Source organism: Gopherus flavomarginatus, chromosome 5, assembly GCF_025201925.1.
Source record: "Gopherus flavomarginatus isolate rGopFla2 chromosome 5, rGopFla2.mat.asm, whole genome shotgun sequence".
Lineage (NCBI taxonomy): Eukaryota > Metazoa > Chordata > Testudines > Testudinidae > Gopherus > Gopherus flavomarginatus.
In genome coordinates, this window is record NC_066621.1 from 148,652,370 (window position 1) to 148,724,268 (window position 71,899).

General features: G+C 47.7%; 1 protein-coding gene across 1 annotated transcript; it reads left to right on the forward strand.

Moving 5' to 3' along the window:
• Nucleotides 1-11,242: 11,242 nt before the first annotated feature.
• Nucleotides 11,243-19,290, forward strand: LOC127052421 (potassium channel subfamily K member 16-like). The gene is made up of 5 exons (XM_050956016.1): nucleotides 11,243-11,322; nucleotides 11,586-11,742; nucleotides 12,649-12,769; nucleotides 16,534-16,700; nucleotides 19,096-19,290. Exons 1-5 carry the CDS (start codon nucleotides 11,243-11,245, stop codon nucleotides 19,288-19,290), a joined length of 720 nt encoding a protein of 239 aa, XP_050811973.1.
• Nucleotides 19,291-71,899: the final 52,609 nt, after the last annotated feature.

Genomic DNA, 71,899 nt, shown 5'->3' on the forward strand with positions numbered 1-71,899 from the left:
ATAGCACAGGCGCCCAGATATTCTGGAATGGAGCAGGGCTGGATTAATCTTTTGTGGGCCTTGCGCCAAACATATCTGTGGGCCCCCATGGGGGCAATGGAACACGGCTTGGGGAGGGCAGTCATGGGGCAAGGCATGGCGGGGGCATCCCCACTCCATGCAAGGGCACTGTTTACAAACTGGCATTTGCCAGATGGACACTGGTCCTGTTCTGCCCATGTGCCCCTTCCCCTGGGGGGTGGGTCCATGCCATGCCCACAGGCCCCCCCCCAGCACCCCCTGTACCTGCTATACCCAGCACTCACCCCCCCACAAATGCACAGCGCCCTGCACACCACCACCCCTGCCCAACACCCCCCCCGTCCACAACTGCCCAGAACCACACACCGAACCGCCACTCCCTAGCCCCCAAACACACACAGTTCTCCCCCACCCTCACTGCCCTGTGCCCTTCCCACACAGCATCCCTCTAACAGACGCTACTGCCTAGTACCCCAAAACACACAAACCTCCCCCTCTGCCCAGCACCTCCCACCCCCTCACTGCCCAGCATTCCCCCCAGTAGACCCACTCCCCCAAGCCTGCCCCGTGGCCCTGCTGAGTCAGCTTTCATTTGAAATAAAAATGTAAGTTTCTAGCCCTCCAGGCTTGGGAAGAAGCCAGAAATGTGACCCCCCCCAGCAAAGGTTCAAAAAGAAGACAACAAATAAAAAAAGAGAGGGCACTGATGTTCAACCCCCTCCCCTCCTCCCGCCTCCAGGTGGGTCCATGGGCCCAGGTCCGAAGGGCTTACTGACCCAGTCGGAAAGGTTTGTGTGTGGATGGTTGGGATTAAACCTGATTCTGAGCCTGAGTTTGCAGTGCAGCAAGGCCACGCCTTCATGTGGCCCTCACTTGAGTGCAAAAGGCAGGGCAGGGGGCACTCTGCTATGAGTTGGTGCGAATGTCTATGTACGGGGCTGAAACATCTTGCAGTTCTATAGGATAAAACATAAATGAAGGCCCTGTACAATAGTGAGATTAGAAGGGTTCAGAGGGACATAATTTTCAAGGTTTTATATGTGAACAAGACATACAGAGCAGCGGGGCCATCTGTGGCATTCCAGGAAGCCCACTGCTCTGTGGACAGGGCTGCTGCCTCCTTCACCCCTCCTGTTGGGGCTGTTCGCCTGCCCCAGGCCTCTGTGAGGTCACTGATGTAATCACCTCCTGCTGGCAAGGCTGCATAGCTAGGGAAGGGCTGGAGGTTGGGCTTGTGGGCATAATTTTTGAGGAGGCCTGACTGAGCTAACATCAACTAGCTGACAAAGTGGGTATTCACCCACGAAAGCTCATGCTCTAATACGTCTGTTAGTCTATAAGGTGCCACAGGTCTCTTTGTCACATTTTGAATGGCTGAGTGGAGACTCTGTTACGTGCTGATTGTCCTAGGAAAGATATGAGGAGATGGCCAGGAGCACCATATGAACATAGGGTGGGTCCCAATATTTAACGCATGGGCAAAGGGCATGCCATGTCCCCCCCCAACAGTTGGCCCATAGACAAAAACAGCCGGTGACTGCTCCCGCTGAAAGGAATACCTGGCTTAGCTTGTGTGGCAGAACCGTGTCCTGGGGATGAAGGCCCTACCTTCTTTTCCCTGCTTGGAGCCAGTGAAGGTGAGCTTGTTACAAAGTGACTGCCTGGCAGGGGATTTGAGCTCTGCCTGACTTCAGACAGTTGGAGTGAGCTTTTCCTGACAGCCAGTGTTACACCATGTCCCACAGAGGCTCATAGACTTTAAGGTCAGAAGGGACCATTATGATCATCTAGTCTGACCTCCTGCACAAGGCAGGCCACAGAATCTCACCCATCCACTCCTGTAACAAACCCCTAACCTATGTCTGAGTTACTGAAGTCCTCAAATTGTGGTTTGAAGACCTCAAGCTGCAGAGAACCCTCCAGCAAATGATCTGTGCCCCATGCTGCAGAGGAAGGTGAAAAACCTCCAGGGCCTTTGCCAATCTGCCCTGGAGGAAAATTCCTTCCTGACCCCAAATATGGCGATCAGTTAAACCCTGAGCATGTGGACAAGATTCACAAGCCAGCTCCCAGGAAAGAATTCTCTGTAGTAACTCACATCGCATCCCATCTAACATCCCATCACAGACCACTGGGCATACTTACCTACTGATAATCAAAGATCAATTGCCAAATTAATTGTCAAAATTAGGCTATTCCATCATACCATCCCCTCCATAAACTTATCAAGCTTAGTCTTAAAGCCAGATATGTCTTTTGCCTCCATTACTCCCCTTGGAAGGCTGTTCCAGAACTTCACTCGTCTAATGGTTAGAAACCTTCGTCTAATTTCAAGTCTAAACTTCCTAGTGTCCAGTTTATATCCAGGCTTCCTCATTGCCAAGCATCTCACTTTGGCTACAGGGTCTGGGTGCGTGGAAATTCAGGCTCGCGCTGCAGTGTTTTGATCAACAGCTCACCAAAGTACGTGGAGTGAGAACCTTGAAGCCTCAATAAGAACAAAGACAATTACCATGAAGTACAATGCGTTGATCTATTATTGTGGGTATTGTTTCACCTGCTCCCTTTCCTCTCCATGCTCCCCACCCCACCCTCAGCACCATTTCAGCAGAAGGAGGTGGCATCCAGCCAGTCTGCTGCCCGCTCTCTGACTCACTTTCTGAGAACTCAGCAAGGCAAAGTTTCACAGACTGCAGATAAGCACTAAACCAAGGGAGCTGGAGATCTTCTCTCCCCCTAAATGGTATCAAATGTTTGCTGTCTGTGTCTGTGTGTGATCCCCAGGGAAACCCTAGCTGCTGAGCGGGGCCGGTACTCCCTGGCACTGATGTACAGGAAGTTTACATTAGAGACTTATGTGCAAATAGAGACCATTCCCCATCCTCCTTCACATTTGCCTGCAGAGTACCATGTTCAGTGACAAAATCCACACTGGTTTGCTGGTGGTTAGTTACGCCATCTACCTACTCTTTGGTGCGCTCGTATTCCGGGCTCTGGAGAAGAATGCGGGGCTAGACCAGAAAAGGGCAGTAATCCAAATGAAGGAGGCATTCCTGCAGAACTTCGCCCACCTCACTGTGGCAGATGTTGAGCGGTTTGTGAAGGTAAGGGATGCTGCGGCAGCGTGGGATGGTGGCCTCTCTAGCCTTCACATGCAACTCAACCTGGTTTTCACTTGCATGATGTTTTCCATGCCACATGCAGGTAACGAGTGTTGTGTCTTTTCTTGTGCATCCACTGGGGAGATTTCATTTAACCACTGATGGGTGAATCCTAAGCCCAATGTACAGTCTGAGTAGACAGACCAGACGCTGGGCAGCTGGCCCGAGCAGCAGCTGCTCCAGTCCCCAGAAAGACTGAGGCACCTGCGTAACACTGGCTTCTCTGACCCCATTCTTACATGGGCCTGTTCTCATGCACCCCCAAGCATGCTGCCATGCACAAAAAGCTGGGCTTGCAGCCCCAGGGTGGACCCCTAAATTCTGCTGCTGCTCCCCCCAAAACCTTTCACAAAGCACCACACTGCATCACCAACTCACATAATTTTATCATCAATCCCATGCCATTTGGTGCTTTTCTTAAAGCCCCTGCTCCTGGAGTCAGGTGATTACATGAGCATCTCAGCTTTCATTTGAAATAAAATTGTAAGTTTCTAGCCCTCCAGGCTTGGGAAGAAAAGCCAGAAAATGTGACCCCTTAGAAGTTAAAAAACAAGACGACAAATAGAAACAAATAAAAACCACCTCTGCTATTCCTGACTCTCAGGGACAGGGGAGTGAAGCCATGTTTTGAGATCATTCTGGTGCAGTTTATTCCATCTTGTGTCTGGCCTCTGGCCAGTCTCATCTTTGGAATGTATCTAGGCTTGTATCTGTACCAAATCAGACATAGTGCAAGTTGTCCAGCCCTGCTTCCTCAGGTTGCTAAGGGCAAGAAGAGCTGGAGGCAGCTTTTGTTTAAAGCTTTATCTTAAAATACACACATCGCTTAGCATTAGAACAGAGAAAGACTGAAGGTGTCAGAAAACTCATCTTTGAAAGTATCATGTGTGTGTTTGGCGGGTGGGAGGATATTCACAGAACCATAGAAATGTAGGGCGGGAGCTTTTCGGGGCCGCAAGAGGTCAGCTAAGCTATCCCTCTATGCTGAGGCAAGACCAACTAAATCTCTTAGCCCATTTCTGACAGGGGTTTGTCCAACCTATTCTTCAAAAAAAACCTCCAATGACAGGGATTCCACAGCCTCCATGGGAAGCCTATTCCAGTACTTAACCATTCTTACAGCTAGAAAGTTTTCCCTAATACCTAACCTAAAATTCCCTCACTGCAGATTAATCCCATTCCTTCTTGTCCTACCTTCGGTGGACATGGAGAACAATTAATAGCGGGATAGTATGACACATTTTGGGCTAGTCTCTGATTGCGATTACTCCACTGTACATCTAGATATGTTTCACCTAAGTCAATGGCGTTCCTCTGGATTTACATGGGGGTAAAAAAGCAGAATCTGGCCCTTTGTCTTAAAATAAAATTTTTCTAAGTGATCTCATACAGAGCCAAATGTATCCCTGATGTAAGCTCATGTATGTCAAGGTAGGAATTAAATTGAGCCTTTCTGTTACTTTGTGGAGTGAGGGATTGCCACAACACATTTGAAGAGTGGTGTATATTGATTTGCATGAATATAGAGGCTACTGACTTTCTGTTTGTATGGCTGTCCTAAGAATAAAGTATATTAATGTTGTTACTATATGACTAGGAGAACCTTTTCCTTCCTAAGTATTTCTGAATGAGCAAGAGATGCAATTTCCATATGCTGCTCTCACATCCACAGCCACACATAACTGAGTTCAGTGGGACTGCTTGAGTAGAACAGAGCACAGAATTTAACAGAGTGGCCCTGAGTCTCCCTGATGATGCAATGGTTTTATTTCATTCTGGTGATGCACAGCAGCCATAAAACTGGCTTAGTTCTCCTTCAGATTCTCTGTGCACAATGTGAATCCCTAAATGATATAGGCCAACAGAACAGCTCTGCACTTCCTAGCATAGAATTGTGGCTGGATGAGAGGAGCAAGGCCTGAGAGTTTGCTCTGGCAATCCTGGATTGCTGGAACTGCCCTTTTGGGCCACTGGCAGCTAGGCATAACTTAGAGCAGTTTTGAGGCTGCTCTAAGTTTCGCCAAGCAGGGCTTTGGAGCTGTGCTCTGGTTCCGCTCCAGCTCCAGGCAAAAACCTGCAGCTCCACTGCTCTGGAGCTGCTCAGTGCTCTAGCTCCGGGCTCCACTCCAAAGCCCTGTCGCCAAGGGTTGAATTGGCCACAAGCTGGGGCCATGATCAAGGATCCACAAACATAGCATAAAGCCACCTTTATTTCTGGTCCTGCACTGGGAGCAATTCAGCTGGATGAGAAAATTGGGATCAGTATTTTTCATCTACCTGTGTTGTCTTGCATAGGCCCAGCATATTTTACAGGCCCAAAGTGAGGATTTCTCATTACATGTTGTTTCGTTTGAAATGACTAGGGTTGGTGTTTGAAAACCTGGCTGTACACTTAAAGGATTCACAGTGTTCAAATTTATCTTCACAAAATAGAGTTATGTTTGCAGGCAGGTTATTTACAAAGAATCAGTACAATGTAAACCTGGGAGATCACATGAAAAAAACTCATGTTCAGAAGTCCCATGTGATAAATTCCCTTCCTTTATTTTTCTAGCATGAAAATCAACAAGGTTTCCAAAGTACAGGTGAGCCTTGAACCATAATTGGCTTCACCCTATGGTTTTAACAATTGCTGTCTCCATTTCTTTTGGCAGACTAGGTACAGTCCCTAATGAGTACTGAACTGTAAGAATTTGGGAGGGAAAATGTACAGCTAGCAGGGCATCAATTTTTTTCCCTTTAGTCTCCTAAAATAAAGTTAGAGAATGCCGAGGAATGATTCAGGTGTTGGGGAGTGTTCCTTACAGGTGCACCATGGAGAACCGTATCTCCCAAACTACCAGGGCCCAGCTACGGGACACAAGGAGGAAGAACCAGTCAAAGAGACCAAGGGATGAAAAATAACAAGGCAGTAATGTAAAAATGCAGCAGGTGGAATTGCTTTAGCCTATATAAGCCTTTTTAATGAGTCTGCGTTTCTGATGCAAATAATTTAGGATAAAACACTAAAACGCTAAGTCAGTGGTGGTAAAAGATGGTTACTCACCTTTGTACCTGTTGTTCTTCGAGATGTGTTGCTCATATCCATTCCAATTAAGTGTGCGCGCACCGTGTGCATGTTCGTTGGAAGATTTTTACCCTAGCAACACTCAGTGGGTCGGCTGGGCACCCCCTGGAGTGGTGCCATTACGGCGCTGGATATATACCCCTGCCAACCCAATGGCCCTTCAGTTTCTCCTTGCTGGCTACTCCGACAGAGGGGAAGGAGGGCAGGTTTGGAATGGATATGAGCAACACATCTCGAAGAACAACAGGTACAAAGGTGAGTAACCATCTTTTCTTCTTCGAGTGCTTGCTCATATCGATTCCAATTAGGTGATTCCCAAGCCTTACCTAGGCGGTGGGGTCGGAGTGAGACATTGCAGAGTGCAAAACTGCTGAGCCAAAGGCTGCATCGTCTCTGGACTGCTGAACCAGAGTGTAATGAGAGGCAAAGGTGTGAATCGATGACCAGGTAGCAGCGCGACATATTTCCTGGATGGGGACATGGGCCAGGAAAGCGGCAGATGAGGCTTGCGCCTGAGTTGAATGGGCGGTGAGATGGCTAGCCGGAATGTGAGCCAATTCATAGCATGTTCAGATGCAGGATGTCACCCAAGATGAAATTCTTTGGGAAGAAACCGGTATGCCTTTCATCCGGTCTGTCACCACTACAAAGAGCTGAGGCAAACGTTGGAAGGGTCTGGTCCTCTCAGTATAAAAGGCGAGAGCCCTGCAGACATCCAAGGTATGCAGTTGTTGTTCCCAACGCGATGAATGCGGCTTCGGGAAAAAGACTGGGAGAAAGATGTCTTGATTGACATGAAAGGCAGACACCACCTTAGGGAGGAAAGAGGGGTACGGGTCACAGCTGTACCTTGTCCTTGTGGAATATCGTATACGGGGGATCCGCTGTCAAAGCCCAAAGCTCCGACACTCGTCTTGCCGAGGTGATAGAGACAAGGAAGGCTGTCTTCCAGGAGAGGTACAGCAGCGAGCAGGTGGCCAGAGGCTCAAAAGGGGCACCCATAAGCTTGGCTAGCACCAGGTTTAGATTCCAGGTAGGGGTCGGGCATCTGACTTGAGGGTACAATCGCTCCAATCCCTTAAGGAACCTGGAAACTGTGGGGTGAGAAAAGATTGAGCTGTCACTTTCCCCTGGGTGGAAGGCGGAAATAGCTGCCAAATGCACCTTTACAGAAGAGACTGCCAGGCCCTGCTCTTTCAGAGACCATAGGTAATCCAGGACAGTGGGGACAGATACCTTGTCCGGGGACTAAGTTACTCTAAGCGCACCAGTAGGAGAAACGCTTCCACTTGGCGAGATATGTCGTCCTCATGGAAGGCTTTCTACTGCCCAAGAGCACCTGTTGTACTGAGGCAGAGCAACGCAACTCAGACTGGCTCAACCACACAGCAGCCATGCCATGACATGAAGGGATTGAAGGTCCAGATGGTGAAGCCTGTCGAAGTCCTGTGTTATGAGGTCTGGCCAGAGTGGCAGGGGGATCGGGTCTGCCACTGAGAGGTCGAACAACATTGTGTACCAATGCTGGCTTGGCCATGCTGGAGCAATGAGGATCAGTTGGGCTCTGTCCCTGCGGAGCTTGAGTAGGACTCTGTGGACGAGCGGAAACGGTGGGAAGGCATAAAATAGATGCCTCTTCCACGGGATCAAGAATGCGTCTGAGAGGGAGCCAGGGGAGCGTCCTTGGAAGGAGCAGAACACCTGGCATTTCCTGTTCTCTCGAGAGGCAAAGAGGTCTATGTGGGGAAAGCTCCACCTCCGGAAAATAGAATGGATAACGTCCGGGCGTATCGATCACTCATAAGACAGGAAGGACCTGCTGAGGTGATCTGCCAGAGTGTTCTGGACTCCTGGGAGAAAAGACGCTACCAAATCAATAGAGTGGGCTATGCAAAAGTCCCAGAGACAAATGGCTTCTTGACAAAGGAGGGAGGAGCATGCTCCGCCCTGCTTGTTTATGTAAAACATGGCCGTTGTGTTGTCCGTGAACACTCATACACAATGGCCTTGTAGATGGTCCCGAAATACCTGGCATGCTAGACGGACTGCTTTCAGCTCCCTCACTTTGATGTGCAGGGCCAGCTCTTGGGGCAACCAGAGGCCTTGAGTGTGAAGGCTCCCGAGGTAGGCACTCCAACCCAGAGATGACGCGTCTGTGGTTAGGGCCACCGAGGGTTGCGGTGGGTGGAATGGCATCCCTGCGCAAACCAGAGAGGGGTCTAACCACCAAGTGAGGGAGTCGAGAACCTTCCTGGGGATAGTGAGCACCGAATCCAGACTGTCTCTGTGTGGACGGTATATTGAAGCAAGCCAGGTTTGGCAGGGATGGAGACGTAGCCTCGCGTACTTGGTCACGAAGGTGCAGGAGGCCATGTGACCTACTAGGCCGAGGCAAGTGCGCACCGACGTTGTTGGAAAGGATTGAAGACTTCGAATTATCGAAGCCATCGTTTGAAAACACGACTGGGGGAGGCAGGCTCTGGCCAGATTGAAGTCCAGAACAGCTCCAATATTCTCTGCGTGGGTGTCAGAGTAGACTTTTCTGTGTTGATCATGAGGCCTAGGCTCCCGAAGAGGTCTCTGAGGATGCGCAGGTGCTGAGATACTTGTGACTGGAAAGTCCCTCGAATAAGCCAATCATCGAGATACGGGTAGACATGTACTCGACGATGCCGGAGGGAGGCGGGTACTACAGACATGCATTTGGTGAAGACCCTTGGAGCTGTAGAAAGGCCAAAGGGAAGTACCGTGAACTGAAAGTGTTGGTGGTTGACCACAAAACGGAGGTACCGTCTGTGTGGTGGATAAACGGTGATGTGGAAATAAGCGTTCTTCATATCGAGGGCAGTATATCAGTCTCCTGGATCCAGGGATGGGATGATGGTCCTCAGGGATACCATGCGGAACTTCAGCTTTATCGGGAATTTGTTGAGTTCTCGCAGGTCTAGGATCGGTCGTAGATAGAACCCCTTGCCCCTCATGTCTTCTGGCACGTCCTCTATGGCTCCCAGTTTTAGGAACACCTGGACCTCTTGTAAGAGGACTTGCTCGTGAGAGGGGTCCCTGAAGAGGGACGAGTAGGGAGGGTGGTGGCGTGGGGTTGAAACAAACTGGAGGTGGTATCTCGCTTCCACCGTACGGAGGACCCAACGATCTGAGGTTAGCTGGGACCAGGCAGGGAGGAAATGGGAGAGGCGGTTGAAAAAGGAGGGAGAAGGATCCGGTAGGATAACTGGTGGGCCATCCTCGGGCGTCCCAGCAAAAGTTTTGCTTGGGCCCCGTTGGTGGTTTAGGAGGCACTTGACTTTGGGTTCCTTGAGGACCAGACTGCCTCCACCAATTCCCCCTGCCACGCCTTCTGGTAGCGTCCTGATGCAGCCTAGACTGGTTGTAAGGGTGGTGTGGCTGGGGCCAGAAGGACCTTTGTTGGGTCACTGGCGTATGCATACCCAGTAAGCGCATTATGACCCAGTTGTCTTTCAGACTTTGCAACCTGGGGTCAGTTTTGTCTGAGAAAAGGCCCTGGCCCTCGAAGGGTAAATCCTGAATGGTCTGTTGCAATTCAGGGGGAAGGCCTGAAGCCTGGAGCCAGGAGATACGCCTCATCGTCACTCCGGAAGCCAGAGTTCTGGCAGCAGAGTCCGCTGCGTCCAGAGAGGCCTGGAGGGAGGTTCTTGCTACCTTTTTACCTCTTCAAGCAGGGCCGTAAACTCTGGACAGGAGTCCTGGGAAGAAGCTCCGTAAACTTCCCCACAGACACCCACGTATTAAAGTTATACCGACTTAGGAGGGCTTGTTGGTTTGCCACCCTAAGTTGGAGGCCCCATGCTGAGTATATTTTGCGGCTTAGGAGGTCCATGCGTCTAGCCTCCTTCACCTTAGGAGTTGATGCTTGCTGGCCATGACGCTCCCGTCCGTTCAATGATTGGACAATCAGAGAGCAGGGAGGTGGGTGGGTGTAGAGATATTCATACCCCTTTGAGGGGACCATATATTTCCTCTCTACTGCCCTAGCTGTACGTGAAATTGAAGCTGGGGATTGCCAAATGGTGTCCACATTGACTTGTATAGTGCGGATGAACGGAAGAGCCACTCTAGTGGGTGCATCAGCCGATAAGATGTCCACGACTGGGTCCTCTATTTCAGTGACCTCCTCCATCTGCAAGTTCATATTCTGGGCTACCTGCCTCAAGAGGTCTTGATGGGCTCTGAGATCGATTGGTGGAGGGCCTGAGGAGGATGTTCCTGCTACCGCCTCATCAGGTGAGGAGGAGGAGGAGAGGCCCGGGACCAATGGGTCCTGAGGTGGGTCGTGCACTTGAGGGGCGTCATCTGCATCAGGTGGAACCTTGGTGACTGCAGAGGGAATTGGAGCCTCGTCCGTGCCCATAGGGGGAGGGCGGCTCACTGTCACCTCTGGTACCCGGTGTTCTGACGGGGCCGAGCGTTGAGCCACTGATGGGGCACCTTGGGTCTGGTAGTATGCCCATAGTGTCCAGAAGGACCAGTGATGAGGCCCTTGTTCATGGCTTTGTCCCTGCGGATATTGGCTGGGGACGTCAGATTCCCCCTCCTGATGGTAGGATGCACTGCCAGCCTGAGAGGACACTGATGCGTGTCTCGAAGGCCACGGTGGTGCCGAGAGACCCTGGGAGGGCGCCACTGTTCTTGATGCTCAATCCCGGGGCGGTACCAGGGAGCGGTACCGGGAGGTATGGCGGTACCGTGAGCAAGACCAGGATCTTCTACCGTACTGGTGCCGGGAGGTTGACCAGGATCTCGAGTCCCTTGGCCTGGAGCGATTGCGGGATACACAGTACCGAGATCGGTGCCGAGAGCCAGATCGGTACCAGGTGTATCTGTCCGGTGAACGAGATGTTGAACGTCGCCACGAGCGTGACCGGTACCGCGATGGAGAGCGGTGCCGGGACTGCGAGCGGCGCCGGGAGCGGGAATGATGTGATCGAGAGCATCTGCGAGACTGTGATCGGGAATGACGTCTCTCTGGTGGACCGACGGAAGGAGGCCTTACGAGGGCTGGCTTGCCGATGGATTGAACAACCAGCACCGGTGGTGCCGGGGGTTGAGGACATATCGGCTCCGTCATAGCAATGAGCTCCCTTGCCGTAGAGAAGGTCTCCGGCGTAGAAGGGAGAACAAGCTCAACCACAGCCGGAGCTGGGGAGCTGTCTGGCACTGGACTCAACGGCCCTTGTGGGACCAGAATCGACAGTGCCGCGCCAGGTGGAGCTGCAATCTGCGGTGCCGGCTTCGATGGTGCCGCAGAGGATGATGGTGCTTGACGAACTGTCTTAGACGAGTGCTCCTTCTGCGAGGCCGGAGTTGGAGCACTATGTCATTTCCCAGTCGGGGAAAGGGAGCGGTGCCGAGGAGTCAGTGCCGGTAGAGGTCGGTGCTGGGACTCCTTCTCGGTACCGGAGTGATCCGGTGCCGAAGGGGCGCTCCTTACCGAGGCAGTCTGTTGGGCGCTCGGTACCGATGTTGCAGGACTAAGTGCCGACTCCATGAGGAGCTGCTTCAATTGAAAGTCCCGCTCCTTCTTCATCCTTGGTTTAAAGGACTTGCAAATGCGGCACTTGTCAACAAGATGGAATTCCCCTAGGCACTTGAAGCAGGAGTTGTGGGGATCCCCTACTGGCATCGGCTTCTGGCACACCAAGCACGGTTTGAATCCCGGTGCCTTGGGCATGGGCCTGCACCGAGGTGGAGGAAAGGGGCTAATCCCCGATCCCCCCTTCAACTATATACACTAACTATATATATACACAACAACTAACACTAACTATAACTACAAGAACTCGAACTATAAACACAGTAAAGAACAAAGAACTACGAGTAGCTAGGGATGTGGAGATCAGCAAAGCCCCACTCCACAGTTCCAACAACCGTCACGGGCGGTAAGAAGGAACTGAGGGGGCCGTTGGGTTGGCAGGGGTATATATCCGGCGCTATAGCGGCGCCACTCCAGGGGGCGACCCAGCCCCGAGTGTTGCTAGGGTAAAAATCTTCCGACAAGAGTGCACGTGGCGCGCGCACACCTAATTGGAATTGATATGAGCAAGCACTCGAAGAAGAAACTTAGTTCTAAAAAACCCAAGTGATCTCTCATAGGGCCCATTCCAGCTCCCATCTAAATGATCAGGTAAGCACATGGCACTATCTGAAATGCTGATTGCCTGCTGGTGAGCAGGTAGCCTTCTTGGAAGCAGGAGTGTTAGTAGTACTGGCAGCAGCATTTGCCTATAACTTTGCATACTGATGCATACGATCTATGGATACTCACAGGAAAGGGGCCGTGGCGGGATGATTCCTCTGTTTTATCACAATGGCCCATGAGAATGGGGAGGTGTTCATATCAAACTTTGGTTTCGCTCGCAGAACCTGACTGCCACAGTGCAGAGAGGAGTATATCCAGTAGGAAATGAATCACAGACTGAGGTCAGCAACTGGGATTTGAGTAACCCCTTCTTCTTTGTGGGCGCAATGGTATCCACAATAGGTAGGTTTGGTGCTTTTTTCCCCTCTGCCAAATATAGTTATTATCGCCCTAAATGACTGTGCTTCAGACAAATTCAGTCTGGAAAGAAAGCATACGTTTTTAACAGTGAGAGTAATTAACTGTTGAATCAATTTACCCAGGGTGGCGGTGGATTCTCCATCAGTGACAATTTTAAGATCAAAACTGGATGTTTTTCTAAAAGCTCTGCTCTAGGGCTTATTTGGGGGGGAAGATCTCTGGCCTGTGCTATAGAGGCAGATGATCACGATAGATTATCATGGCCTTGGGAGCCATGTCTATGAATTTACCACTTTTCATGGGCCAGGATGAGAAGCAGCAACTGACTTTGCCTTGAGGCTTTACAGCTGCACGATTCATCATTCACAGTATTATTTTAGTTGGTAATGTGACAACGGCCTTTTACATCTCAACCTCCTCTTCCCTCTCTGTCTGTTCCTTTCTAGCCATAGAATCATCGGTTAAAACCTTGGCTCAGCCGCCAGTCATGAGTGGAAGATGGACTTGACTTTCCCTGGTTTTCATTCCTAGGTTAAACAAACTGTAAATCTTTTCCAAGGCAGCTATAAGGCAACAAAGAATGATAGGAAACAACTGAACGCAGCTGGGCTGTAGAAGGCCATTAGTATAGAACATACTGCACCAGCATACACACAATTTTCACTGCTGCCAGGAGAAAAGATGGGGGAGGCACAAAGTGAATACCGTCACGGCCAATTCAAGCACAGTGCTGTCCTTAAAGCTAACAGAAATTGAGGCTACTGGACTTGGAGGCAAAAACCAAAGAGTATCCAAAGTCGTGTGTGGCCTAAAGAGGTCTCCGCCAACCTGGTAAAACCATCTCATGAGCCAGGATATCACAGACAGCTAGAGAGAGAGGCCTGCTCAGTGCTTAACTAGGAAGTAGGGATGTAAACAGTTAACCAGGTAAGCATTAGGCTTACAATTAACCAACCTTAACAGTTAACCTGGCCAGGGGTGTCCCAGCCCCAGCTGCACTGGGCTGGCTAGAGTGACCCCAGCCCCAACCGTGCCAGGTGGCTGGAGTGACCTCAGTTAAAGATTAACTGATATAATTTTAATCGTTTAACCGGTTAACTTTTTTAACCAATATTTACATCTTTACTAGGAAGGTGTTTGATTTGGATGAGAGAGGCCAAAAGTGCAGTGAGATGAAGACAAATAGCTTTGTCTCATCCAAACGGCGAATGCAACTACCATCTGGTAACGCAGGCAGAGGTAGAGTAAGCTCCCACGGCCTCAACGCCAATGAACTAGGGCACTGTCTTATTTTCTTTCTCCCCTAAATAGGACCATTGTATTATCAGGCTGCGATTGACTCGGGCTGGGATAGAGCCACTTCTCAGGGACACAGACACACTAAGAACACGAACAAAGCTTGGGACTACCCCTATATGACACACACCTTGCAGCAGCTGAATGGCGATGGGGGAGGGGACAAGCTACAGTAAATTCTTAGAGTTATGCAGCCATTGTCTCATTTTTCAGGTGTTGCTCCCCTTTAAAAACACCTGATGGCAAATTCAACCCTGGTGTAAATAAATTCTTTATCTTTAAAGGCCTGGTCTACCCATGGATTTCGTACTGGTATAACCATGTCAGGAAGGTGTGAGGGTTTTTTTTAAACAGATGTAGTTATAGCAGTACAAACCCTTGTGTGGATGCACTTATACTGGTATAACAATGCCTTTCACCTGCAGAGCTTATTCCTCTTCCTTTACGGCCCTGCACTGCTGAAGCATTTCTAGTGTAGACATACTCTCATGCTGATATAACTGTGTCTACATTAGGGGGATTGTACCAGTTTAACTAAGCTGCTCAGGCCATAGTTCATTGGATCCAGTTAGCTGGGTTTTAAGCATGGATATGTTTGTCCATTCTTCACCATTAGAATGTTGCTGCATTCTCGGTGATGTCAGTGGAACACCAGAAATATGTTTGATCCCGGGTGTTGCTCCCTTGTCTTTATTAAATAGTGTGTGTTTATTCCCAGCAGCCCATTTCATTCCAGGCTATGGTTCATCACGTCTCACAAGCTGAGCACGGTCAGCCCCTGCCCCTTTCCCCCAGGGAAAACCCACCGTGCTACAAAATGTGGGGCTGTACATTCAATAGGTGGCATGCTTCCCTCCGCTTCGTACCCGAGCCACTTCTTCAGTAGGGTGCCATTGTAAGCCACACACGTCCTGGGTGTGGTGCTCTGTCCCATCTACGGGCACCGAGACCACTTAAAGAGATAAAATGAGTCTACTCTGCAGCCTTAGCTAACAGCCCATTGGCTTTTAGCTCATGTGGTCGAGGCTCATGCCCTAAGCTCCAGAAGCCCCAGGTTCAATCCTGCCTGCCAAAGACGAGGGTCTGTCAGCCTTACACTAAGCCAGGGGTGGGAAGAGGTCTGTGATGTTGGAATATCCCATCTTTCTAATGAAATTTAAGGTTGAAGTCCTGGCCATTTATAACCATTAAGGATCTTTTGCAGAGGGATATTAGCCCTGGAGTCCTGGCCAAATTCCACTTTCTGCCTATGTAATTGATCTCTGTGTTTTCAATTGGATATAAGAGGCGGCTGCATTTCAGTGGTGGGTGAAGTGACACCTATACATGGCATGTTTACAATCCCTTGGGATGCAGGGCATTGTTAGAAGGTGATACTATATTATCTACAACTGTTAAAGAGCTGGGATTCCCACAGCCATTAAAATAAAAGGGGAGTTGTGGGATTGCAAATTTTAGAGTCACTAAATTAAGAGAAGGCACAGGATTTTTCCATGTGTGATGCCAACTCCACATGTTCCAAAGCTGTCAGTGGGTTTCTCAGTGCAGTGCGGCATGCTGATCCCTGAGGGACAAGACATTAGATGGGAGTTAAGATTCAGGAATGGGGCTTATCTGATCCTTGAGCAGCAAATAGCTCAAACTCCAGCCTTGACATCTTCCAGATCCCCTAACTTCTGGTTTCTTTCTTTCTTTCCATGTTGTATCTACTTGCATACTTGTAGCCGTGGATAATGTGTTTTTGTACATTGCTTTAATGTAGTTCAAATGAAGGCCAGGCTGGAGCCAAACACAGCACTCTCTGAACCCTAAAAATATGCAGAATGTGTCATTTAATCAGTCTCACTGCTTTGATTGGAAAGAGCGTGAGTCTGACTACGGAGCACTAGGAATGCTCATGATGTGCTAAAGATGTGTTGGCATGAATGCAAGAAGTGGAACACGCATAGGCGCTGACTCCGTGGGTGCTCTGGGCCTGGAGCACCCACGGGGAAAAATTAGTGGGTGCTCTGCACGCACCAGCAGCCAAGCTCCCCTCTCCCACTGAGCACACCGCATCCCCACTCCTCTGCCTACCTCTCAGCGTTTCCCGCTGGGATGCTGCCAAACAGCTGTTTGGCGGTATTAGCATGCTCCGGGAGTGGGGGAGAGGAGCGGGAACGTGGCGTGCTCAGGGGAGGAGGCAGGGTAGAGGCGGGTCCAGGGTGGAGACTTGGGGGAAGGAGTTGGAATGGGGACTTTGGGGAAGGGGTTGGAATGTGGGGTGAAGGGGCGGGGCTTAATGGAAGGGGTGGAGTGGGGGCGGGGTCAAGCACCCACAGGAAGAAGGGAAAGTTGGCACCTATGGGGACATGTGTGAATGTGTCTATATGTGCAACCTGATTAGAAGCCCAAGCTCTAAGGGGAAGCCTCACTCGAATGCTCCCTGTTGCCTTTTTGTCATTCAATAGGCTATGGCACCCAGTGTCCTAAAACAGTTGCTGGCCAGATCTTCTGTGTCTTTTTTGCTTCATTTGGAATTCCTTTGACTATCGTTTTCCTGCACCGGGTCAGTAAGATGCTTTCTCTGCTGTGTGAAAGGCTTGAGAGATGTCTGTATGAGAGGGGAATGAAAAGGGTAATCAGTTTCATTCTCTCAATGATTCTTTGTATGCTGGCTTTGGGTTTTCTTCCAGATATATCTCTGTTATATATGCACCCAAAAGGTGTTAGGCATTGCACAAATGCATATGAAGAGAGAGTCCCTGTTCTCAAGATTTTATACTCTGAAGAGATGAGACAAAGTTGTGGGGAAATAGACATATATGCAAAATATCTTCCACACTGTAGCAAGGTTGCTGACTCACCGGCACAGCGCCTCCTTCTGGTCAGTCTGGGAATTAGCTCTTTCCAGCACTCAGAGCGCCTCCCGCTGGCCAGTGTGTATCCTGCCTCAGGCCCATGTCCCTCCTGGACCCCAGTGCCCCTTACCTTGGGCTTCTGCCCACCACAGCACCCCCATACTCAGGGTCTCCCCGCCCAGGGGAACCCCCAACCCTCTAAGCCCACCTTGCTTCAGTGGCTACTGCCTGTCATTAGCTTGCCCCCTCTCACTGGGGCAAACTGCAGTCCATACTGGCCACTCATCATTGGCAAGGGGGTCAGACTAGCTGCCTCTGCCTATTCTCAGGCTGCACCTCTGTAGCCCCAGTATCTGCTTGGGCGTTTACCAAGGCCTCAGACTGGGGAGTTGCCAGGCTAGAGCCCCCCAGCTCCTCTTTCCCTTCCCCAGCCCTGCTCAGCTCTGCTTCAGGTACCTTGTGCTTCCAGGCACCTAGGTCCTTCCCACTCCAAGGCTGGAGTTAGACTCTCCCAGCTCCTCCCTGAGCCCTTCTTATACTGGCCCAGCCCAGCCCTGAGTAGCCGCCTCAAACTCGCTCCTGATTGGCTCCCCAGGGCAGCCCTTTCCCAGGGCTGTTTTTAACCCCTTCCTGACCAGAGCAGGGTGACCACCCCGCTACACACACCTACAAAAATATGAGACATTTTAGCAGAATATCTTGAGTGATGCAAGGTGCATGGCTTGTTCCAGATACAAGCTACCTCCTGTATCTTAATGGCCTAAACTGCCTGCTGTCACACCAAGAGCCAGCTGCCCACTCTCCAACACTCCACGAGGTCAGAGACAAAGAACAAACAGCCCACCAGAAGAGGGCCATTCTAGTCAATGTGTTGAAAGATGGGGGTGGGTCTCTTGGAGTTGAAGGCAAGGGCTCTCAAGGCTGATTGTGCCCCAGAGGATATGTCTATATTGCAGCAGGGCATGAGCCTCCCCCCACTCCCCCAGGCAGACAAGCTCATGCTAGCAGGGCTCACACTAGAGCACTAAAAAGAGCTGCATGGAGGTTGTGGCACCAGTGGAGGCTCAGGTTAGCCGCCCAGGCTCAAGCCTGCTCTACTACCTGAGTCAGAGCTCAGGTGGCCAGCCTGAACCTCCGCCAGGGCAGCAGTGCCCACCCAGTGATTTTAGCATGTTAGTGCAAGCTCCGCTACCACAAGGAGACTCCATCCCAGCTGCAGTGTAGACATACCCAGAGTCTCTAGCAGCTCCTAATGCTCTCCCCGCTGCATTTGAGGTGGTGGGAGTTATTCTTCTGGGGATGCTGAGTAACCTGGGTTCTCCCAGAAAAAGTGGTATCAGTGCTAAAGCCATTTCCTTTCATCCTTCAAACAGGTAAACCTCCCTCCCCAGGCCTGCCAAAATTCCATAGGCATGGAATGGAAGGATTGCATCAACAAGGGATCTGGGGTGTATACAGCTCACCCAGCCCTCTCCAGCATGGGTACCATGGTTGTTCAGTTTCCTTTCCTTTAACCCAATGTCTACTTGTAAATTTCATACCTACAAAAATAAAAGATAAATGTTAGTATATACCAAACCCTTGCCCCAGCCAGGCCACCCATTCTTGACTGCAAGGGAAAGGGATGGTGCAGGAGCTGCTGTGCTGTCTCTCCACCACCAGAAATTCCCCCAGCCTCTGGGTGCTCCCCCAATGGAAAGCCAGCACCACACAGTCCAGGGTCTGGGCCTTAGTGACAGTTATTTGGGCTGGCTGGAAATTTTCCATGGAAAATTTAAATTTTTTTGGTCAAACAACTCAACTCCCAGAATCCAACTAAATCTGAAATATTTTGGCTGAAAACAAACATTTTGATTCTGAAATGTCAGCAAGGTGCCTCAGGGGAGTTGTAGTTCAAGTGTTTCATGCTCTCATTCATCTCTGGGGCTGGACTTCATCTCCCACAATGCATCATGGCAACGGGATGGCTATAGTAGGTGACCTCTCCTCACCAAGGAATGAGGCTATGGTGCCTCATGGGAAATATAGTCCTTTTTGTGTGGCTGTGTCAACCTTTAACTCCTGCAGGCCTGGGAGGAGTTCCTGTCCAGCTATTCCTCCAAAATACTCACGTTGTGTAGGATTTCCTCATGTGTCCAAGTGGACTGCAATTGCTGTTGGTTTATTTTTCAGAAGAAGATCAAGTTTCTGACCCTTCTCTTCTTCCTGGTGATGGGCATTCTAGTGTTCCTGGGTCTGCCATCAGTTGTCTTCCAGGTGGTGGAGGGCTGGTCCTACAGTGAAGGATTTTATTTTGCATTTATCACCCTGAGTACTATTGGCTTTGGAGATTACGTAGTAGGTAAGGAGAATAGTACTTCTCTCTGAATTAAAAGGTGGTAGAATTACCACTGTAGTGACCAAAAGGCAGTAATCATAGAATATCAGGGTTGGAAGGGACCTTAGAAGATCATCTAATCTAACCCCCTGCTCGAAGCAGGACCAATCCCCAGATAGATTTTTTACCCCAATTTTCTAAGTGGTCCCCCTTAAGGATTGAACTCACAACCCTGGGTTTAATAGGTCAATGCTCAAACCACTGGACTATCCAGGGCAAAGCACAAACAAACCTACACTAGGAAGCAATGCTGTATTCAATGGTCTTTCCCAGTTCTAGCTTTTGTAATTCTCGGAGGAATGACCAGTTTCCTGGGGGCAGCCCAGAATGGCTCAGGGTACCCAAATGCCTAGACACTATGAAATGTGGTGCTTTATACGTAGAAAAAAGATGCAGTGGTTTGGGGGGCAGGAAGTTGGGGAGCCAGAAAGGAAACTCTGAAGTGTCCCAACTACAAAATCTTACAGGTATATCTGACTCTTGTGTTTTTATTTATTCAGTGAAGAAATAATCAGGGCTTGTTTTAAAATACCTAAATTTTAAGCAACGTTCTTCACAACTTCAGTCTTTGATGAAGAGCGAGCAGAAAACTTATCCTGGAGGTGGAGACCTATACCTCCACTAACATGACTCCTCATAGAAATTAATTCCTGTGATCCCCTATGCATTATTAGACCCTCCTGGACATCACACGTGTGAGTTCAAAAGTTTTCCTGAAGTTAAACCCTATCAAACACAGCTTAGCTAGGCAAAATCATTCTACAAACACCTTCAGGTATTTCTCACCAAAATTGTCTCTCTCCATTTGCTTTTGGAATGAACCCCTAGAGACACTCCACACAAGAGAATGCCAAAGTCAGCAAAAATGATCAAATATTGGTATTTTGTCAAAGTGAACAGATTCCTCCACAGTCCCTGGTCTGGTAACACGCGGGCAACCAGAATTTCCTCTACAGAGAAATGACAAGGAAACAGCATTTGCATTGGTACTAGAAGTGCAGTGAGTTTGGAGGTCTCGCTCCAGTTTTCAGTGGACAGGTCATTCACAGCACAAACAGACCACTTCTGCCGGTATGCTTAAATTCAGCAGATAGGCCAAGAACGGAAGGGCATGAAGAGTGACTCTCTTTCCTTCTCACCCATTGTGAGGACTCCCACCAGGTCAGGGCTGAGGTGTGTTGGCAGAATGATGTGGGGAAACTTGCACTAACATTGCCTATATTCTACCTCTTTTGTGAGCAAATAAACTCCTGTCCCTGGGGCTGACAATCCAGCTTCTTTCACAAGCCCTTAATTTCCGCCCGTTCCCCAAAAGAGAGGGAGAGGAAGAGAGAGAGAATTCAGATTGGAACATCAAAGTCCGTGTAAGGTTGAGAATATTCTGCATCTCACAAGATAAAGGGCTAAGAGACACAGACAGCAACAGAACTAGCTGTGACATCTGCCCCTGGTCCAAATTAAATGGGTACTTTAAAATAACTGGAGCAAATTACAGCCTGAAGAACAACATCTAGGGTTGCAGGCATTTGGTTTTCGACCAGAAATCCCGGTGGAAAATGGACCCTGGTGGCTCCGGTTGGCACCGCTGACCGGGCTGTTAAAAGTCCAGTCGGCAGCACAGCAGGGGCCCAGGGCTAAGGCAGGCTCCCTACCTGCCCTGGCCCTGCGCAGCTCCCAGAAGCGGCCGCCAGGTCTCTGCAGCCCCTAGACACAGGGAAGCTCCATGCGCTGCCCCTGCCTTGAGTGCTGGCTCCACAGCTCCCATTGGTTGGGAACTGCAACAAATGGGAGCTGTGGGGGCAGTGCCTACAGGTGTGAGGGCAGTGCATGGAGCCTCCCTGGCTGCCTCTGCACCTAGGGGCCGCAGAGACCTGGCAGCCGCTTTCTGGGACCTGCAGTTAGTGCCACTGGGACCCCACACACTGCACCCCTCCCACACCGCAACTCCCTGACCCAGTCCTGAGCCCCTCCCACACCCAAACTCCCTCCCAGAGCCTGTACCCAATCCCCTCCCACCCCTGAGCTGCCTCCTGCACTCCAAAGCCCTCATCTCTGGCTCCACTCCAGAGCCCACACCCCCAGCCAGAGCCCTCACGCACCCACCCCTGCACTCCAACCTCCTGCCCCAGCCTGGAGCCCTCTCCCACACCCTGAACCCCTCATTTCTGGCCCCACCCAGTGCCAGCATCCCTAGCTGGAGCCCTCATGCCCAGGGCCGGCGCTACCATTTAGGCAGCCTAGGCAATCGCCTAGGGCGCCAGAATAAATGGTGGGCGCCGTTTTGCCAGGGGAGGGGCAGGCGGCTCCAGTGGAGCTGCCGCAGTGGTGCCTGCGGAGGGTCCGGTGCTCCGTGGCTCCGGTTGAGCTGCCGCAGTCGTGCCTGTGGACGGTCAGCTGCTCGCGTGGCTCCGGTGGACCTCCCGCAGGCACGACTGCGGCAGCTCCGCCGGAGCCGCGGAGCACTGGACCGTCTGCAGGCACCGCTGCTGCAGCTCCAGCGGAGCCGGGGGACCAGCGTGCAGGGCGGCGAAATTGCCGTCTGCCTAGGGCGCTCAAACCCCTAGCACCGGTCCTGCTCATGCCCTCCCTCAGCCCAACCCCCTGCCCCAGCCCCAGCCCGGTGAAAGTGAGTGCGGGTGGGGGAGGGCGAGCAATGGAGGTGGGGGGATGCAGTGAGTGGGGCTGTGAGCTCCGAGAAGGAGCCTGGCAGGGGTATTTGATTTTGTGCAGTTAGAAAGTTGGCAACCCTAACAACATCTGAACAGCATTTTCCTCCTCTGTTGATGTGCTTCTTTGTAAACACATTAAATAACAATAATCGTGCTTAATTCATTGCCCTGGATTTTCACCATCGCAGGCTGGGCTAGCCAGCTGCTGTTGAAATCTTTTACATCGGTGCTAAACAACAGCAGCAAAACTATGGTCAGTCGAGCATCACATACCTTCTTCATATGACAGTGCTTTCCCCCATGAAACAAGAACGGGCTGTCCTGATGATAGTGTGCTTGGCGGTATTTTTAGACAATGAAAGGATTCGCACCTCTGTACATGGCCAGATGTGAAATAGCCAATTGGAAAATAATTTGCTTGAGCTCATTTGCATGCAGCAGTCTTACTGAGTAAAAAGGATTATGCAACTGTTATATCACAGCAGCAAGATAATGCCTTCTCTGTGAGGGGAGATAGGCCATAAACAAGTTGCCTAGTGCATGAGTTTGGATCATAGTTGTTCATTTAAAATCTTCCCCTGGAACTTTCACTTATATAGAATTCCTCCTATGCAGAGGGCCACAGTTAGGCCAAAGCAGAGGGCCACCTAAGCCAAATGTTGAGCAATAAAGTGGAGCATAGGTCTTATGCTGGCCTCCCATATAGGGAGATTTCATACCTCTTGAGCTACACACCTGCCTTGGAGCAGTGATGACAGTTTGTTTTGTTAATACAGTCTACAGACCAAGTCTTATCCCTGGCTCGTAGCCTGAGTTACTGGGCCCACCGAGGAAAGAGAGAGTCTTCCCAGCCTTACAGCTTCTCTTACAACTCCTATGCCAACTTCTCTACATCCAGAAAGCAAGGGAAATGGCTGTTAGATCTGTGGACCCATGAATATACCTCCCTGGCCCATTCCTCTCCCATCTACAAAATCTCTGTGGGCTTGGGCAGAAGAAACCCACACAGAGCTCTATCGCTTCCAGCTGATGCAGAATCCTGCCCAGGTTCCCTTCATCCTGCCCTTCCCCAGTTTCACAATGGTAAGGGCTCCTCCACACTCATACAGGCCTCCACTCCAGGGGCTACTCTTACTCTCTTCATTCCACTCACATGGGATTATCCATGAAAAATGATCCTCAGTGTAAATCCCAGGACTCAGAGCTACACTTCCCTTCTAAACAACGTTTTCAGGCAGACATCAGGGCCATAACTGAAAAGCTACTTAGGACCTGGGACAAGAACAGAAAGGCAGACTTTTGCACGTTTCTCCTGCTTTCTTTGTCACATGTCTGCGGGCCATATTTGTCCCAGAGAAAAGATAAATAGATACTGTGACAGGCCTCCCAGGGTGCAACCTGGAACTGGGGTACTGCTGAACCATCTGTCTTACCAGTCTGGTTTCCCTCTCACATTTTGACATTGTGACAAGCTGCAAAGCCCTCCAGGGTGCAACCTGGAACTGGGGTACCATTTTGCTCTCTGAACTCTCCAGCCTGGGCTCTCTCTCACAATGCCTGACTAGTAACAAACAGCAAACCCCTCCAGGCACTGTCATCACTCAGCACAACAGCATGTGGAGCCCCACACCCAGCTAGATTGCATGAATGCTCCCAGAGCCATTCATGAACCAACAAGAGAGAGGCTTCAGCCAAAATACCCCCAGCTCCCCAGCCTAGGACCCTGGAGCTGTACCATCCTGCCCTGGTCAGAAGCCTGACCAGTATGGATTTATTACCCAGTCTGCCACTTCTACAAAGTAAAGTGGATATGCACCAACTCTCATTCCTGAGCTGAGCTTTCTCCCCAGGCATGTCACTCAAACCACACTGTTTTAGGTAAAATATAAAACAGATTGATTAAATACAGAAGGATAGATTTTAAGTGATAGCAAATGGATAATAATAGGAGATATACCAATCTCCTAGAGCTGGAAGGGACCTTGTAAGGTCATTGAGTCCAGTCCCCTGCCTTTACTAGCAGGGCCAATTTTTTGTCTTGATCCCTAAGTGGCCCCCTCAAGGATTGAACTCACAATCCTAGGTTTAGTAAGCCAATGCTCAAACCACTGAGCTATCCCTCCCACCTAACCAAAGGAGATTACCTAGCAAATAAACAAAAACTCAATCTAAGCCTAATATACTAGATAGGATTCGAATTAAGCAGTGTCTCACCCTGTTAGATAGTATAAACAGTCCACAGTCCTCATACACAGACAGACTTCCTTCTTTCCTGCCTGGGACCAGCACTTCCCCCAGTTCAGTCTTTTTCCTCAGGTGTTTCCAAGTGTTCTCTTGTGTAGAAAGTGAAGCAAATTGGTGATGTCACATCCCCCTTTTATAGCTTCTTCCATATGGTGGGAACCCCTTTATTCCAAGCCAAGTTCCCAGTTCAGTTTGTGGAAAAATACAGGTACCAAAATAGAGTTCAGTATCACATGGTCTAGTCAAATGCCCTTGCAGACTTTGGTGAGTCATGGTAGCTATTATCCATAGGCTGACTGAAGCATCCCCAGGACAGTTCATCAGGCAAGATGAGCTTTCCCCATTGTTTTTGTTGATGGGCCATTCAACTTGAGTAGGCCATTCACAGTGTGCTGGCAGACTGTATGTAAAACTTTGTGTGGGTTACCCAGGTGCAAGCACATTGGAAATACAAATACATAGTCAATATTGATAACTCCAGATACAAAAATGATACATTCATACAAATAGGATAATCATATTCAGCAAACCGTAACTTTCCTGTAGACACTTCACATGACATATCTTATACAAGATGCAGCATAGTTATATAATAATCATATCACTATGGTGATTATGGGGTGCAGAGTGTCACAGATTCCCAAATCCACCCCCTTTAATCTTGCTACAGAAATGTAGCAAAACAGCAGAGTTGTGTGTGCCAAGGTTTTGGATTCACACAATGTAAAGTGCACACAGTGCAGTTACACTTAGCGTCGAGGCCTGTTATTCTGAAGATTCCATGCTGATGTTTTGACCTTATGCGTTAGTCAAGCAGAAGTTTACATTTCAGTGAGCCGTCTTGGCTGCATTGTACTATTCAGGCTACATGTGACTAAACAGAGTGGGAACAAAGCTTCCCTGTTGGAGGATTGCTTATGTCTGAGTAGCCAAACTAAATGACCTGTGTAGAACAGCAGGTGGAGAACTCCCATTGATGTTAAAAGGTTTGGACTGCATGAAATACACCTCAGTCCAGTGGTTTCTAATGCAGAAAGTTGTGCCTTCAGTTTTTGGTACGTGGCAGAGTTTTCATCAGTTGCTTTCAATGCATTTCATTCTATTTAAATGGAGCAGGCCCTGCAGCCTGTAGGAAGTAACATATGAATTGTTGGTTTCACCTATACATGCAAGGTAATCTGCTATTTGTGACAGGTATTTATTAGGTCACAATCACCCTTTGCTAGGTAAGTCTATGAAGATGGTATAAGTTGGCAGACATGATACATTTCAGCTACACTCCTCCATGGTACTCTGTCCTTGGGCTTGCTACTAACACATATCCTGGAGCAGCTTAATACTAATATAATATGGTTACATCATTGTATATCACTGCAAATTATTGGGTTTGCCTGTGTTAGCTCCCACACCCCAACTGAATAAAGCATTTCTCCAGTGGAAAATGTAGCATAGTTGCATTCCCTTTGGAAAGATGAAGCAACACACTACATGTTAGTGTCCTTTTCAAAGTATTCAACATGGAATATTCTGACCAACACACTAGCTCAACCAATTGTACTCAGGCAAATTGAATTCAATTTCTTAATTGATTCTCCTCTATTTTTTCTCCTTGTATTCAGGTAAACAGCCTGACGGGAATTATCCTTCCTATTACCGATCTTTGGCGGCCATTTGGATTATCTTTGGCCTGGCCTGGATTGCTCTTCTGTTTAATTTATTGACAAAGTTACTGGAAGACACTGAAAAAAAAATTGCCCAGGATCTTTACAAAAGGGGAAAGACAATGAGGAATACCGGAAAAGATATCAGCCCGCTGGATTTATTGCTGCAGAAGAACCATCATTACGGGGTTCTGGAGGAGATGCACAGAAGACAGTGTCTCTAGCAGCACATCTTGGAGATGCAAAACAAGTGGAAACTATTTTTTCCTTTTAACAACATACTATAATAACCCACTGGGATCAGAGTTGTTTATTGCAGATTACACTGGTCCAGTATTTTAAGAACTAGACTGAAAGGAGAAAGTCCTGTGGAAATATCATTTCTCTCACATCCCACACTGAGATGTGACTTTCCCTACACTCTAGCTCAAAAGTGATACAAACCAAGGGTAATAGTGGTGATAAAATTGCTCTCCTAGCTGTTTTATCTGCAGCAGACCCATGATGACATGATTTACATCATGGTTCCCTCCCCCAACACACTGTTTGCAAAATTCTGCCTGTCCCAAGTGTCAAACATTCTCTGGTTTCTTTGAATCACTGCTAGCTGATGTAGTGCCTTTGGATAAAGATCACAAATGGCTCGATTTCAGTGGCTTCCAGGTATGAACGAAAATGCTATAAGCAGCTGGCTGGCTTTAAAAAATGAGTGACAAGATCAAAAGTCACATAAGGAGCAAATCACTGGGGTAAGAGAACGTTATATGAGCAGGATTAGAAAAGGTGTTGGTGCTGTTTGAAAATGGGTTATTCTACCTGTCTCACACAAAGCTGGGTGCAGTTCCTCCCGGCCCTTTGGTTTAGGAAGGCTTCGCAATTCTGGCTTACTGAGTACATCACCACTGATTTGATTCAGTTTCTTGCTGTAAAAGGAAGTGGGCGGCTTTTCATGAGGAAACACTGCTGTTTGAAACGGAGGTGTTGTCAAGCACCATGCATGCTGGATGTATACATGGGCCTACCTGACTTGTTTAGGTTCTGCAGAACCTAAACTTCAATTTCAAAACATTGGCATTTCTGCCCCTCCTGTTGCCAGGAGAACCTTCCAAATTTGATCTGAGTCTATAGGATGCAGCCTTGTCTTCTTAAATCTGCAAGCAAACAGTGAAAACACTGGCTTGGTGGAGTCTGGACTCCCTAACCTGCCCTCATTGAGAAGAGCCACCACACTGATTAGAAGGCCTGTCTTCCAATTCTTTAATGATTGAGCTCCTTGAGTCTATCAGCTTAGCTTAACAAAGAGAATTGTTAAGGGATGGTGATCACAGTCCATAAGTATTGATACAGGGCACAGGAATTTGATAACAGAGGGCTCTTCAATCTAGCAGACAAAGGTATAACAAGATCCAATGGCTTAAATTTGAAGCTAGACACATTCAGACTAGAAATAGGGGGCAAGTCCCTTCTGAGGAGTGTTACCATGTTGTGATAGAGGGGCTTGCGTGTTCCGATGAACCCCAGGGCTATGCCGCCTGGAGCCTACTGCCCCTGGTATGGTCACCCAAGGCAAATAGGTTGAGGGAGGTTCCAGACTAAAAATGATCCACCTCATGACCCTCATGAAAGCCCAAAAATGACCATGCAAACCTTGCCTGGACTAGGAATACTGGGATCTACCCCTGGGGGAGGTGTCAGGCGAGCGTCTGGTGTTCAGGCAACCCATGTAACTTGGCTGGGCCCAGCCCAAAAAGGCGATCCTCCAGGTCAAGAGGAACCAGTTGAGGTGGTTCGGGCATCTGATAAGGATGCCCCCAGGATGCTTCCTTTGGAACTATACCATGCATGTCCCACTGGGCGGAGGCCCTGAGGCCAACCCAGGACAAACTGGAGGGATTGTATCTCCTGGCTGGCCTGGGAACACTGGGGAATCCCCAAGGAGGAGCTGTAACCTGTTGCAGAAAATAAGGAGGTCTAGTCCTCCCTACTCTCCATGCTGCCTCTGTGAGCCTCACCAGGAAAAGCGTCATAAAAGAAGACGACAAAATAGGGTACAAGTTTTTAACAGTGATGGTAGTCAACCACTGGAACAACTCACCAAGGTTTGTGGTAGATTCTTCATCACTGGCAATTTTAGGTTTGGAAGGTGTTTTTTTTTTCTAAAAAAGATGCTCTAGTTCAAATAGGAACTAATTCAGGGGAGTCCTATAAGCTGTGTTATACAGGAGTTCAGACTAGATGATCACAAGATCTCTTTTGGTTTTATAATCTATGCAGTTCATTATTTGTTGAGCTAATAATGACAGTTATGATGTCAACATTAACTTTTTAATTGCTGTGCGTTTTTGCAGCTGAAATGGGGAAGGGGGAGGAGTCAAGCTTCTGGAAGATGGATGGGTGGGAATAGCTGCAAGGAAGAAACTGCTCTTTTCCTCCCTGGGCATTAAGGCAAACAGAGAAGAGAGAGAAATGAGGATTGGGAGGAAAGAGATACAAAGGGCAGAAACAGCAGAGGTATAAAAAGTGATGCTGAATGAGACAGTGAAATACTGAGAGTTTACTTACTGCACAAAGACTTTCCACCCTTGTTCTTTGTGCAAACAGCTCCGGGAGCTCATGGGAGTTCCACTGGGGTTGAAGGGGGAACATGGAGTTTGACATGTATAGCTCAGCCCACAGGCTGTGATTGACAGCAGAGTTCGGTCCACTCTGTAGAATCAGTGTGACTCTGCTGGTTTAAAAGAAAAAACCCTCCACATCACACAACACAGCCAAAGCCCGGGGTCAGGAGAGCCCATTTCAGGGAATTTCACAACTAGTTGAACTTCATGGGTTCAAAGCACCCGTCAACAGAAGCAAAACTTTGGGCAGTTTTTGTTCATTTAAGCAATACATCCCCCAAGTACAGGGGCTGGGCAAGGCCTCAGGAACGTCAAGCTTTTGGGAGTCTTGAACTGGGTTTTTGTCTTCAGTAAGGCCTGGTCAACACTTCAATGTTGACCTAACTTTTGTCAGGTGTGTACAACATCCCCACACACCCTGACTGATGTAGCAATGCCGACCAAAACACCCAGTGTAGACACAGCTATGCAATGGGATAATGCTTCCGTCAACCTAGCTACCATCATATGGGGGAGGCGGCGTCCCTACTCTGATTGAAAAACCCCTTCTGTTGGTGAGGCTGCATCTGCATGATGGGGTTATGACAGTGTAACCCTTCTGCCCCTCTGAGCTGGCAGCAACAAGGGCCGGGTTCAGTATCCAGGGGTTTCGTTTCAATAACACAATTCCAAACCAGCTCGAGCCCCCACCCAGTGACCTGGAAAAATCTTACACACACCCCTAGGTGCCTCGAAGAGGCAATACTTCCCCTCTCGCAAGCACAGAGTCTCGGTGTAGTAGAAAAGGTTTAATTACATGAGATAAACAACAAGCATTAAATTGGGAAAACACCTTAACTAGAGTTCATAGACCAAACCGTGAGCAAAGACCCACCCCAGGAAATTGGGCCGTGTCCTTTTCCCTGGGCTCTTGAGTCCAGCAAACCCCAAATCACCCACAGTCCCAAAAGACCCACAATCCAAAAGTCTCTGTCCAGGGTCAGTGCAGCCCCAAAGTTCGAGAGTCCATCTGCAGCCGTCCCTCCCCCCAGCCTGGGTAGGAAGGGGCACCTTACGTGGTCCAGGGCCAACTGCCCTGCCTCTCCGTGGGGTTCTGCTTCCGCCTTCTCCATGAACTGTTCTGCTTTACCAGCCACTCCGCTCCGCTCCACCAGCCGCTCTGCTCTACCAGCTGTCCCATGAGCTGCTCCAGCTGTCCCCACAAACTGTTCCACGCCATTCTGCCAGGTGCTCTGTCCCTTGTCTAGCAAGTACCACCCAACTGAGGTTGAGTCATTTCTGTCACAAAGCAGTCCCACAGCTCGGCAGTCTGGGATGGGGTAGGTGTGCCTATGCAAATACACTCTCTGAAATTCTTTCCTCCAGATGTCAGGGTAGAGCTCATCCTGACTCTGCTTACAACAGCATTACTACAGCAACATAGTTATGCCAGCATAGCCTCTGTAGTGCAGCCATACCCTAAGAACGGGCTTGTTCCATACGAGTTGTGCCACTTTAACAATAGCAGTCAAGTTAAAGCAGTAGGAACCCCTACTCCAGTGCAGATACAGTTGTATGGGTTATGAGCTCTACCTGTACAAGGCACCCTTAACACTAGCACTGTATTACTGTGTCCACACTAGGGCTTGTACAATGTGACCACTTAGGTTAAAAAAAATAAATAAATAAATCACACCCCTAACCCAAGTAATGATACTGGTTCAAAAACTGGGGGTAGACTAGGCTACAAATGGAGTTTGTCTCTTCCCCCAAACATCCCCCCACCCAATAAATTAAATCACTATTTAGCCCCCAAGTATGACTGAAGTTTAAAAAAACATTTTGCATTTCTAATGGGAAGTCTGTGCTATGTATTAGAGAAAGAATGACCCTCAGAACCTTGGATGACATAAAAAAAGGTACCTCAGATATGGTATGTTTACTAAGGTTTTTTTAACATATATTACTTTCTCTGCATCTATCTGCTCTATTTTCCCAGTCTTTCCTATGTGGAACATTGGCAGTGTGGCTGGGTTAATCATGCTATATACTTATTAATATCACTGCTTTTAGCTCCATTTTACAGATGGGGAACTGATGCACGAAGAGATTAAGTAACTTGCTAGAAGTCACTCAAGACGCCTGTAACAGAGCAGAGAATTGAACCTGGCTCTTCTGAGTCCTAGGTGGGCACTCTAACCAATAGACCACCCTTCCTCCATCATGTTTATTTAGAGGACACCACTGAATGTTTATTCCTCTCTGCTTATCATTGTGTAACCCTTCTGCCCCTCTGAGGTGGCAGCAACAAGGGCCGGGTTCAGTATCCAGGGGTTCTGTTTCAATAACACAATGCATAACTGGCTCGAGCCTCCACTCAGTGACCGGGGACACTTACATACCACACCCCCTGGGCACCTCTAGGAGGCAATACTTCCCCTCTCGCAAGCACGGAGTCTGAGTGTAGCAAAATCCTTTTAATAAAGGAAGGAAACAATGCGGTATCCCATTGGAGAAACACCACAAACAGGATTATAACACAAACCATAAACAAAAACTCACTCCAAGTACGTTTGGCACTGTCCTTTTCCCCTTAGGGTCTCAAGTCCAATCACCCCAAAGTCCAACAACCCAAAAGTCTCTGGTCAGTGCCATCTCAGAATTCAAGAGTTTATCTGCAGAGTTTTACCCCCTAGCCTGGGTGGAAATGGCAGGGGAGTCCACACAGGGTGTTAAGGGGCATCTTACGTGGGTCAGGGCCAACTGCTCCGCCTCTCCGTGGAGTTCTGCTGCAGCCTTCACCACGACCAGCTCCACCACACCAGCTGTGCCACACCTCCAGCTGTCCCTGCAAACCGCTTCACTCAGCTCACTATTCCATCGGCTGCTCCAACACGCTGCAAACTGTTCCGCTCTGCCAGACACTTAACAGTAGGTCTTCACCCTCCCCCACTAGTTCAGAGCACTCAGTGATTTCAGCTCTTAGTAGGGGAGCCCTGGTGCTGGTGCACCATTGGCCCAACATGAATTCAGCTCAGCAGTCACTAGATGGACTCCTAATAGAATCAACATTAGCTCTACTCTTTAACAGCAGAGAGAGGAAGATATGCAATTGATGTTCCAGGGCCTCAAAAGGGGCCCACACCATCCAGTACACACACCAGTCCCCAACCTCTCTCAATTCACTGGGTTTTAGAACCCATATCCCTTGTCTAGCAAGTGTCATTTAAGTTATATTGAGACATCTCTGTCCTAGCTCCTCATTCACATAACCAGCTGGCAACACTTTATTTATCCTGCTCCAATAACAAAGAAATTGGGGATCCCAGAGCTGTCAAAATAACCATCCCAGGCTGCCTTGCTGGGTGTGCTCATGCAAATATTTGAGATTTCACATTTCCCATAATTCACCACCAGATGTCAGGGTAAAGCTAATCCTGACTCTGCTTACAATTGGTTTCCCCCAAATCCTGGCCTGCACAGGATGCTATGTAATCAAAAGATTGCTGTGGGCTTAATAAGAATTTTTCAAAGGGAATTACAACAAATCTCAGAAATATGTAGTTCTTATAAGCCACTGTAGGGCTGTACTGTGGCTTCTTTGAGCTACCTCTCCGTATTTCATCCTCCCCCCCCTTACACCCTCTTGTGGCTGTGTGTTGCTAGTCTCACAGTACCTTTATCATCAGGAAATGACCTCTCTTCCCTGTTTCTATCCAGATAAGTTTTACTTCCCTCACCCCTCACAGTCATTAATGGATTCTATCCTCATAAAGCCCCTGGGAGATGGGAGGACCTAACCCCTACCTTGCAGTTGGGTAACAGACCCATCTGTCCTACCACTGTTCAGGAATCAAGTGGATCACAAAAAATAGCCTTCGGAGTCTTGCAATGTTTCCTTCTGACTGCAAATCTCACTCAAAATCAAAACTAGAACAAGGCTTCGCCTCAGGCTCTTTGAAACAGCCCTGAAATATTGAACAAATGCAATCCAGATTCCATTATTAAAGCTGCTTCTGCTGAAGGGACCCACCTGCCCAAAGCCCAGAAAGCAGGAATCAAATCCATCCTAAAAAACAATCGTGTGAGTCAGCAGGAGTTCTCCAGGCGACCAGTAAAGTGGTTTCTCCACTGAGGGATCTCTGCTGGCTGGAATGGTAGCAAAGAACAGTTAAAAAATCCCCTTCCAACCCGATGCCCCAACACAGCTGATAGAATCCAATTTTCATAGGCATACCTCCCAGGCAATTTCCAGCTCTCCCACTACTGCTCAGTTTCAAAGGGAAACATTTCTAAGGCTGGCCAGCTACTTCCCCCTCCATGAAATCAGTTCCAGCAATACCCTAGGAGAATGAGCACGAACAATATTATCAGGGAGTAAATGGCAACAAGGTGTCACGGCATTGAGCCTATGCTGCAATTACAGTTCCCACCTGCCCACCAAGTCTTTGCTGTGTGCTAACACAAACACAGCATATAATACGTGCACTTGGACATGAACAAACAGTCCAGACAATACAGTTCCCTGCCCATTTTGGAAGCATCCACCATGTTTTGTTTAATAAATCTTCCTCCTGAGAGATCCAGACCTGCACTTTGATCAATTGTAATTAGTACATGGCAGACAAACCAGTGATTGTTTGGGGATCTCATGAGGGCTCATTCAATTAATAGCCGTTCATTTCTGAGGATTTATTTCCACATGGAATGGAAGGCCTGTTTAAAGCAGTGAAACAGCTGAGAGTGGTAGCCATGTTAGTCTGTATCAGTAAAATGAACAAGAGTACTCGCGGCACCTTAGAGGCTAACACATTTATTTGGGCATAAGCTTTCATGGGCTAAAACCCGAAATGTGTTCTTTGCTAATACAACATCACACTCCAAAGAGCCAGGGGTATCAGTTTTTAACTCCAGGCATTTCGGTTATTTCCAAGCTGAGGACACACTGTTTTCCACACTTTCACACTGAGATGTGCATTCTCTGCCAGACTCATGTTAGAAAACATGGAATTCAGAGAGGAAAATCTTTTTTAATCTGGTTTAAAAAACAAACAATATCTGGGGCTGGTCTTAATAGGTGCTCAGCACTCAGCTCCCCCAAAGTCAATGGGAGGTGAGGGCTCTGTCTAGGCATTATCCTACACCTACACCACAGCTGGAGGTGTAGATTCCATTTCGGGTGGATGGACCCACGCTAGCTTGGATTGGGCTAGAGCGCTAAAAGCAGCAGTGCAACTGTGGCAGTGTTGGGCTAGCCACTCGAGTACGTACTCAAGGTCTCAGATAGGATCATGCTCAGGTGGTTAGCCCACCCCACTGCGGCTACACTGCTATTTTAGGTGTGGTTGCTTGATCAAAGCTAGTGCAGGTACCTTTACCCGATCTGGAAATTACATCTCCAGCTGCAGTGTAGATGTACTGTCAGGGATGGTCAGCCACCTACAGTCTCATGCCCTTAATACTTCGCTTGGCTTAAAAGAATCATTTACATGAGTGCTTTGATTAGACTAGGAGAAACATGTGGCTGCTGAGACACATTTCACTGTTCGCTCTGGTTTTACTTTGCAACAAGCTTCTCCATTAAACAAAACCACAGCTGGAACATAGCCTGGGATCTTAGAAACACCAAGCAGACTCATGGCCATCAGTGAATAAAACTAGAACCAGTTGCCTGCACCCTGGCAAGTTTCAGAGATGGGTGCAAGTTTCCCAGGGCCTGTTTGCAAAAGAAGCCCCTTCTTCAGGGTTAGGTCCCCACTGTTCCAACTTCCATCCATATGAGGAGGCTACTATATGGCAATCATTATAATTATCATGTACCTTGGTACTGTATGTGGATCTGTTACGTGGATGCTAAATCTCAAACAATATGTTTTTAATGATAATTTGGGGATCAGTCTCACCTGCAGGTTCTTCCCCGAGGGGGCTAGAAAACCCAGGAGTTTGAGCTTGCAGAGCGTCTACGTGAGAGAGACAAGGTGGGTGAGAAGAAGACCTGACCTGAAGAAGACCTCTGTGGAGCTTGAAAGCTTGCTTTTTCCACCAATAGAAGTTGGTCCAATAAAAGACATTGCCTCACCCACCTTGTCTCTCTCATATCCTGGGATCCAAACAGCTACAACTCTGCAAACAGAAGTTCTACATGGTTGTTCCATTAGATGGCTGCACTCAGCACAGGGCCATGGGAAATATGCAGGAGATGATGCCTCCACCCATTTTCTCAAACCCTAGCCTGGCCCCTCCCAGGGCAGCAAGAGTCAGGTTGCCACTGTGAGTATCCACCTTGTGTGGCAGAGGATTTCTCTGCAATGAGGGAAATTTCATAGGTTAATGATGGCACATGTAAGTATTAACTTACATTTGGATCCCTTGAAGAGTTTGGGGTCGCCCTGGAGATCAGCTGTCCCTTTGGCCCCAGCCCCACCTGCCCTCACACACATACAGAGGACCCTTGTCTATGCAGGGACAGGTTATTGTGGTTTGGAATTGGCCCTGGCAACTCTGGCACGTTATAGGGTTTTAAGATGATAAATAGTTCCAGCTTCTGAAATTTACTCTTGCCCGAATCCAATCCTAGTGGCTAACTGCACCTTTAACTTGGAATGTGAACCAGAACAAATCCATTTAGAAATCTTGAAGGTTTTCTTTCCTGGAGGGTTCTGGACAATACTGTAGGAATCCTTTACCAAAAACTCCAGAGTGGCTCCTTTGACTGAGTTAAAAATCAAGGCAATTACTGCATTCATTGACTTGCCAGTTCAACACAATTTGGAAGTCATGTTTCCTGCCAAAACCTGATTTTTCTTCCAATTGCTTTCACAAATGTGCTTAGAAGACATGGAAGTAGTTTTGCAGCAAGGCGTCAGAGCATGAAATAACATAGCCCCCTCCCCAAAAAAGAGAGGCACTACATTAATTAAGTAGAACGATAAGGAGTAAAAAATCACATGCCAATGAAAACTGACCCATGATCCAGGGCCGTCCTTAGCCATAGGCAGAACAGGCAGCCGCCTAGGGCACCACTAGGTCTGGGGGCACTGCTCTGCTGGGAGCCCCGACAGAGGGGAAGCAGTGGAGCATGTAAGAGCAGGGCTGCTGGGTCCTAGAGAGAGCTGAATGCAGCACAGTCTGAGGGAGGGGATTGGCTGCGGGGGTCTCTTGGAAGGGGTAGGGGAAGGAACTCACCTGTGAGTGTGACTCTTTCACCTGGCATGAGGTGAGGCAGGCTCAGCAGCTCTGGCAGTATCCTTTGTTGTCCCCCATAACATCCATTCTTCTCCCCTCTGTCCCACGGAGCACCCCCCCATTTCTCCCTCCTCCCACAGAGCACCCCTCTCTCCCTCATCCCTTCTGTCAGGGCTGGGTTGAGTGAGGTGCTGGGGTGGGGAGGGAAGGCTGGCTGCCTGCTGAGGAATGAAAGTGAAAGTAACTCACTTCCTCCCAGGCAGCCAGGATTGGAATGGTCAAACAGGGCTGGGCTGGGGATAGCCAGATAGCATGTGCGAAAAATCAGGACAGGGGGTTTGGGTAGGGTGAGCAGATGTCCCACTTTTATAGGGACAGTCCCAATTTTGGGGTCTTTTTCTTATATAGGCTCCTATTCCCCCTCACCTCCCGTCCTGATTTTTCACACTTGCTCTCTGGTCACTATAAAATCAGGACATCTGGATCTGGTCACCCTAGCTGGGGAGCGCGTCTCTCCTCCAGGCTGGCAGTGATCCATCTCATCCGGGAGGAGCTGCACAGGGCAGGATGAGCTGCTGTGGCTCCATGGGTGCCCCATCCCTGAGATCAGATGCTGTGCTAACTTCACCATGGTCCGTTGGGTTGGCAGTGGTGCCCATTGGCATGTGATCGGACCTGAGGGTTTGCTGCTGCTGTTGCCACTCTGCACCCCAAGAGGTGGATTTTGGGGTCCTGCAGTTTTCCACCTATCTCCTCCTCTACTGCAGCTGTTGGATCAGCAGGCTAGGGGCCGAGCCAAGCATGAAACTGTGTTGTTATTTAGATTGTCATTTAACAAAATTGTTTGCCAAAAATGCTTGCTAACAATCCTGAATTCAATTTCAATTTAAAAAAAAAATCAATATCTTAGCCAAAACCAGAAAATTATGTTGTTGACAATTATTTGTGGCAAGTTTGGTATGAGGAAGGGAGTGGGCCAGTTTTCATCAGAGAAACAAAAAAATGTTGACTGACTTTCCTATAGCCCTGTTATTGCTAAATAGAGCCCTCCAACAACTGTAATATGCTCATCTCCTTACTAGTGTACAGAGCAGGGGTTGGCAACCTATGGCACATGTGCCAAAGGTGGCACGCGGGCTGATTTTTGATGGCATGCGGCGGTGGGCTGAGCAGCTCAGCCCGTCGCTGCTCTAGAGTTCAGGCTGCTGCCCCATTGCCAACCAGAGTCCCCGCTGCCAGCCCCACTCAGCACCCGCTGCTGGCCTTGGGACGCATTGGTAATGGCCTGGGGACCCTCAAGAAACCCCAGGCTAGTAGCGGGCTGAGCAGATCGGTGGCTGAGACCCCGGCTGAGCCACTCAACCCACTGTCGGCCTGGGTTCCATTCACTCAGCTGGCAGCGGGCTGAGCGGAACTAAATTCAACAAAATAGGAAAACAAGAGCAACTAATGACAAAGTGCAAGAACCTAGAGCAGTGGTCCCCAACCTTTTTCGTCTGGCGGGCACCAGACGGAGGACCGTGGTGGCAGACGAGCATCAGCCGAAATGCTGCCGAAATTCGGTGGCATTTCGGCAGCGATGCCTCTGGATGACGCTGCTTGTTGGAGGTAAGCAGTGTCATCCAGAGGCATCAGCAGATGCTCATCTTCCAGCCAGTACGCGAGTGCACTGAGAAGCCCCTGCAGATGCCATGTCACCCGCGGGCACCGTGTTGGGGACCCCTGACCTAGAGAGCCTCCTGAAGCACGGTGATCGTTTTGATTTAAATGGACTTGAACTGTAAGAAGAATTGAGTTGTTGCCACATGCAAAATTGATGATGGACATTGTACAGTTTATTCATACCAGCAAACTTGTTGCCACATATCCCAATGTGTACATTGCCACTCGTATTCTACTGACAATTCCTGTAACAGTAGCATCAAGAGAACAGAGTTTCTCAAAACTAAAGCTCATTAAAAACTATCTCCGCTCTACAAGGAGTCAGGAACACTTGACTGGTCTTGCTATTCTTGCAATCGAACAAGACATCACTTTGTCTTTGTCATACGATGACATTATTACTAATTTTGCAGCCAAAAAAGCCAGAAAGATGGCTTTTAATTAAAAACTAATCCTTGTTTCAATACCTCTTCATAGAAATTTTCAATAAAATGTTGACTAATTAAAAAAATTATATTAATTGCATCATTCTGTCAAATCAGAATTTTTTCTATAGTGCTACTTCTTTAGTGGTAGTCCATCAGCATTACAGTGTGCTTAACCACGTTAAACTCATTTTAATAATATGCATGTGGCAAGTTTTCCAGTAGCATAAGCTTATGTTTGTGTTGCTAGGAGCAAGACAGGCACAGGGGCACCAGTTTAATAATCCTGCCTAGGGCACCATAAATCCTAAGGGTCAGCCCTACCATGATCCATGATTTAGATAACATCTTACATAAGAAGCGTTAGAGGGCAAGGATGCCAAAAAAAAATCACACAAAGAACAAATGTTGCTTGAGATGAACCTTGAGTCCCATACAAAGTAGAGGCTGGTTGTTTGTCAGAGCAAAAAGTTGGAAAAACCAGGGCTTTGCTATGGCAAAAAATGAAAGTCAGCATTTTAGCTGAAACTCCCTCAAATGCTCTGAAACTGTCACCACAAGGATCCCAGGGAGAAACTCCCAGGTTGCAAGTTGAAAGACTGTCACACAGTCACCAGAGCCATCTACCAATGGGAGTGACGGAAGGGTGAACAAAGGTTATGTGGAACTGCAGTCTGCAAAAATCAGTCAAGGAGCTCCAGTCTTCCTGAAGTGAATACTGATAGCAGCACATGTCTGTCCTGGGGTCTTTACTGGTAAGACATATCCACAGTGCAGTGAGCTGCCTGTCAGAGGTGAATGCTGGTGACCCCTCCAAATTTCCATAAGGGACGCAGGGGAGCAGGGAGGGTCGGCAAAGATAGGTGAGCACTAGAGAGGAAAAGGAAGGAACAGGGGGATGAGGAAACCAGAAGAGATCAGGAGAAACAAGAGAGATCAGATGACATATCAGAGAGGGCTGGAATAGAAACCTTTCATCAGTATTAACCCCAGGTACTTAGACACATTTCAGCCCCTACACTGTCCACCATTCTGTTCCCTTCACCTACTTCCCCCATTTTGAGGCTCATTCTCCTTCCCCTTTTGCCTTCCCTTGCCCCAAGCTAAGATCTCTCTGTCCTTCTCTCATCCTTTCCCCTCCCCCATCCCAACCGCTTTCTCTGTCCCCCACTGCAGGGCTCACCTCCCATTCGCCATTTCTGATTTCTCTCTTCTCTGGTGGTGCCCATGCTGGTATCACTGTTAAGCAAAGAGATGTAGTGAGGTAATAGGAGACAGGGCTGGATAAGTAAGGAGACGTGGGAAATCGGGCATTTAAATCTTCAAATCCTCATCCCCTCAGCAGAAATGAACCCCATATTCCCTTGCATTGGGGCCTGTTTCCACCTCTGTTGACACTGAAAAGAATTTTGTCATTGCCTTCAAGGAGCTCCAGGCTTGTCCCAGTGTGGAGGATTCTGTATTTGGTTCTGCCCATGTGTGGTTTGATATCACACCTGTTTCTAGGTCTCGACTTCTAGAGAAAAGAGAGGGACTTACTGGCTCAGAGAAGGAGGATAATGGCAGGGCCGGCGCTACCATTTAGGCAGCCTAGGCAATCGCCTAGGGCGCCAGAATAATTGGTGGGCGCCGTTTTGCCGGAGGGGGCGGCAGGCGGCTCCGGTGGAGCTGCCGCAGTCGTGCCTGTGGACGGTTGGCTGCTCGCGTGGCTCCAGTGGACTGCCCGCAGGCACCACTGCGGCAGCTCCACCGGAGCCATGGAGCACCGGACCCTCCGCAGGCACCACTACGGCAGCTCTACCAGAGCCGCGGGACCAGCGCTCGGGGTGCCGAAATTGCCGTCCGCCTAGGGCGCTCAAACCCCTAGCACCGGTCCTGGATAATGGGTGCTACTTGAACCACTAACAGCTCACACTGGTTCCATAGAAAGTCAATCTTGAATACTATGTTTGCCTTAGAGTTGAGCGATAAACAGGAATACCAGATGGCGTTAAAGGGGCTGCGTCAAAAAGCGACAAACAAACCAGTCTCTGCACAAAGTTATGTATTCAACACCCTCATTCACCGACCAACTGGGATTCCTGTGTGCAACGCCACTTCTTTGCCGCTAGATGTCAGTACAGACAAGTAATTGAGAGTGAATGGTCTGTCATGTAGAATAATTACACCCCCTTGACTTTTTCTTCTTAACATTATGCGTTAACATTATTGCAATCTGGTTTTGTAATTAATCAATAGATGGCTTCTGATTAATCCAGAAAAAGTATTCAGTTCCGGTAAAACCATATGGGATACGAGCACACACACTTTGGTCTGGCTTTTCAGCATACAAAAACAGGAGGATATTTTCCAACAGCCTTACATGAAAGTGTTTCTAGGCTTCTTTTATTTTCAAGCCCCATTTATAAAAGCAAGTCTCCAGCTCCATACACTTCTCCCAACACTCCCTCCTATTGTGCCATTTAAGGGTATGTCTACATCTACAATTTTGCAGCGCTGGTTGTTACAGCTGTATTAGTACAGCTGTATAGGGCCAGCGCTGCAGAGTGGCCACACTTACAGCAACCAGCGCTGCAAGTGGTGTTAGATGTGGCCACACTGCAGCGCTGTTGGGAGGCTTCAAGGGGGGTTTGGGGAACGCGAGAGCAAACCGGGGAAGGAGACCAGCTTCACCGCGGTTTGCTCTTGCGTTCCCCGAACCCCCCTGCAAACCGCAGGGAAGGAGACCTACTTGCACGGGGGTTCGGGGAACGCGAGAGCAAACCGGGGAAGGAGACCTGCTTGATTACCAGAGGCTTCCTCAGGTATGCTGGGATACCTGCTTATTCCACGGAGGTCAAGAAAAGCGCTGGTACGTGTCTACACTTGATTACCAGCGCTGGATCACCAGCGCTGGATCCTCTACACCCGAGACAAAACGGGAGTACGGCCAGCGCTGCAAACAGGGAGTTGCAGCGCTGGTGATGCCCTGCAGATGTGTACACCTCCTAAGTTGCAGCGCTGTAACCCCCTCACCAGCGCTGCAACTTTGTGATGTAGACAAGCCCTAAGAGATGGAGGATGAGCCCAGGGGATAAAGGATTTTAAAGCACAGGTGAAAATATTCTGGGCCAGATCCTCAGTTGGTGTATAACAGCAGAGGTGCACCAACAGCAATGTAGCAATGCCTATTGACAGCAGCTGGCCCGCTTCTATATTTACATTTAATCCGGCCAGTTTTCACTGTTTTTTTTTTAATGGTAGTGTCAATGTGCATGTTGAAAAGACAAAATCCAAATCTTCCTCCTCCCCCAGGGATACCGGAATGGGGGGTAGGGATTAGGGAGCTATGCCTCCTCTGTTTACTGGTCCTAAGGGAGTGGGGGGAGAGGAGAAGAGCTGGGGGTGGGGTCTTGATGGGGGAGAGGCAGGGTGGGAGTGCGGGGAAGGGGTGAAGCGAGGATGGGGCCATGGTTCGGGTGCCAGTGCCCTCTCCCGCTTTTAGGGAGCTTCTGTCACCCCTGTCCTTCCACTCAGTTTTTGGATGCATTCAAAATTTATTCCAAAAAGGTTATGCAGAATGTGGCTCTTGAGATGAAGGAGCCACAGGCCTAGTGGTTAGAGCTCCTAGCACCAGGTCTCAATTTACTCGTCTACAATGTGGGAACATCAGTTCTCTGCCTGTCAGGAGAGCTATGAGGTTAAATTAAATTATAGGTGTATGTTTACTCACTTTGGAAAAAGCTTTGAGATATACTGATGAAAAGTGTGCGATAAGAGCTAGGTATTTATTATTATAGTAAAATCTCTGAGATTTTCACATGAAAAGCTCTGTAAAAGTGCAACATGTTATTCTTGGCCCTTTTGGCCCAAGGGTTAGCCTTGCAGGCTTGGTTTCATTAGGACGAGAAATCACAGGTACAGTAGAACCTCAGAGTTACAAACACCATAGGTTCTACTGTATAGGTCAGATATATCTGTGGTGTCATCTTGTTTATTTACAAAAAGGCCACAAAGTCCTCTTTCCCTGAGCACAGCAAAAATAAGCAACAGCCTGGCTTAGAAATCTCCAGATCTGCCACTCCTGTTCTGTGCCCAAGAAGCAGTGTCCCTGTGTTTCCTCCTAGGGTCACACTCAACTCCTGCTACTGGCTTTCTGCCTTCATCAAGCAGCCTCCTCACCCCTGTGTTTGCAACCAGGGAAACCCCCAGGTCCGCATGATTCAGCTCTGACTAGCCATAGACTCTAATGCAATAGGGATGCAGCTGTTTCTATTACATAAAAGGGTTTGATTGCTTCCTCTGTTGGGGCTTGGCACCCACTGGCATTAATGTAGTCTGTGGTTGGCCTTTGGATCAGACACATCTGCTGTCAGCCATAGCACCTTTCGGCATAATGTTATTATTGTACCTGTTGATATAAGTAGCAAAGCGAGTCAGGACAATCGGAGGCCCATTTGCTGAAATCTCACGGCTCCATCAGAGCACTTTTCACTCAAAAGAAATGAACCACAAAACGTTACACATTTGTACTGGTTTATTAAAGTGCCGGTCCAGACATTTCTAAAAGAATTCCTTTTAGCAAGGCTTAGGCTTTCCGATGGGATTGGCAGTGTTAGCTGCACTACAGCACAAAAGATTAATTGATCCATTTCACCCACGGGTTTTCTGTCACGTCAAACACTACTAGTGCCGGATGCTGTCCTAAGAGCACTATTAAGCACCAGGATGGAGCTGTTTTTAAGTCCTCTGTGTAAAAGGCCTAATCCTTATATGCCAACGGATCATATCTTCAAGATTCCCTCGAGACGCGGGGAAAAGTGGAAAGAAAGAGAAAGAAAATCCCTTATTTCATAATGGTGCAAACAGATGTGTCAGGAGCATTATATCAACATGCAGGGGATGTGAAATTTAATACCGTGCCTAATGCATTTAGAGGAGGCAAAATGCAGAGTCTGTACTGCCTCTGGGACTAATACAGGGAGGAAGCTTTCACCACCAAGAATGAAGGACTTTCTGCTTATTATGGAATTTGAGCTTTTGTTTTCAAAGCCTTCCAGAGAGATTCTAAAAAGCTAGTGGTTAAACTGTGTGTTCCTGGAAGCACAGCTATTTTTCCAGAAGGATAGGTCCAATTCTCTTGGTTACGACTGTAAATCAGGAGTAACTCTACTGAAATCAGTGGGGGTTCTTGGGTGTTAAATTGGGGGAGGTGAGAGGAGAATCAGGTCCAGTGTAAAGAGAACAGGAGTACTTGTGGCACCTTAGAGACTAACAAATTTATTTTAGCATAAGCTTTCGTGAGCTACAGCCCACTTCTTCAGATGCATAGAACAGAACACACAGACAGGAGATATTTATACATACAGAGAACATGAAAAGGTGGAAGTATGCATAGCAACAGGAAGAGTCTAATCAATTGAGATGAGCTATCATCAGCAGGAGAAAAAAAAAACGTTTGAAGTGATAATAGAAGGTGTGAGGAGAACTTAACATAGGGAAATAGATTCAATTAGTGTAATGACCCAGCCATTCCCAGTCTCTGTTTAAGCTTAAGGGTATGGCTACATTTGGAATTTCAAAGCGCTGCCCCGGCAGCGCTGCGGGAGCGCTGCCGCGGCAGCGCTTTGAAGTGTGAGTGTAGTCGGAGCGGCAGCGCTGGGAGAGAGCTCTCCCAGCGCTGCATGTAAACCACATCCCTTACGGGTGTAGCGTGCAGCGCTGGGAGCCGCGCTCCCAGCGCTGCTGCCCTGATTACACTGACGCTTTACAGCACTGTATCTTGCAGCGCTCAGGGGGGTGTTTTTTCACACCCCAGTTGCAGCGCTGTAAAGTGTGAGTGTAGCCAAGGCCTAACTTAATTGTATCTAATTTGCATATTAATTCGAGTTCAGCAGTCTCTCTTTGGAGTCTGTTTTTGAAGTTTTTTTGTTGCAAAACTGCCACCTTCAAGTCTGTCACTGAGTGGTTAGAAAGGTTTAAGTGTTCTCCCACTGGTTTTTGAATGTTATGATTCCCTATGTCAGATTTGTGTCCATTTATTCTTTTGTGTAGAGACTGTCCAGTTTGGCCAATGTACATGGCAGAGGGGCATTGCTGGCACATGATGGCATATATCACGTTGGTAGATGTGCAGGTGAACGAGCCCCTGATGGCGTGGCTGATGTGATTAGGTCCTATGATGGGTGTCACTTGAATGGATATGTGGACAGAGTTGGCATCGGGCTTTGTTGCAAGGATAGGTTTCTGGGTTAGTGTTTATGTTGTATGGTGTGTGGTTGCTGGTGAGTATTTGCTTCAGGTTGGGAGGCTGTCTATAAGCGAGGACTGGCCTGTCTCCCAAGATCTGTGAGAGTTAGGGATCATCTTTAAGGATAGGTTGTAGATCTTTGATGATGCGCTGGAGAGGTTTTAGTTGGGGGCTGTAGGTGATGACTAGTGGCGTTCTGTTATTTTCTTTGTTGGGCCTGACCTGTAGAAGGTGGCTTCTGGGTATTCTTCCAGCTCTGCCAATCTGTTTTTTCACTTCAGCAGGTGAGTATTGTAGTTTTAAGAATGTTAATAGAGATCTTGTAGGTGTTTTATCTCTGTCTGAGGGATTGGAGCAAATGCGGTTGTATCTTAGAGCTTGGCTGTAGACAATGGATCGTGTGGTGTGTCCTGGATGGAAGCTGGAGGCATGTACGTAAGTATAGCGGTCAGTGGGTTTCCGGCATAGGGTGGTGTTTATGTGACCATCGCTTATTAGCACAGTAGTGTCTAGGAAATGGACCACTTGTGTGGATTGGTCTAGATTGAGGTTGATGGTGGGATGGAAATTGTTAAAATCATGATGGAATTCCTCGAGGGCTTCTTTTCCATGAGTCCAGATGATGAAGATGTCATCAATGTAGAGCAAGTAGAGTAGGGGTGTTAGGGAACGAGAGCTAAGGAAGCGTAGTTCTAAGTCAGGTCCAGTGTGTCTCAAAAGCCCAGAATATACAAACAAATATATGCAGGTCAGTAGGCATAGCTCCATTAGCGTCAGTGGAGTTGTACTGTGTCACTCCAGCTGAGGATTGGGCCTGTCAATCTCTCAAAGATCTGCAAAGCACAGTGGCATCGTCTTAGGAGTTTGCAAACAGGAAACCTGATGTCTTCTGGCATTTTGTCTGTCAGGCCAAAGATGGAAGCTGAGGGCAGTTTAGGATTTAGCTCAGAGATGGCTCGGATTCAGATGATAGACTTAAAGTGCTGACTTTTTTCCTCATTGCAAATGATCCATGTATTATGCATGAAGCTATCACCAGGCACAGATGGGCTGGGAGTAGAAGTGTTAGTTGGCAAGTGACCTCCGCCCAGCTCTGGTGGAAAGGACTCAGCAACTCGTTTGCATATTTGACAGAATCTGCATATATTATGCATTAGAGACAGACCATGATTTAAAGACTCAACCTGCTCAGCTGCCACTACAATAGTCAGATGTGGCCAAGTGACACGACCATCCTGATTTCTAAAAACTGCAGGTTGAGAGGGCAGAGATCCAGCAGGACGACTTGGCGTTGATGAGGGATTGGCTCCTGCAGAGTTCAGAAGCACGGCCATAGCTGTGCTGAGGACTTTGATCTAAAGCCCAGTGAAACCAACAGGAATCTTTTGATTGACCTGAACGGGCTCTGGATCAGGCCCTGGTAAATATTTTCAAAGCAGAAGCCCTGAGCCCTGCTGGCCCACCCCCATCCCTCCTCCCCTTCTGCAGGGCAAAAGCCCCAAGCCTTGGCAGCCCACCCCCACAGAAGCCCTGATCCCCCGGGGCTCATCCCCCAGCTCACCTCTCCCACCTCCACCCTGCGGGGCTAAAGCCCTGAGGCCCCCCAGCCCTGCAGCTGAAGCCCAGAGTTCTGAACGGGGGAGGTGTTGGGGGCTCCAGGAAATAATCTCTGAGAATTTAAGCCCTGAGGGGCAACATTCAAAAGAGAGAGTAAATTCCACTCACTGAGAATCAGTCATCCTCACGGACCTCTGGATGATCTGTTGCAGGAGCAGATGTACACTGTAAAAACACCCAATCTGCAACCAGGACATTAAGAGGAATTGTTATGTTTCTTACAAAGCCTGCATGCAGAAGCACAGGTCTCTCTTGGAGTACATGCTGCTCTGCGAGAAACATCAGTCTGTCAAATCTGACCAGAGTTGCCTGCTCCATCCCTAATATGGTGCAAGACCCTTCCCTGTCTCCACTGGCCCTTGAATAAATGTAGAACCGAACTGAATTTGCCTGGATAGCCGCTGTCCCACTGTGAGGCAATGGGGAAAGGCAGAGCGGGCTCAATACAATTAGCAATACTGCGGGCAGGCCTCATGCTGTCGGTAGGGTTGCCAACTTTATACTCACACAAAACCAAACACCCTTGCCCCGCCCCTCCTCCGAGGCCCCGCCCCTCCTCTGAGCCCTTGTCTCTCTTCTGAGGCCCTGCCCCCTGTTCACTCCACCCCCACCCTCCTGTCGCTTGCTCTCCCCACCCTCACTCACTCATTTTCACTGGGCTGGCCCATGTGGTTGGGGCGTGGGAGGGGGTGAGGGCTGGAGCCAGAAAAGCCCATCAAGCGTACAAACAGGAACAAATCAAAGCCCACCTGAGCACCTGCCACTCAAGGCTGTTTGATTGCTTCCACCCTCTGCTCCTCTGTTCTAGCCGATTTGTATTCTATACAGGCTCTAGCACCGCGCTCATCACCATCGTCTCTCCTCGGACTGAGTGCCACCACGGTTCTTTTCCTATTGGCAGGAAAATACCATCTGCCCATCCCATCTTCGGCTGCCTGTGTCTGAAGAAGGCGAGGAAAAGGTGGCTCCAAGTCCTCTTTCTACCTTCCTCAATCCTGGGGCTGCATAGGGGGCAGATCAGCCGTCCCCCCCCCACTCCCTCCAAACTTAGAATAACCTAGGGTGACCAGATGTCAGGATTTTATAGGGACAGTCCTGATTTTGGGGTCTTTTTTTAACATAGGTTCCCATTACCCCCACCCCCGTCCCAATTTTTACACTTGCTGTCTGGTCACCCTAGAATAACCAAAGTATTGCTGTACCTTCCTCTGTCCTGTAAGGCCAGTCGATTAGGTGATTATGCCAGTAAATCAGGCTGTGCTCTCTGATGCTGCCCCCTCCACCCCTTACATGTGCCCTCTTAGCCCTATAACAGGGAGGACCAGGAGCAGCCAGCATAGAATTAGCTGTGCTTACTTTTACTCCCAGCCAAGGATGGCCTCTTGCCAATGGAATCCTTTGCTGATCATTGAAGGCAGCTTTAAAGTCACTGACACAGTGCGACCTTAGCACGGGCCAGAATCTGGCCCAAGTCTGCCTAACTGTGAGCATTGACAATGCAGTCATCACTCTAGTTATTCTGGGCATTTTAAAGCAGCTCAGCACATCCTATTTAGGAGGTCAGAGCTAACCACTAATGCTGGATGCTTTCTTCCCTATTGCTTCCATGGAATGATCACCTTTAACAGGAAGCAGCAATAGGCTACACGCCAATGCCAGGCCGGAACATCACTGCTAAGGATCCATTATGCTTATTTAATCTCTTGTATCTCTGGTATTAGATGGCCTGTGTCACCCTAGTATCTAAGTGTCTCACCATCTTTGAATGAATTTACCCTCACAACATCCTAGTGAAGTATGTGTTGTATGACATGATACAATTTCAAGTGTATTTAGCGTTGGCTTTATTTGAAGGGAACTAGATTTGAGGACAACCCAACAGCAGTAGTTACACAAAGGCAAGCTCCCCTCATAAAGCCTGGCCTAAACAGTGAATAGCCTCTCTTTGGCCCTTGATGGCCTTTGTGCAGGGGTGAAGTGATTTTATGTACTGTTAGGTTAAACTCAGAGAGCCACTACAATAGACAAAGTTACTTGCTACCAGGGTAAGCAAATGTGGGCATAGTCTAGCTAGCTTAAGTACTTACATGCCCCGCATTACTGCGGTATCCAAGCAACTTGCAATTTTTAATGTATTTATCCTCATACCATCCCTGGCGAGGCAGGGAAATGCTATTATCCCCATTTTACATGGGGGAAACCGAGCCACAAAAAGGCTAAATGATGTGCCCAAGAAGTCTGTCGCAGAGCACACACCTGAACCCACATGCCCCTAACTATGGACCTTCCTCCCTCTCTGTTGCTACACTGTTTTCTCCTACTTATTCACCATCTCGGTCATTTAAACTAAAGAGAGGACACTCTGCTCTGACTCTCCACCCTCAGAAACAGGACCACCCAGAGGATTCAGGGGGCCTGGAGCAAAGCAATTTCGGGGGCCCCTTCCCTAAAAAAAAAAAGTTGCAATATTATAGAATTCTATATTCTCATGGGGGGCCCTGCGGGGCCTGGGGCCTGGGGCAAATTGCCCCAGTTGCCCTCTCCCCCGGGCGGCCCTGCTCAGAAATGGGGAGAAAAACAGAAGCTGGATCCAAGCCACCCCTAGCTTTGGTTTCGTAAAAACCAGAACATGACCCCCAAGATCTTGCTAAACCAAAATGCAGCCTCCTCAGCCCATTTTGAATGCAAACATTCTTCCCCGGAGAGAACCCGTTGTTTCCTACAGCATTAAAGTGTGCTGCCTCCTCCTCCTTGTTGTTGCAGCTGTGGTGTGCACAGGCCCATGCAGCCCCGCCAGTATTTTTACAGGCAGTGCTTAGGAATATAACGGCGATATTTTATGAATGCCGCCCAGAGCAACATTGACATTGGGGGCTGACTGTAAAGCTGAGATGAAATGGATCAGAAAGGAGCAGATGGTAAAATGATTAAGATTCCATTTCAGCATGGAAAGAGAAAGACACACACACATGCACACACCCCACCTTCATTTCCACCACAGCTCGCTGGAGCTCTGCCACAATGTGCCTGTTCCTCTGTTCATTTCCACAGCTACAGACTCCCAGGCTGGGAGACAGGCAAAAATCTCTGGGTCACAGCTTACGGAAGAGAAAACAAAGCTGACTTGCTAGAAAGCAGAGCTGCAGCAAGCTGCATGCCTCGGTCGTAGGTGCTGCAGAGCAAGGCCCTTGCGGGAGCAGGAGCCTGCCTCACAGAGATATGGCTCGGAAGAGTCAGGGAATGAAGGATGGTCAGGAATAGACTGGAGCTGGCTACCGACCCGTGAAATCAGGGCCGGATTAACTCTCCTGTGGGCCTGAGGCTATTAGATGTTGTGGGGCCCCTGGGGGTTTGGAGTGGGGGAGTGGACTCAGAGCTGGGGCAAAGGATTGGGGTGCAAGAGGGGGTGCATCTCCAGCTGGGGGGTGGGCTCTGGGGTGGGGTCAGGGATGGGACAGGAGGTTGGAGTGCAGCAGGAGGTTCAGGGTGCAGGCTTTGGGTGGGAGTTTGGGTGCAAGAGGGGGCTCAGGGCTGGGACAGGGGGTTAGGGTGAAAGTGAGAGTGCGTGGTCTGGGAGGGAGTTTGGGTGCAGGAGGGGGCTCCAGGCTGGGGTAGGGGGATGGGATGCAGGAGGGGGTGTGGTGTTCAGGCTCCGGCTGGGAGGCGCTTACCTCAGGAGGTTCCTGGTCGGCGGTGCAGCAGGGCTAAGGCAGGATCCCTGCCTGCTCTGGCTTTGCGCTGCTCTGCTCTTCTCCCCGAGGTGGCCAGAGGGGCCAGGCTGCTCTGTGCGGTGCACACTACCCGTGCCCACAGGCACTGTCTGCGCACCTCCCATTGGCTGCGGTACCTGACAACGTTAATATGAACCACCCCAAACTGGCCAAGGTGGCTCTGCCTCTCGGGCCCAAGTGGAGCTTTCACACAGCCCTGCGATTTACCTTCCTAGCACACAAGGTGTCCTGTCACAGGATCTTTACTTGCTTCTGACAGCTTGGCTACTGAAAGGCAAAGCCTAATCAAGAAGGGATATTCTGCCAAGGTTACAAATTCTCCTGGAATGTCACAGGCCTTCCACTATTTCAGTATATGAAAAGATATGGATCAGATTCTCATATTGTTGTTAGGACACAGATCAACTCCAGGAAGTCAGGCATCCCAGCTTTACAATTTCTTCCAAGTTGGCCAATCCATGAGTTCAAGATCTCCATTATCCTGTTTCAGCTCTACGGTGACCAGACAGCAAGTGTGAAAAATTGGGACAGGTGGTGCGGGATAATAGGTGCCCATGTAAGACAAACCCCAAATATCAGGACTGTCCCTATAAAATCGGGACATCTGGTCACCCTATTCAGCTCTGTGTAGCATTATAAAAACAGGTTATCCAAATCTCTGGTAGATCATCCAGCCATGTCTCTAGGTTCCTTCGTGTAGTACATCTAACCACTCCTTATTCACTGGGAGTTTGATTTTTAAAAAAATCACAATGCTGAACGTAAAACACATGTCAAAGCTGCAGATCATTTCTGTAGCACGATCATTTTGCTTTCGAAATCAGTCATGAACATTAATTTTCCCCCTGTGACTAATTATTTGGTTTGGGTCCTTTATTATTGCTCTGAACTCAAGCACTTAGCACTGTTATATTGATTTTCAACTGAACCCATACAGCGCAACAGACAACCCACAGCATTGGCCATGGCTTTCGATCCAATTGAAAAGAAAGTTTTCTATCCCCAGCCATTGGCTGTAGAGATCACAAAAAGAGTTTTCAAATCCCTGTTTAAACTGATTAAGGCAATGCGTGTACTACATAAGCACAGAGATCAGATGGCAGAGTTGGGCTGTTCTTATTATCTAGATGAAAAACCCATAATGGCCTTGAGCATTTGGGAAATGTGAACTCAGAGAACATTAGGGATTTTGAGAGGACATGGATGTGGTACTTACTGTCTGGAAGAGTGAGTCCAGAAAATTTCCCCATTCAAACAATCTGATGCTAGATCTTATCTCCCTATGACAAACAGAACTCAGCAGAAGCACTCTCTGTTCTTTTACAAAGAGCCAGAGGAATAAGAGCCCCCATTTGTGTACATCATCTCATTTATTTTTAGCTTTGTGTATTTGGTTAGCGAGGTCAGTGGAGACCAGGCTTAAACATGTTTCAAGCAAATGTTACCCAGATCTGCCAGCAATTTGAATTGCCTTTGGCTGTGGAGAGCCTGAAGCAGCATAATATTAACTCCCACCATTAGTTATGTTAGCATTTTATGTTAAGAGTTCAAACGACAATGTAACCTAATTTACTGTGATACATTTTTGGGGCACAAAGAATGTAAAAACAACAATTTCCAATAGGTTGATCCAAAAACATTTGATAAAACTATTTGCTGGCTGAGGCAGCCCATTCCCTTCTCCATTAATTCTGCAATCAGGATTTTATTTACAAAGTTCAGGGCCAAAAAAAAAATAATCTTAATTTTCAGTTCTAAAAAAAATAAAAAAATTTACACACACACACACACACAGAGCATTTCAAAACATTTCTCTGAAACAGTGAATCACTGAGTGACTGATTTTTGGAGTACCAAACACTACCTGCTCCCACTGATTTTGGCCTCTTCTCCATTAGAAAAGGTTTGCCAGTTCAGCTACACCAGCAAATCTTTTAATGTAGACGCACCTTATGCTGGCAAAAAAGTGCTCTTGCTGTCATCGCTTATAGCAGTCCCCTGAGTGAAATAAGCTACACCAGCAAAAGCACTTTTATGTCAGTTAACCCCCCTCTGATATAAACGGTTGCAGAACGATCACATCTTTAACCAACACTGCTACACCAGCAAAAGAGTCTAGTGTACACCTGACTCGACTGCAGTTGAGGATGCTCAGCATTTCTGAAAACCACAAACTACTCAGAAGCCACAAAAACCTAATTCAACTTTTGTTTATGTCCATAGTATCTAAAGCTCCCACAAACTTCATTAGCACAGAGTCAGTGCTCACTGCAGTACAGCTGACAGCATAAATCAAACAGATTAAATACTGGAAAAAACTGTGTTCATGAACTTTCACTTGAATTTTGACTGGTTCTTAGGCTCAACCATTGGTTGTACCTCCTTTACTGTTTGCTAACATTCATATGAATTGAATTTTACGTGGTGTCAATGCTTGGAGAACGGCTGCCCACTGTGTGAATATATTAATTTTTCATGCAAACAGGACACCCATGTGTGATCTAGGGTACTTGCTAATCATATTAGTAATTTACTATTGGTTATTTGTTATTCGCCTCTTAAAAGTTTCAGGCACCAATCAGAAAGCAGAACCTGTGACACGTGACCTAGATGATGATGAGTCCACACACCACAAATAGCGAATAGTCAAAGATCAACCCACACAGTGAAAAGTTGTTCTTCCAAACTGTTCAGCAAAATACAGAGACACAGAAATCAGGCTTAGTCTGAATGGTCTGGGAACAGAAAAAAAATGAAAAAAATCATCAGATAATTTGACCAGCTCTAATCACAACAAATCCCTGTGTTTGTGGAAAAGTGAAATACATCTAAAGCCTTCAGGGTCACAGCTTTCTGAGTCATTAAAGCTACATTACTGAAGGCAGGAGGACAGGGTGTAGGTAACACATACCAACCTTCACTTTAAATATTTTTAAATGGGGATCAGCCAGACCTAATGGAAATGTGACAAGTAGCAATCAGGCGCTAGAAAGACTTATAGTAGACAGAAAGAAAGAGCAGCAAATATAGAAAGACTGAAGAGATACAGGATCCAATTTGCAAACATGGGCACTTCAGCTGGAGATTCGAAACCCCATATTTAGTTGCACAGATTGGCAGTTGGGTACCTGAAGTAGAGCTCTGTGTAAGTTCAAAAGCTTGTCTACCTCACCAATAGAAGTTGGTCCAATAAGAGATATTACCTCACCCACCTCGTTTCTCTAATATCCTGGGACCAACATGGCCACACCAGCACTGGGTACATAAAATAGGCATTTATATTCTGAGACAAGATTTCCAAAAGCAACTAGCCATTCTGAGTACCTGACTTGAGACACCTTAAAGAGGCCCTGTTTTCAGAGAGTGTTGAACACTCACTCTTTGAAAATTCCTTTGAAGCATCTCAAGCTGGGTAGCCAAAATTAAGACACATGTGACCATCTCAATATTGCTAACTCTCACAATTTTATAGCAAGTCTTGTAGTATTTGGTATTTGTTTTTAAGCCCCATCCCCTGGAGTTAAGTGGTTTTTGTGAAAAATCTGAGCAGTCGTTTAAAAAAAGTTTCTAGCTCTTATGGTTGTGGAGAAAAGATTAAAAACAGGACCCAAGTGCTCCCTACAGGCTCAAAACCCAGAAGGAAAAGAAAAAGATCCCAACGTATTATTTTTAAAAATCTCATGATTTTTAAAGGCAATCTCGTGATGTGCAGGGCCTGACTCATGATCTTTGCACGCTTGGGGTCGACAATATTGGAGTTTTGTCCTCGAAGTGCTGATTAATGAAGATGATATTATAAAGATATGCTTTAATAGTGATGCTGTTGCTAGTAAAATACAAGTTAGGCTAAGCAAAGACAAAGATCTACCCCAAAACTTAGCAAAGAATCCTGTGGCACCTTATAGACTAACAGACGTTTTGGAGCATGAGCTTTCGTGGGTGAATACCCACTTCGTCAGATGCATGTAGTGGAAATTTCCAGGGGCAGGTATATATATATGCAGGCAAGCTAGAGATAATAAGGTAGTTCAATCAGGGAGGATGAGGCCCTGTTCTAGCAGTTGAGATGTGAAAACCAAGGGAGGAGAAACTGGTTTTGTAATTGGCAAGCCATTCACAGTCTTTGTTTAATCCTGAGCTGATGGTGTCAAATTTGCAGATGAACTGAAGCTCAGCAGTTTCTCTTTGAAATCTGGTCCTGAAGTTTTTTTGCTGCAGGATGGCCACCTTAAGGTCTGCTATAGCATGGCCGGGGAGGTTGAAGTGTTCTCCTACAGGCTTTTGTATATTGCCATTCCTAATATCTGATTTGTGTCCATTTATCCTTTTCCGTAGCGACTGTCCACTTTGGCCAATGTACATAGCAGAGGGGCATTGCTGGCATATGATGGCGTATATTATATTGGTGGAGGTGCAGGTGAATGAACCGGTGATGGTGTAGCTGATCTGGTTAGGTCCTGTGATGGTGTCGCTGGTGTAGATATGTGGGCAGAGTTGGCATGGAGGTTTGTTGCATGGATTGGTTCCTGAGCTAGAGTTATTATGGTGCAGTGTGCAGTTGCTGGTGAGAATATGTTTCAGGTTGGCAGGTTGCCTGTGGGCAAGGACTGGCCTGCCACCCAAGGCCTGTGAAAGTCGGCACATCACACGATCCATTGTCTACAGCCAAGCACTGAGGTACAACCGCATCTGCTCTAACCCCTCAGACAGAGACCAACACCTACAAAATCTCCACCAAGCATTCTCAAAACTACAATACCCGCACGAGGAAATAAGGAAACAGACCAACAGAGCCAGACGTGTACCCAGAAGCCTCCTACTGCAAGACAAACCCAAGAAAGAAACCAACAGGACTCCACTGGCCATCACATACAGTCCCCAGCTAAAACCTCTAAAACGCATCATCAGGGATCTACAACCCATCCTGGACAATGATCCCACACTTTCACAGGCCTTGGGTGGCAGGCCAGTCCTGGGAGAGGGCTGTTGCAGGGGGAAGCAGCTACTAGGCAGATTGGGGAAGCAGCTGCAGCTGGGTCACACTCCAATCAGGCCTCAGCTGGCCCTATATAATCAGAGGCTGGGAGCCACGCCCTCAGCAGTCTCCCTCTAGCTGAGGAGGGAGATGGACCTAGCTGCCTGAGTGTTAAAGGGTACTGGAGTGAAGCAGGGCAGGGGAAAAGCCAGAGGAGCTGGGGAGCTCCGGGCTAGCAACTCCCCAGGCTGCAGTGCCTTGTACAAGACCCCTGGGAGGTCCCGGGTTGCAGAGAAAGGCAGCAGATCCAAACCCCCCTTGCCTGTGATAAGTGGCTTATACTGCAGTCTGCCCCAGGGAGCAGGGGCTAGTTGGTGACTGGCAGTATCCTATGACTGAGGTGAGGTGGGGATAGGGGGTTGGGGTTCCTCAGGGAGGGGAGACCCTAAGAGTGAGGGGTTACTGCCAGGAGCAAGCACCCCAGGGTTGTGAGGGGCACCGAGTCCTGAGAGGGACACGGGGGCCAAGCGGTGGCAGGACACCGGTCTGCAGAGGGTTGTGATGGCTGGAAAAGAGCTAATTCCCAGACAACCAGCAGGAGGCGCCACAGGGTGAGTCGCTGCACCGCTACACTCCCCTCATTCTTCTCTTCTGCAAACTAAATAGCCCAGTTCCCTCAGCCTTTCCTATAAGTCATGTGTACCAGCCCCCTAATCATTTTCATTGCCCTCTGCTGGACTCTCCAATTTGTCCACAACCTTTCTGTAGTGGGCAGCCCAAAACCGGATGCCATACTCCAGATGTGGCCTCACCAGTGCCAAACATGAAATAATTTAACACCTCTGTGATGCAAAGATGGTATTATCTCCACGTTAGAAGATGAGGAACGGAAGCACAGAAAGATTAGTCAAATTGTCTGTTGATTTTGGGTGTTCAATTTGAGACACTTAAGGCTGGATTTTTCAGGATACTTAACATTTCTCTCTTTTTATATGTTCAAAGCACAGTTCCCAAGGACTTCTGTTGAAGTTGAGAGTGGCTCAGTACTTCTGCCAATCAGAGCCCCGTGTCTCACCTTTGACCCCCAGAAAGTGAGAACTATTGGAGACCACATATGAAAAATTCAGTTTTAGTGACCTGACTAGTATCACATAGGATGTCTCACGGAGATGCAGGGATAGGATCCAGTTCTCCAGTGTAGTGTTCTAGTGCCTTAACCACAGGGGTGCTGGAACAATTTTGATAGTAGCGGTGCCATTGATGGAAATCATATATTGGTGTTTGTTAGTACTACTTCAAGCCAGGGGGTGCAGCAGCACCCCCAACCCCTAGTTCCAGAACCACTGCTTAGCCACATCACCATTCTCTTCCTACAATCCTTGCCTCATTTCACACATACCTTCCAACTTGTGCAACAAATCAGATAGGGGTCCTACAAACAACAGCCTCCTTCTCTACACAGTCCAGGTTTATCCCTAGAGCAGCATCCATCATGTGCACTAAATGAAGTAGAGATCATGTGGAAAAAACAGTATGTGATCATACAGCTAAAGACAGTATCATAATGGGTATGCACAAGGATGCCAAATTATGATTGCACGGGCAATTTAAATTCTGGCATTTCCTAATTTACAAATGCTTGATTCAGCAACTTTAACATTCTTATAACATGATTTTGGGTGTAGTTTCCTATGGTTTTAAGCAGAGGTGAAAGTAATTTAAAGGACTTACCGGTACTCCAGAGTCCTGCGGAGGGGGAGGGGCCTCAACCGGAAGAGGCATGGCCTCTATTGGAAGAGGTGGGGCCTTTAAATCCTGGGGCTTTTAAATCAGGATTTAAAGGGCTCAGGGATTCGGCTGAAGCTAGGAGCTGGGCCCTTTATATTAACCCCGGAGCTACTAGCTGCAGAGGCGGCTGGGAGCCCTGGGGTTTGGGCAGGGGTGAAAGTAATTTACATTATCTTACCCATATGGTCCAGTCACAAGCAACCCACCCACCTCTCCTACGTACTTCATGGATCCCTCCCATTGCATGACATAGACAGAGAAAATGAAGCTAATATTACTACTACCAGTACTGTCTGTAATAAAACTTTACTATTGGAATAAGCCTGAAAAAGTGAAAACTCACGGTCACATTTTTCTGTGTCTTCCCTCCTCCTCCTCCAGCCAGGCTGCCGATGCTAGGCTCTGTGCTTTCTCCCTGCCTGGCACTCAGCAGCTGCTGCAGAGGCCTCCCTCTAGCTTGCAGCAGGGAGATTGCCTCCCGCTTAAGAACAGTTTAAACTCAGTTGTTCCCTGATGGTTCAGCCCCCAGGGTTAAGAGAGGTTTCTGGCATCTTTGTTAATTTCACTCCCAGTTGTTGGGGGGAGGGGTGGAAGCTGTGTGTGACCATGGCAGGGGCAGTTCTTTTCTGCCCCCTGGATGAGGGGATCTCCAATACTACTAAAATACAATAATAGGGGCAGATTGCTGGGGTCGGGGCAGTCGGTAGCTGCATTGTGTGTGACACACACATTGATACATACAGTATGTATGTGTATGAATGTGTCACAAACAATGCAGCTGCAGCCTGCCACCAACCAGCAGCAACCTCAGCAACTGGCCCCTGTGGGCTGCTGCCTGCAGACAGCCAGCAGGTGCCGCTGGGTTGGGTCTGCCCAGGAGTAAGTAACCAAGGCAAAAACCACAGCCAGCCAGCCAGGGAGGGAGTCGGGGGTGGGGGAAGAGGAGAGGAAGGGAAAGTCAGGGGTGAATGAAGAACAACTGGAATAGCCTTCATGAAAGACACAAGATATTTAAAGAAAGTTTTATTAATTTCAGCCTCTACACTCTGCAGGCAGGACAAAACAAAAAGAGATCTGCGATTGCACCCGCTGTCCTAAGGACATTTCGGGTGTTTAAATCAATATAGAAAGAGGGTGGATTGGAATGAAAACTACTATTTCTTTCAAAGGAGGCACAATAATTTCACTGACTATTCAGTTTTCCCCTCCAATCCCTTTGTGGTTTTGTTTATGGGGGCTATTTGCTTTCCCTGTAAATCTTTAGTTGTTTTAGCAAAATTGCTTTGCCCAAAATAAATCCTAATCATCAAGACACATCTTTCCACCATGTTCTCCGTGTTTTTTGTGTTTTTTTTTTAAACAGTAATATTTCAAAGAGGATCTGCAAGCAGTTTGGACATCACAACCATGATCCTCTGCTGGGGAGGGAATGGGATAGATTTGAACTTGGAAATGGTTCCTGATTTTAATTGTGTTTAGGAGATCCCCTCATCCCGGGGGCAGAAAAGAACTGCCCTGCCATGGTCACACACACCCAACAACAATTGGGAGTGAAATCAACAAGGATGCCAGAAACGGCTCCTAACTCTGGGCACTGAACTGCACAGGGAACAGCCGAGTTTAAACTGTTCTTTTGCAGGCAGCAATAGCAGGCATCTCAGCCAGTCTACTGCAAGCTAGAGCCTAGAGGAAAACCCCTGCTGGGGGGAATGGAGAGGAATTCAGAGCCTTGTCTGCAGCCTGGCAGGAGAAGGGGGAGGGAGGAGATGAGAAACCAATGTGACAGTGAGTTTTCCCCTTCCACCTGCTTTTATTAGCTCAGGATTTAAGCTGTGCAGCCAAATGCTTGTATTTGTTGTATATATTAGTAGGAGAGATCCCCTCATCCCCAGGGGAAGACAGAGACTGCACCTGCCATGGTCAAACACACACTCCCCTCGACCCCCTCCCCCTAGCTACTGTGAGTGAAATTAACAAGGAGGTCAGAAACCTAGCCCTGGGGGCTGAACCATCAGGGAACAGCTGAGTTTAAACTATTCTTATGCAGGGAGCAGGCTTCTCTTTCTCTCCCTCAGTCAGTCTCCTTTTCTTACCGGTCCTCCATACCGGCGCATACCAGCTTACTTTCACCTCTGGTTTTAAGAAAAGCAAACTGAGAAAACAAATTCCATCACGTGGAACCATATTGACCCCCCCACATGGGTCAGCAGCAGGTTTAGGACCTTTAGATTCACAGAAGAGACCTCTAATATTTCAGGTAATGGAGTAACCGGTAGCAGTAGTAAACTGTTATCCTCTGTGCCAACTAGCCATGAAAGGGGGGGATGAGGCACACATTTTGCCAGTGTGTGTCACAACTATTTGCTGACAGCAGAAGATTGTGGAGCTTCAGGAATCCTGGGTTTAATTCCAGGTTCTGGAGGAAATGAGTGCTGGTCATTACAGACCCAGGGCCGGCACTAACATTTAGGTGACCTAGGCAATGGCCTAGGGCACCAGAATTTTTGGGGGGCGCTATTTTGCCAGTGGGGCGGCACGCGGGTCCGGTGGACCTACTGCAGTCATGCCGGCGAATGGTCCGCTGCTGGAAAGGCTCCGGTGGAGCTGCCGCAGTCATTTTGGCGGACGGTGCGCTGGTCTAAAGGCTCCGGTGGACCTGGAGCCTTTCCAGCAGCGGACCGTCCGCCGGCATCACTGCGGTAAGTCCACCGGACCCTCGGGGGGTGGCGAAATGGCCGTCCGCCTAGGGCGTCAGAAACCCTGGCGCCGCTCCTGTACAGACCCTCCTCCTTTTCTGCCTGGCCCACCTCTGCTTGTAGCCCAGCTTCCCCGGCAGCTCCTATCCTTGTACCTCCCCATCCTGGCCCTCTGTCATGGTATCTTTCCCCAATCTGAACCTTAGAGTCCAAAAATTGGGGTACCAGCATGAATTCCTCTAAGCGTAATTACCAGCTTAGATCTGATAAGCTGCCACCAATCAAGAATTCCAGTGCCTGATACACTCTGGTCCCCCCAAAACCTTCCCTGGGGACTCCCAAGACCCAGACCCCCTGGATCTTAACACAAGGAAAGTAAACCCTTTCCCTCATCGTTGCCTCTCCCAGGCTTTCCCTCCCTGGGTTACCCTGGAAGATTACTGTGATTCAAACTCCTTGAATCACAACACAGAGAAATTAGGTCTCCTGGAGAGAGAGACAGATTTACGCTCCGTGAATCTAAAACAAAGGGATTCCACCCTTCCCCTCCCTTCTCCTTCCCTGTTAAGTACAGACTCAATTCCCTTGAGCCTCAACAAGGGGGGGAAATCAGACAGGTCTTAAAAGCAAAACTTTTAATAAAAAGAAAGAAAAAAAAGTAAAAGTTTATCTCTGCAATTTAGATGGTAAAAAGTTACAGGGTCTGTCAGCTTATAGAAACTAGAAAGAAGCCTCCCCCCCCAGCAAAATACAATTTAAAATACTTCCAGCAAACTACACATTTGCAAATAAAGGAAAACAAATAAAAAGACTATACTGCCTTTCTACTTTTGTACTCACAAAATTGGAATAGAAGGTTAGAGAGCCTGGAGGTACGTGTGGTCACTCTCAGAGCCCAGAGAGAACAAAGCAAAACCCAAAACACAAACAAAAGCTTCCCTCCACCGAGATTTGAAAGTATCTTGTCTCCTGATTGGTCCCCTGGTCATGTGTTTGGTTCCCTGTTTGTTAACCCCTAACAGGTAAAAGAGACATTAACCCTTAACTATCTGTTTATGACACCCTCATCCCCTGCCTTTGAGTCAAGTTCTTCCTCCTTCTCATCCTCACTGCCTGGGTATCAGCAGGGGGAGCACTGAAAGGAAAGGAGGGATAGTCACTCTGACCACAGGTCTAGTGTCCAGTGACCACAGTGATCCCTGTCCAGCAGAAGGAGCCATTGCAGGAAAAATCCTGCTCAGTTGCTGCAGCCTTGGGCTGGAGCATGCTCAGTTATTCTGTGAGGATGGCAAATGCACAGCCCAATGGGTACATAGATGCTGTGTGGGGATGGTGCATGCTCAGTGCAGACAGAGTCTTCAGAGAATAATGCTGACAGCTGTTAACAAGTCTCTACTGAACATACACAAACTGCAATTTTCAGCCTTATAAATTTGGGCAGATTTCATGGGCATGGCAAAAAGCATGTCTTCTAATACTAGAGCAAATTTACAAATGTACAAATTTCAGGTCCCTGCTCCAAAGCATGGAAGTGCTAGATCTTCCCACTGAAACAGTTATAGGAATTTTTTTAATGTGGGACAAACATTTTCCCCTCTAATCTCATTCTCAGAAATGGCTGAACTGTTTTAGATTGAACTTTACAAAAAAAAAAATTAGCCTGAGACATGGAAAATTTCAACCCCCAACAGTTAGTTTGGCAAAATTCCAAGGAACTGAAAACAGCATTTTATAATGGGAAAATATCACTGAGTTATACTTTCCTCTCACCTTAAAAGCACCCTGATGCTGCCACAATGTACATCAGAATCAGACCCCAAAGTTTTTTAGTCAGACAGTGACTGAGTCTAGTGCCTGTCATTTGGAGTTCTGAACCACAAAGTTCCTGCTTTTCAACAACTGTAACAATAAATCTTAACTTCCCACACATCAAGGTTGCATTTTCTCTCATTATATTTAAGACCCAATGGGTGCAGAAGTGCTGGTTCTACATTCGTATGGAGGAATGCTTTTTTATACTAACCACAGATCTGATGCAGTAGGGACACCATTATTTTCCTTCCTTTGTTTAAGACAGACCAAATGAAACAAAGGGTGTTTCAGCAATTGGAGACTTGGAAAATGAATGTATTAGGTTAGGTACCATTGTGGTTAGTTTCTCTGTCTGGACTAAGACACAACCTTTCAGAATAGTCTAGGATTGTCCTTTATATTCTGCAAAAGAATTTCAGGAGCCAATGGCATATGAAACACACCCACTCCGGTGGTTTTCCTCTCCCCCATTCAATAATCCTTAAAGGCCACCATTTTGGAGCAGACTTCATTCCTCTCTTCTTCACAGAACCTCCATTTTGTTGTCTAAGCTGCTGGAAAGTTCAAGCAGTTGTCTTTGTGTTTCTTTATATTTCTTATGCTCAGTTTGATTTCATCCACTTGGCTTTCAGTGGAGTTTCATGGACCAGCAGCTGATCAGATTTATGATCCAGGTTTGTTAGAACAAGTCCCACTTTCATGAGGCTCTATCTGCATTTCATCTAGTGGGTCCGAGTGCTGCCTGTACGAGGTACTGACCTGCCTGGGAACATGTTTCCTCTATCATGTATTTTGTTATGGGCAAGAGCAAGACTGGCCTCTATGTGGCATTCCAATCTTAGTAGGGTAGGCTTCCTTGCTGCCCGGCACCTGTTTCAAAGCCCACTGAAGTCAGTGCGGATCTTTCCGTTGATTCAATGAGCTTTGGATCAGGCCCTGGCTTTTTAAATGGGAGCAGGAGAGAGAGGAGCTAGGGAAGGTAAGAGTGCTTCGGTCACCACAGGATGTTGCAAGCTCCTCCCCTTTCTCCATTGCTGCCATGCTCTCCAAGATGAAGGCTAGAGACCTGAGGGGAGATGAGTGGATGGCTTCAGTCTTTGCAAGTTACCAATGTGGTGTTCAGTGATTGCGGTGCTTGCAAGAGACTTCTGCATTCTGTGGCTGGTCCCTCTGCAAAGCTCCGCCCTTAAAAGACACATCCCCTAATATCACAACCAGAGCCAGCGCTACAAGCCAGATTCTTTCTCTCTCTCTCTTTAAAATTGCTGCTCCAGTCCCCTAAATTCAGGGCCGTCCCTAGGGAGACGTAGGGCCCAGAACAAATCAGCCTTCCCAATAGTCTCCTTGCCATCCGCCCGGCGTGCCCGCCTGCCACTCACTTCCTCGCCGCTCCCACCCATCCGCCGCTCTCCTCCTCACCATCCACCTGCCCGCCTGCCGCTCACCTCCCCATCTGCCTCCTCATCCCGCTCACCCACCTGCCTCCTCACCTGACTATTGGGACAAATATCATCATCCCAATCATATATTGGGCAGGACGTGGGAGAAAGGGCTAAATATCAGGACTGTGCTAATTTTATCAAAGTGTGGGTCCCCCCAAAGCGCAGGGCCCAGGGTGGTCGCTCCAATTTGCTATACCCCAAGGACAGCTCTGCCTAAATTAATAACCTTTTACTCTAAAGCAAGCATCTTTGTAGCATCCTCAGTGTCTGATCTCAAAAGTGGTGACTAGGTGAAGCAATGTTTTTTAGTTGACCAACCCTCAACCCCCAACCCCCACAAAAAAACCACACACTTTTATGCAATTAATAAGAAAATAAGAAATACATTTATTTGATGTCTAGTTACAGACGGTACATGAGTCATCAGAAAAGAGCAAGGACTTAGATCATCATTCATGTCTATTAAATTGACAGGCAGTTGAAAGATTGTTCTTTTTGTGGAACTCTTAACATCGAAGCTTGTTACTCACATCCCCAGAGAAAATCATAATAAGAGACACAGACTTTACCACCTTCAGGCAGGAAATTGCTGCCTTTCTAATGCTTCCTAATTGCTTCACATAAAATTGCTTTGATTTCTTGGCACCGAAACAGTATTTTCAACCTGAATTATTACAGAAAATTTTCCTTTCACCTACCAAGAGCCCAAGTCATTCAACATTTGCACCAAAAGGTCTAAGTACCGAAGAAATTGTTTGCAAGCTCTTTTATAAGTCAGAAAAGATTTTTTGCTCCTGGATGAAAGTTGCCATCTCTCCATTAAGCACCAAAAGCTATGGCATTATTTTATTTATATTTAGAAGGTACAATGCCATTCAGATTGTGAGATGATTGCGGGCAGTACTAATTCAGCTACCAAAAAATATTCCTAATAACCATCTTCTGCTGGGTGGTGATATGTCTGTACCTTGCTTACAACTATCTACTCCACTTATTGGTGTAAGGATCAGGTAGGACTTGTTTTTTAAAAAACTTGACTTGATGTTTTCAGAAGCAGCAGAGAGTGGAGTGCCATTCGTCTCCAGGTAAATGATATTACAATGCCCATTATGGTGGGACCAATAATAACTTGACTGACCTGCCTCAGTTGACATTAAAACACTGAGCTCATGTTTTACTGGCAGAAAGCTCATTGTTTTATGGCTCCAGGAGCAGCAATCATTCTCGTTAGAACTGACTTGTCTGCATCAGCCTTTACAGCAGAAAAGAAATTTCTACTTGATAGGGAATAATTCAAGAAATCTTCCACAGTTACAAATCAAGATTGTTTAAATTATAGCCTTTAAAATGGAACTTGAATCTAAATACATCATCATCATCATCAATAAACTACTTAAATTGGATATGATAGAATGGATCTGTGTTTTATAGCCACATATTTGCTTCACATTTTGCTTCTTCAGCTATTTCTAAGTGATTCTATAGCTAAGCCAGCCCTAAAACTACTTTTCCTGCATCTTTTTCTGAAATACTTTCCCTGATATCATAAAACACAGCAGTTCTGGTAAGTAATGTTTCATAATCCACAGTCCCTTCTGAGGATTATGTGCCACTGTAATCCAAGTCTCAGAAGTTCTTTCTCAGCATTAAATCTACATGGGGAAGGATGTCCTGTGGTCAAGACACTAGATCAGGAATCACTTACATGAGTGAAGTTACACAAGAGCATAAGGGTGGGATTTGTAAATATGCTCAGTATAGGTGTAACTCTGACTCCCACAGCAGCCAATGGGAATTTTCTTTAATCAATTGCTTTCTGGGCTTGTTTGGTAGAGGAGCTTTTTCCAAAATTACACATGACAAATTTTGTCCCTTGTGAAGTGAAACAGTCAGGGCCATAAGTGCTGACTCTGTGGGTGCTCCGGGGTTGGAGCATGTACAGAAAAAAAAGAGTGGGTGGTCAGCACCCACCAGCCACCTGCCAATCAGCTGTTTGGTGGTGGGAGGCGGTGGAATGGGGGTAGGAAGAGGCGGAGCGAAGGCGAGGCACTGGAGGGAGGGGGCGGAGCACCCATCCAGAAAAATGAAAGTTGGTGCCTGTGGTCAGGGCTTCCTTCCTCTCCTAGACACGCAAGAGTCAGGAGTGTGTGCACCATCCTACAATTTGGCTCTGAGGAATATCAGCAGATGAGGTCCTTGAGGCAATGGCCTCTCTTTAGAAAATAGCTGAAGTATCAAAATGTGAAGCAAATAAGTTGATATAAAAGAAGTTCCATTCTATTGTATCTGACTTAACTGACTTAATTGTTTCCTAGCAATTAACTGTAACTTCTGGATGGACTGATGGTGGATTTTTTTTTTATTTTTAAGCCACATCACCCTTTATTTTTAAAGAAAATATTTGAAGGTTTACTTCTCAAAAAGTATATGGATTTGCTCATGTAACTTGTTAGAAAAGAAGTGGCCTTCCCATGTTCAGAGTCCGAGAGTTATGCTATATATTCACTAAACCTTATGGTGATGCATGGTTATAAATAATTTGTGTGTATTTGTGAACCAAGTACAAGCGCACACCCACAAAAATGATCATGAACACACTGCCTGTTGCACTTCTTACTAAATGCTGCCACAGTAAGAAACTAGAGAACAATTCTAGAGCAGTAATGGCACTAAGGAAACGTATTCAGAGTCCTCTAACTAAGACCTTGTCTCACTTGACAAATGCAGGAAATCATGACCAAAGACATGATAGGGGCACAGTGAACATAAGAACATAAGAACGGCCATACCGGGTCAGACCAAAGGTCCATCTAGCCCAGTATCTGTATACCGACAGTGGCCAATGCCAAGTGCCCCAGAGGGAGTGAACTTAACAGGCAATGATCAAGTGATCTCTCTCCTGCCATCCATCTCCACCCCCTGACAAACGGAGGCTAGGGACACCATTCCTTACCCATCCTGGCTAATAGCCATTTATGGACTTAACCACCATGAATTTATCCAGTTCTCTTTTAAACGCTGTTATAGTGCTAGCCTTCACAACCTCCTCAGGTAAGGAGTTCCAGAAGTTGACTGTGTGCTGCGCAAAGAACTTCCTTTTATTTGTTTTAAACCTGCTACCTATAAAGAAGAACCATAGATTTCTCCATGATAGGGTAAATTTTGAAGGTGTTATGCAGGAAATGCACAGACAGAGCATGTCAGTCTTTGCAGGACCTTGGAAAATGTCCCTGTACTACACTAGCTAAAGCAAAAGAAAATGAAATTACACCTAGTAATCCCAAATCTAATTTAAAGCCTGTACAAAGTTAAAGAAATTCCTGTATGGCAAGACTGTCCTTCATTGACCCATGGTCGTGGCACAATAAAATGAGAGCATTAAAGAGGGCACCATTATAAAGTCAGACTCCCTCACTCCTATGTTTGGACCCCTTCGGATGCTTATTGTGATGCTCAGTGATTTAACTGCGAAGCTTCCATTCATGGTCCAACGAGTCTCCAGACCAGACCCCACTGTGCATGTTGAGTTTCAACTGAAGAATGTTTTAATGCATGTGTTATAAACCCTTGGAAATGGGGATTTGTTAAGGAAATGCAGACTTTGAAGTTCCTGTGGGCACTGTCTTTAAGGAGAGCATTAAAATGGGATTGCCTCATTTTTAAAATGATATTCCCCTCTGATTAGCAGGATTCAGAATTCCCTCTAATCTTGTTTCCTTTGAATTAGTGCTTAAATGACATTAATTGAATACAGTTTGGGAACTCAAAGCAGGGAGCAGAGATGGTGTAGAAGTAGAGAGCAGGAGAGAGGAAAAAAAGTCATGAAAAAACAATGATAAGGTTTGGTAAAACAGAAGTTCACTGCAGAAGTTATCCTTTCTAAGCACATGGAGCCCAAGTTGCAAAGTTTGGATCCAAATCTGCATCTAGAGCAAAATGTCCCCTAAGCTGGGAAGATGTTCCAATTTTGACCCTCAGCTCTAATGGAAATTGCCCCAGATTCTTCTTCCAACAGCTGTGAGCTGAGAACAACAGCTCTTGTGCTATTGCTAAGGAGGAGGAAAGGTAAAAACCAACAAAAACACACAAACATTAACTAACTTTCTGAATGCTAACACATAGAAACCTTATTCTGACATGTACTGTCCCCTATGACACAGGATTTATTTTTTAGACTGTCATAAGATGACCCATTAGCTTATGTATATATATGGAGGGAAAAAATCAACCCCATTCCTCCACAATAAACACTGGCATCTTTCTGATCTTTTCTCCTCTTCACCTCACTTCCTTGACCCTTTACCAGTCTCCTAAGCACTCGATGAAAGATATACATGGTTCATGGCAGGAACTGAAACTAAGTTTTGCTTTCAAGCTTCAGAATATTCCCCAAACATCTCATATTCCTCTCCAGGAAATCCCTTTAAAAACAATCTCTAGTGGGTAATAAAGGAGTCAAACCATCACACATCCGTTCTCAAATTTCTGCTAGTAGTTAATGACTGGATCAAATATCTGAGAGGAGCATAACTTTTATCATTTCTAGATAAACGTGAAGAAGACTGGCCCCACTTTAATAAAAATATCAATTAGACTGATTTTAACAGTCTGCTTTTCATTCCCTCTTCAGCTGTTTCCCCCTTCCCCAACTACTGCTAATATGTACTTTTGTGACAATTAGTGCACTATCACTAGAGTTGAGGTTGTGTCAAACACTTAAGTTTCAAAACCATAGACCTGGTCTATACTACAGAGTTAGGCTGACACAAGGCAGCTTACATTAACCTCAGTATGTTAGTGTCTACACTAAAATTTCACTCCTGCTGATGTAACCGCTCCACTATGCCAAGTTAACTCCACCTCCACGGAGGCGTAGAGTTTAAGTCAATGTAGTTAGGGCCGTGCAGTGTCAGTGTAGACACTGCATGACTTTAGGGTTGCCGACTGTCTAATCACACAAACCCAAACACCCTTGCACCACTCCTTCCCTGAGTCCCTGCCCCTTCCCCTGAGGTTCCACCTCACTCACTCCATCCCCTCTTCCTCCATCGCTTAGTCTCCCACACCCTCACTCACTTTCACCAGGCTGGGACAGGAGGTTGGGGTGCAGGCTCTGGGCTGGGACCAGGGGGTTCAGAGTGTGGGAAGGGGATCCAGGCTGGGCCTGGGGCAGGGAATTGGGGTGCAGGAGGGGGTGCAAGGTGCAGACTCTGGGAGGGAATTTTGGAGGGGACTAAGGGCTGGGGTAGAGGGTTAGGGTGCAGGCTCTGGGAGGCTTTTGGGTACAGGAAGAGCTCAGGGTTGGGGCAGGGCATTGGGGTGCAGGAGGGAGTGTGGAGTGCAGGCTCTAGGAGGGAATTTGGGTGCAGGAGGGGGTGAGAGGTGTGGGCTCCGTCCAGGCGGTTCCCGGCACAGCTGGGCTAAGGAAGGCTCCCTACCTGCCCTGGCCCTGTGCCACTCCTGGAAGCAGCTGGCATGTCCCTTCGGCCCCTGGGAGCAGAGCAGGAGGCTCCACACACTTTCCCTGCCTGCAAGCACCACCTCTGCAGCTCCAATTGGAGGCAGGTCTGCCAGAGAGCAAGGGAGGCCAAGAGTTGATTGAGTGCTGAGCCACAGCCCTGCTGTTGTTTCCAAAAAGCTGCATGCCTCCTCCCCTGCACCCAGGAGGCCTGTGGATACTTCGGAGGAGCCTGAGTCACAAGTCCCCTGCCATGAACAGCGAGGAGGATGAGGAAGAGTATGGGGGACAGGCGATTGGGAGATCCAGCAGTGCAGCAAGCCAGGACCTGTTTTTGACTCCTGCGCTGTCCAGCCAGTCCCTACTGTACAGCGCAGGCGAGCCTGATGCAGGCGAAGGAACCTCTGGTACATATGCAGTTGGCCTTGAAGCAGCAGGGGTGGAACCCTTGCAGTACCAGGACACATCTGTTGATTTACCCCTTACGATAGAAGAGGTAATGAAATGACCAGTAGAAGTAAAGTTGTTATCTTCTTTTCATTCCCCTGTAGCATTAGGCACAGTGGACCCTGTGGAACAGTTTGCTTATGTGCACTGGGATGTCCTGTGCATCCTCCATGTAGATAGAGGAAACTTTTCTGGAGGTACTCTGCAATCCTCTGCTGACCTTTTCTGGGGAGGACTGCCTTGTTTCATCCTCCACGGTAGGACACTTTACCATGCCACTCAGCAATGCCTTCAGCAGGCACCATTGCAGCCCACACAGGCTAGCAGCATACGGACCTGGTCTGCAGCTAGATGCCTGCAGGAGCTGTTCCCTTTCAGCCTCCGTTACCCTCAGGAGTGAGATATCAGCCAAAAAGCACCACAGCCTGTGGAAAATGGGGCCAGTATGCAGTTCAGTTGCCTTATACCCATACTCTCTTGCCTGCGAGCTAACTCCCTCTCCCTCCCGGGTCATATTCAGATTCACCATAGCTGGGACTGCCGCCGTGCTCTCTGACTCCCAAGGACAAGTGAGAATGGAGTGCTTGAAACTTGGGTGGATCAAGGGGAGTGAGTTCAATATACCAAGTTTCCATTTATCTCAAGAATTCACTCACAAGAATCCCTCTGTGCACTGTATCTTTTGCAGCTGGAAATGTGGCCTTGAGGGTCTCTCCATCCACACCAGTGGAGTGGCACAGCCAGATAAGGAAGAGATGGAAGAGGACACAGGATGACATGTCCCAAGAGATCCTGCAAGCCTCTGCTGCTTCAGATACCAAGCACAGGGCTTGGAGGATCAGCCTCACAGACAGCATAGCCAGGGATAGAGTGGAGAGGAGAAAGGGGCAGAAAAAGGAGAGGAACGTGCAGCAGGAGATGCTAGCGCCTCCCTCAATCAAACAGGAAAACCCCAACCAAACAAAAAAATAAATTGCTCCTGGATTAAAAAATATCTAAAATCTTAGCCTAGGAGAAAGTGTACATTACACCTATAAGTATGTATGTGCAAAGGTGGGTTTGCGTGTGTATTTAAACACACCACTTTTTTTTTTTTAGAAAACATTTGATTTGTTATTCTTTGGCTCTTAAAAACAAAAGGTTTTGTAGTTAATTGATTACATGTTTTGCTATTTTAGAAAATACAATGAGTTATTATCCTTTCAAAATCCCATACTTCTGTGTGTGCTCATGTCATAAACAGATAGCTAAGGGTTAATGTCTCTTTCACCTGAAGCACCTGACCAGAGGACCAATCAGGAAACCGGATTTTTTCAACTCTGGGTGGAGGGAATTGTGTGTCTGAGTCTTTGTCTGTCTGCCTGCTTTCTCTGAGCTTTGGAGAAGTAGTTTCTACTTTCTAGTATTCTGTTTCTAAGTGTAAGGACAAAGAGATCAGATAGTAAGTTATATGGTTTCTTTTCTTTGGTATTTGCATGAATATAAGTGCTGGAGTGCTTTGATTTGTATTCTTTTTGAATAAGGCTGTTTATTCAATATTCTTTTAAGCAATCGACCCTGTATTGTATCATCTTAATACAGAGAGCCCATTGGCATGTATTTTTCTTTCTTTTTTTATATAAAGCTTTCTTTTAAGACCTGTTGGAGTTTTTCTTTACTTCAGGGAAATTGAGTCTGTACTCACCAGGGAATTGGTGGGAGGAAGAAATCGGGGAGATCTGTGTGTTGGATTGCTAGCCTGATTTTGCATTCCCTCTGGGGGAATAGGAAAGTGCTTTTGTTTCCAGGACTGGGAACAGAGAGGGGGGAAGGGAAAAAGGATTATTTCCCTTTGTTGTGAGACTCAAGGGATTTGGGTCTTGGGGTCCCCAGGGAAGGTTTTTCAGGGGGACCAGAGTGCCCCAAAACACTCTAATTTTTTGGGTGGTGGCAGCAGGTACCAGGTCCAAGCTGGTAACTAAGCTTGGAGGTTTTCATGCTAACCCCCATATTTTGGACGCTAAGGTCCAAATCTGGGACTAAGGTTATGATATGGTGTAGCAGCGGGTGGGATATAGACAGAATCCAGAAGCCAGTAGGAATATTATATTTTTCTTTTCTCTGCTAAGGGCTTTTTAGCAGAGAGAGAAACAGTTGGTTTTAAAAGGGAACCAGAGAGAATTTTTTTTTCTGCTCTCTCTGGCAGTTTGTGGCTTGCATGTTAAGCAAGAAGCCATTACCAGACTGTTAAGGGTCTTTTGTCATGCAATAGCCCTCCCATTAGGAGGCAAGTTCCAGCACTATATGCATGCAAATAAAGTGGTTTTCCAGGTTTACTTAACATTGAAGATTAGCTAAAGGCACTGTTGCTAGGCAGACTTCAGGAGGCAACAGAGCCTGCAGTTCAGAAGATAAACACCGGAGGGCACCCCAACACAAGAAAACAGGAATCATGACTTCTAAGGCAAAAATTGAGGCCGAAGAGCAATTCAGAGAAGCTGAACACAGGCGACAACTGGAAATAAAACAAAAAGAGATGGAGATGAAAGAAAAGGAAGAAAGCATCAAACTGGCAGCCTTCCAAAGAGAACAGGCAGCCCAAGAGGCAGCACACAAAAGAAAACTAGAAGAAGAAGAGGTGGCCTACCGAAGGAAACAAGCAGAAGAAGAGGTGGCCCACCGCCGAGACATGGAAAAACACCAAAAAGAAATGGAAAAAACACCAAAAAGAAATGGAAAAACAACAAAAAGAGAATGAAGAGAAGGAAAAACAGAGAAAACATGAACTAGAGTTGGCCAAAGCTGGGCTGCATGTGCCAGCCAACCCTAACAACCCGGCGCCAATTATTGCTCCACAGCACAGGAAATTTCCCACCTACAAGGCAGGTGATGACACCGAGGCCTTCTTGGAAAATTTTGAAAGAGCCTGTCTTGGGTACAGCATTCCCGAAGACCAGTACATGGTAGAATTGAGGTCACAGCTCAGTGGACCTTTAGCAGAGGTGGCAGCTGAAATGCCTAAGCAGCAAATGAATGACTATAAACTTTTTCAAACCAAGGCCAGATACAGAATGGAGATAACCCCAGATCATGCCCGTCGGCGTTTCAGAACCCAAAAGTGGAAACCAGAGGTGTCATTTCCCAAACACGCCTACTACATTGCAAAAAACTATGAGGCCTGGATAACAGGAAACAACATTCAAACCTTGGAAGAACTGCACCTCCTCATACAAATGGAGCAGTTCTTGGATGGTGTTCCTGAAGACGCCACACGGTACATACAAGATGGAAAACCCAAAGATATCGCTGAGGCGAGGGAGATTGGAGCCAAATGGATGGAACTAGCAGAAAGCAAGAAAGCTACTGTCAAGGGGAACGATTACCCCAGGTGGCACACAGACCATAAACCCTACAACCGAGGACAGCCAAAGACCCCACATACCACCCAAGTAAAGCCACAGACACCCTACCCTTCCACCTCACCAGTCTCCAGTAACTCACCTCGGCCCAGTGACCCATCAGATGGAAGATGCTTTAAGTGTAATGAACTGGGACATATCAAGGCCAACTGTCCCAAGAACACCATGCGAGTGCAATTCATTACACCACCATCACACCAAAGATCCCCAGGCCGGGATGCCTCTCAAATACCCTTGGAGCGAAGGGAAAATTTGAGAGTGGGCGGAAAGAAGGTTACTGTGTGGAGAGACACGGGGGCACAAGTGTCAGCTATCCACCAATCCTTCGTTGACCCCAAATTCATCAACCCAAAGGCCAAAGTTACAATTTACCCCTTCATGTCACAAGCTGTAGACTTGCCTACAGCTCAACTGCCTGTCCAGTACAAAGGCTGGTCAGGAATGTGGACTTTTGCAGTCTATGACAATTATCCTATCCCCATGCTACTGGGGGAAGACTTGGCCAACCAGGTGAGGCGGGCCAAGAGAGTGGGAATGGTTACACGTAGCCAAACCAGGCAAGC

Bases quoted from the DNA above. Each gene is read 5' to 3' on its own strand.
- LOC127052421 (XM_050956016.1), top strand. From the start codon at position 11,243: ATGACGTCTCTCTGGTGGACCGACGGAAGGAGGCCTTACGAGGGCTGG. The intron at 12,770-16,533 runs GTAGGTTTGGTG...GTCATTCAATAG, and splicing joins CGCAATGGTATCCACAATAG to GCTATGGCACCCAGTGTCCT. The intron at 16,701-19,095 runs GTAATCAGTTTC...TTTATTTTTCAG, and splicing joins ATGAGAGGGGAATGAAAAGG to AAGAAGATCAAGTTTCTGAC.